The 69,025-nt window shown below is 42.6% G+C and overlaps 2 protein-coding genes across 8 annotated transcripts; one reads left to right on the forward strand and one right to left on the reverse strand.

Annotated features, from left to right (window-relative positions):
* Positions 1–19,926: 19,926 nt before the first annotated feature.
* Positions 19,927–59,744, reverse strand: CFAP263 (cilia and flagella associated protein 263). 4 transcript variants are annotated; one of them, XR_012374649.1, is made up of 11 exons: positions 59,567–59,744; positions 58,378–58,504; positions 57,217–57,378; positions 54,396–54,551; positions 53,339–53,419; positions 50,784–50,939; positions 46,246–46,353; positions 38,363–38,518; positions 37,259–37,387; positions 30,036–30,206; positions 19,927–20,436 (listed from the first exon to the last, which is right to left on the reverse strand). XR_012374649.1 is itself a non-coding variant. In XM_025889195.2 (9 exons), the coding sequence occupies exons 1-9, from the start codon at positions 59,665–59,667 to the stop codon at positions 37,301–37,303; spliced, it is 1,134 nt and encodes a 377-aa protein (XP_025744980.2). In that variant the 5' UTR covers positions 59,668–59,744; the 3' UTR covers positions 37,133–37,300. The 4 variants fall into 4 exon arrangements, 3 of the variants coding, with proteins under 3 accessions (XP_025744980.2, XP_025744973.1, XP_073736322.1); XM_025889195.2 differs by lacking the exons at positions 19,927–20,436; positions 30,036–30,206 and having other exon boundaries at positions 37,133–37,387; XM_025889188.2 differs by lacking the exons at positions 19,927–20,436; positions 30,036–30,206 and having other exon boundaries at positions 37,218–37,387; positions 38,363–38,534.
* Positions 24,336–36,867, forward strand: PRSS54 (serine protease 54). Of its 4 annotated transcripts, none has more exons than XM_073880217.1 (7): positions 24,336–24,465; positions 24,846–25,080; positions 25,218–25,309; positions 28,535–28,710; positions 31,954–32,208; positions 32,806–32,937; positions 36,323–36,867. In XM_073880217.1, the coding sequence occupies exons 3-7, from the start codon at positions 25,252–25,254 to the stop codon at positions 36,857–36,859; spliced, it is 1,158 nt and encodes a 385-aa protein (XP_073736318.1). In that variant the 5' UTR covers positions 24,336–24,465; positions 24,846–25,080; positions 25,218–25,251; the 3' UTR covers positions 36,860–36,867. The 4 variants fall into 4 exon arrangements, with proteins under 4 accessions (XP_073736318.1, XP_073736319.1, XP_073736321.1 ...); XM_073880218.1 differs by having other exon boundaries at positions 24,348–24,465; positions 24,843–25,080; XM_073880220.1 differs by lacking the exon at positions 24,336–24,465 and adding an exon at positions 24,582–24,627.
* Positions 59,745–69,025: the final 9,281 nt, after the last annotated feature.

Genomic DNA, 69,025 nt, shown 5'->3' on the forward strand with positions numbered 1-69,025 from the left:
TATTCTGATTTTATGAAATAAATGTACATGCAGAAAAAAGGAAAGAAATACCCCAGCTGAGATTTCAGGTACTTTTTTTCTTTTTTTAAAGATTTTATTTATTTATTTGAGAGAGAGAATGAGAGAGAGAGCGAGCATGAGAGGGGAGAGGGTCAGAGGGAGAAGCAGACTCTCCGCCGAGCAGGGAGCCCGACGCGGGACTCGATCCCGAGACTCCAGGATCATGACCTGAGCCGAAGGCAGCCGCTTAACCAACTGAGCCACCCAGGCGCCCGGTACTTTTTCTTCTTTTTTTTTTTTAAATTTTTTATTGTTATGTTAATCACCATATATTACATAATTTGTTTTGGTGTAGTGTTCCATGATTCATTGTTTGTTCATAACACCCAGTGCTCCATGCAGAATGTGCCCTCTTTAATACCCATCACCAGGCTAACCCATCCCCCTACCCTCCTCCCCTCTAGAAACCTCAGTTTGTTTTTCAGAGTCCATCATCTCTCCTGGTTCGTCTCCCCCTCTGACTTACTCCCCTTCATTCAGTACTTTTTCTTCTTGACATTCATCTGGATTTTAGAAGTTTCCTACAAAAAATTGAATTGGTTTCTTTTTAAGTCATTTTTATGATTAGGAAAAAAGTTTTTTTTTTTTTAAATTAAAATGCCTAAGTAATCACCTTCCTCTGCTACCTTTACTCCCCAACTTAAGACCAATACATGAATGAAAGGCAATGGATTTGAGGGTGATCTTCCTCTTATCCAAGGTCCCAGAGGAGGGCAGGGGCTGATGACCTGGCTTCATTAGTAGGCAGCTTTAACACCAGATTCTACTGCTTATTTTCCCAGTCAATGGCCAGAACATCTCAAGAGATGTGTCAAGTTTGCCACTTGCTCATACACTTATTTGGGGCCGGTGCTGGGACTCATGCGGTAGTTTTATGTTTAATCACGGCTCAGAAATTCAGTTGCCATAGATACAGAGGACCAGGGTGATGTCTGATGTCACTGTTGCTGTTTGCCTCATGAGCTGGTTAAAACTGACCTTTAAAAGTTAAGCTTAATTACCTTTGATTCCAAAATAGGCCCCTAGGGAATATGCTTTAATGAATTCATATTTTGACAGTCATTTCCTTCTTTCCTCATCATTAAAACTTATTTTCTGGGTCTGCCACAGAATCCACCCTAGGCCTCTCTGAATTGCACATTTTCCAAATCCATATAAAACAAAAATCCTTATTTGCACTCTGCCTTCTCCCTGTAGAGGAGGGCCTGAATGGAGATCTACAAAGAAGGTGGCCTAGTTTTTTCTTTGGTCCTTCTACTCTTCCCTTCAATGGGGTCATTTGTCAGGAGCAAAAGAAGGGGAGGGGTGGAGAGTCTGCTGATCTAAGGCACACCCCCACCTCTTCCTGTCTCTCTCACTCAACACAGCAATATCTGTCTACAGATGCTCTGGAAAATAAATTCTATAATGAAGCTTGCTGTGGTCTGATTTTTTTTTAAGTATCCAGCCATGCTCCCACACTGCATGCCCATAAGCACAGTTGCAAAGCCCACAACCCATAGCTTCAGTTGGTCCACATGTAGATGAACACCCATTTTCATTTATTCATTCTTTGAACAAATGTCCTAGAAATTCAGGACCCAGCCACAGACAAAAAGATAAGGCAACTAGCCTCTTGGAGCTACCTTGAATGGGGGAGGCTGAAATGAAACTAACACTCTCAGAAGTAACTCTACAATCTCCCAGTGTTTCATGCATCTAGGGCTGTGTCTAGCAGAGAGCAACTTCTCAAGGAACATGTATGGGTTGAATGAAGAAATGAATGCTCAGAGATGCTAGTGCCCAATTCTGCCTAATTCAACTCCCCAAAGACGTGTTCCCTCTCCTCTTCTTTCCCTCCCTGCCTTGTGTTTTGGGGCCAGGCCCTGTGCTCCACCTTGGGAAGATAAAGGCAAACAAGACAGAGTCTCTCCCTTCAGGAATCTCAAGTTTCTGTGCAGAGCACACACACATGCACATGTGATTCTCAAGTGGCTCAGTGGATAGGAGCCCAGGACTTGGAGTGACAGAGACCTGAGTTCAGAGTCTTAACCCTTTGGAGCCTCAGTTTCTTCATCTGTAAAATGGTAATAACCACAGGATCTGCTGCTCACATTGGTCGTGAGAATCAAATGAGCTAATAATATAATGACATGTCTCACATATTGATTATGAATGTAGACGTTTTAAGTGGTGAAGGTGGAATTTGAGTCTTAAGGACTACATGCTAAAAAAAAAATAGAGAGAATTCACCAGAGTCAGGGACAGGGGTGGCAGCAGGATAAGGGGGACCTTCCTGGACGAGGGTGGGTGGGACATTGTCTGGGGCACCACTCACACAGGGGATTTGGTGACGTGGGTGCCCGAGCGGGGAGGCTTGAGAGGTTGCCAGGAGCCTAATGGCAGAGGAGTTTGTGACCGTGCTGGGGGCTTCTTGTCTGTGGGCAGGGAGGGGAGACCGAGGCAAAGCAGCAAGTCAGATGATTGGCAGAATGTGCAGGACAGACGGAGGAGGGAAAGAGACCAGGATCCATGGGGACAGGATCTGTGGGAGATAGTAGAGGGGCTGGGGGCAGACTAGGATGCTGGGGGTAAGCCTGCTCTGGGGAGGACTTCGAGGGCCATGTGTGGGACTTAGGCCATGATTACAATACTCTTCTTGCTTTTGTGCCACCTCATGCAACTGTCAGTCGAGGTACTTGTTGCCCCAAATTACCTGTCCTGTCTCTCTCAGTAAGGTGATGTGGATGAATCCAGGATGTCAATTTCAGCAATGAGGCAGAGTATCTTAACAGCCAGTCTGACAGTCTCTTAAGCTGCTTTATTTTATAGTGAGGGACATTTGGAGCCCTTCCTTAATTAGTTAATTGGCTGGTTTAGATACATCCCTTTTGTTCTAAAGAAAAAAGATCTTGTTCTCTTATTCAGTAAGCGCTTATTGGTCGATAAATATTAAAGATATGATGTAGTTTTTGAAGTACAATAGTCTTTGTTAATTATTTATAATAGAATGTTTTTAAAATTAACTCTGCTCCTTTGAGCTCCACAGAAGGGCTGGAAGGACCGCAGCCCATGTTCGGTAAATGTCTCTTACTCTATAAGGGTAACCGTGCTTATTCAAGAGAAAGTACACAATTAAATGAAGCCCACACCAAAAGATTCTTATCTCCTCTCCACCACCCCTGCCTTCCTAAGCTACTCCTCAGGGGTGTGGATGTGGTCTGTCAGACATTTTCTATAATGTACTTTAAAAAAAACAAAACCAGAAATGAGCTCACACTCTACACCCTGTTTTGTAACTTGCCTTTTTCCTTCAACAATAGATGGCCAGGCCTTTTCGGGTTCCCGGCATTGAGTTGCAGCCCTTCCTATGCACTGGCTGACAAGTCCTGTCCATGCAGAATTTGTTCTTAAAGGCACAGGTGGCCTTGAGCACAGCCGTCTATATTAGAAAAAAGCAGACCTCGAAGACCTCAATACAATTTGCAAGGGGATCTTTGGAAAAAGGGAAGTTTTTGTCCCTTGTAAAGCGCCAGCCTGTGGCTGGATGCCATGTGCCTCAGACTCATGGAAGCTGCAAATCTCCCCCAGCGGAGAAGGCGGAGGCAAGATAGAGCTGTGATTCTTGCTGTAGGGGATCCCAGAGCCCCAACAAAATGTATTTTGGTCACATTTTCCATTTCCTCTGGGGCTTTGGTCATTGACAATAAGAAATGTGACAAGTTGATTTATTTTATGTGGCGGAAAAATTCCTCCCAGGAAAACTAATGGTAACATTCACTCAGCACAGTCAAGCAACAATGTTTCTTTAGTTTAATGGGTTAGTTCTATGAAACACAAAGAAAATCCTTTATGCTTGCGTATGGAGACCTGTACAAGAACGGTTTCTGCTGGATTATTTGTTATTATTTTAAAAATTGGGCACAATTAAAAAGGAATGAAATCTTGCCATTTGCAACAACGTGGATGGAACTGGGGGGTGTTATGCTGAGAGAAATAAGTCAATCAGAGAAAGACGTGTATCATATGACCTCACTGATATGAGGAATTCTTAATCTCAGGAAACAAACTGAGGGTTGCTGGAGTGGTGGGGGGTGGGAGGGATGGGGTGGCTGGGTGATAGACATTGGGGAGGGTATGTGCTATGGTGAGCGCTGTGAATTGTGTAAGACTGATGAATTACAGATCTGTACCTCTGAAACAAATAATACATTATATGTTAAAAAAAAAAAGAAGATATTAGGAGGGGAAGAATGAAGGGGTGGAAATCAGAGGGGGAGACGAACCATGAGAGATGATGGACTCTGAAAAACAAACTGAGGGTTCTAGAGGGGAGGGGGGTGGGAGGATGGGTTAGCCTGGTGATGGGTATTAAAGAGGGCACGTTCTGCATGGAGCACTGGGTGTTATGTGCAAACAATGAATCATGGAACACTACATCAAAAACTAATGATGTAATGTATGGTGACTAACATAATATAATAATAAAAAAATAAAAATTGGGCACAATTCAAATGTCCATCAGCAGGTGAATGAATAAATAAATTGAGGCATATTCATAGGCTAGAACACTTGACAGCAATTAAAATAAATGGACTAAATCTTGAAATCATGTTGAGTGAAAGAGCAAGCAGCAGACTGTCAGGTATGGTGTAAGACTGTTTTAAAAACACAGACAATACTGCATATTGTTTATGGATGTGTGTGATTTGTCGTAAAAGTGTAAAAAACACCAGAGGTCATTGTGTTGATCTTGGGATGGGTGATGCAGAAGGGACTGCCTGCCTGGACCACATCATATACTGCCTGCACCTATGATGTTAATTTCTTTTTTTATTATAAGAAACACATAACAATTTATCATGTTAACCATTTCTCTCTTTTAAAAATTTTTATTTATTTATTTGAGAGAGAGAGTGAGTGGGCAGGAGGGAGAGGGAGAGAGAATCTGAAGCAGAATCTGAGCTGACGCAGAGCCCAACATGGGGCTTGATCCCACGACTGCCAGGTTGTGACCTGAGCCGAAACCAAGGGCTGGACACATAATTGACTGAGCCACCCAGGTGCCCCTCATCCTAACCATTTCTAAGTGTATAGTTCAGATCCCCAGAACTTTCACATTTTACAAAATTGAAACTGTCCCCATTGAACAGTAACTCCCCACCCCACCCCCGTAACCACCATTCTATTTACTTCTATGAATTTGACTACTCTAGGCACATGATATAAATGGAATCATACTATAATTATCTTTTTGTGACTGGCTTATTTCATTTAACATCATGTATTCAAGATTCATCCATATGGTAGCATGTGTCAGAATTTCTTGCCTTTTTAAGGCTGAATAATATTCCATTGTTTACATATACACCATGTGTTCTTTATCCATTTATCTCTTGATGGATTTGGGGCTGCTTCTACCTCTTGGCTATTATGAACAGTGCTGCTGTGAACATGGGTGTGCAAATATCTCTTCAAGACCTTGCTTTCAGGGCGCCTGGGTGGCTCAGTCATTAAGCATCTGCCTTCGGCTCAGATAATGATCCCAGGGTCCTGGGATCAAGCCCCGAATCAGACACCGTGTTCAGCAGGGAGTTTGCTTCTCCCTCTCCCTGCACTACTCATGCTTTCTCTCTCTCTCTCTCTCTCTCTCTCTCTCTCTCAAATAAACAAATAAAATCTAAAAAAAAAATTAAAATTTCAGAAAGGTTTGACTTTGAATGTCATCAGGGATATTGCTGCAGAACTGCTATATAACACATGTCACCCAGTCATGGACTTCCGTGGGGAAATATCACTGCTTTTCAGTGAGTGCAGTTGTTCTTATTGTTGAAGAGACCTTATTCGGCAATAGTCACTCACCAGACAGGCGATGACAATTCTTAGGCATAAAAGATAACTCCGAGCCCTTGGCCAATGGAGAGTGGTCAAATTTTCGTTGGTCAGCAGCAACAGAAACAGCGCCTGACTCTTACACAGTGGAGAGCTCTGCAGGGGGCACGTGAGCTCATTGACAGAAGAGCCCGGTCTTGGGGAGGCCAGGGCAGGAAGGAAGAGCCAGCAGGGCCTGCTGTTGGCCTGGCGTGGCGGCCCCAGCTGTTTCGGTTTTTCGGTCCTTTGGCTCAAGACTCAAATTCCAGGGGCGGGAGGGTCTACGGGGCCTGGCTAAGGTCACAGGTCCACCCCCGGGCGTGTGGGAATCGCAGGACTGTGTGGTGTTAACAGCTCCAATTCACAAAATGAGGGGATAGTGAAGAGGTTCCGTGACATATAAAAATAGTGGTGAGAGATAGAAGCATAAATACTGTAACTCAGAAAGAGAGTGGAAAGGACTTAAATGTGATTCACTTATTCTGCGATAAGTGGCTCTGAGCGTGCGATGAGTTCCAGTAAGCCGCCAAAAATCCAAATGAATAAACCCAAACAACAGCAACAAGACAATCCAAAAGTGAATGAGGGAGTACAATGATGACTACCTGGAAATTATATTTTCCTCTACTGGGAATCTCTTCCACCAATTTCTAAAGTGTGGCTTGTTGTAAAGCTCAGTCCCTTTTGGCTTTGAGCATCGCTGCAGACTAGGTGGTCTGAAGAGCCTTCTAGCTGCAAAACAGTACAGAGGACACACCCTTTGAGTTATCTCTGCTCTTACACACTATAGGAGATGACTCCAAGAAAAGTGGGCTGAGGCCAGAGTTCTCAGGGCTGGGAGAGGAAGGGTTGCCTTAGGGCAGGGGCTTCAGCAGCACAGCTGTTTAAATTCTGGACTAGTGGAGAGAGTGTGAAGCCAAGCTTAGTCCCTGATAGCGATGCCCTCTGGTGACTAGATACAGAAGTAAACTCTGGAAGAAAGTATGTCCGATTTAGACCCATAGGATACCCATCGATTAAGAACAAGAAACTGACAATCATTCTGAAGGCACATGGGAAGGCAAGCCACTTTGTGTAACAGGTAGCAGACAAAGTGAAGAGCATATTTAGAGTTCCCTAACCCCTGAAATAGCAGATCTTGAAACTGGCAGGTATCAAATATAAAACAGATGTATATGAAATGGCTGAAGAAATAAAGGAGGCAGTGGAGATAAGGACCAATGAGATACAATCAGAAACAGGGAAACTTGGGAGTGCGTGGGTGGCTCAGAAAATTAAGTGTCCAACTCTTGATTTTGGCTCAGGTCATGATCTCAGGGTCGTGAGATTGAGCCCCATGTTGGACTCCGTGCTGAGTGTGGATCCTGCTTAAATTCCTCTCTCCCTTTCTCTCTGCCCCTCACTGCCTATGTCCCCCTGGTGGGGTTGCACTCTCTTTCCAAAAAAACAAAAAAAACAAAAAAAACACAAAGAAAAAAATGGAAACTTTAAAAAATGGATCTTCTAGAAATAAAAATATTCCTTTGTTGACTTAAAGAAAACACCTCCAGAGGATAATTGAACAGTAGATTAGACATACATGAAAATGGAATTAGTAAACTGGAAGGTATACCCACAATAATCACCAAGAATTCAGCCTAGGGTGCCAAAGAGAAAGCAATATGAAAGTGAGGAGCTTGGGAAGGTAGCAGAGAGGGAGGATCCTGAGCTCACGTCCTCCCATGGACACAGCAAGGCTGTAACTACATTTGGACCAACACACTCAGAAAACAAACTAAAGACTAGCAGAACGGCTTTAGCAGGGCACAAAGATATAAAGAAAAAAACCACATTGAGAAGAGTAGGAAGGGCAGAGACACCATCAGGAACCAAACCACTGGTGCTGTGACCCACAAGTGGGAGGGATATCACAAATGTCCCTGGAGGAGTGAGGGTTCAGCCCCCACATTGGGCACCTACCACCCTGGGGATCTGCACCAGGAAGGTGAACCCCCGATAATATCTGGCTTTGAAAATCAGTGGGGCTTAACTCTGGGAGACCTAGAGGGCTAGAGGAAACTGGGACTCTGCCCTTAAAATGCCAGTGCACTATATCACTTGGTCTGAGACCCAGCACAGAGACAGCATTTTGAAAAGTGCCTCAGTTATACATGAAGGAGATTTATTGACTACTTTTAGGGCATGTGCCAGAAGGGCAGGGATATGTGGGAACTTTCTCCAGGAACAGAAGTGCTAGCAAGCACCATTTTATTTGCTCTCCTTCAGCCTAGCTTGCCTGACACTGGCAGGAGCCAGTTCTGACACTCTCAATCTATGCATGTCACATGACTTGTTCCACCCCAGCATTCCCCTATTGACTCGCCCCACCCAACCCACTCATCTTGGTGGGCACCCCTCCAAAGTGGCTCCTGTTCAGCCACACTTGGCAGGAAGCCTCAGCTGGGACCAGCACCCCTCCAAAGCAAGTCCTGCCCTGGGGAGGGGGATGGCAGCCCTGCCCACCAGTATGCCTGCAACAGTTCTGTCCAGGCCTGTCACCCAGCTGTATGAAGGGCCAGCCCTGCCCACCAGGTCACCTGCAGCAGTTGCAGCCCATGCACAATAGGAGGGCACACCCAGCCCACACAGGGGATATTCCTGGAGCATCTAGTTCTGGCGACCAGAGGTGACTGTGCTACTGGGCCCCACAGGATGCCATCTATACAATGTTACTACTTTTAAGACCACGAGATGTAGCTGACCTACCTAACACAGAAACAAACACAAAAATGAGGTGACAGAGGAATATGTTCCAAATGAAGAACAAGACAAAAACCCTCAGAAAAAGAATTAAATGAAATGGAGATAAGCAATCCATCTGATAAAGAGTTCAAAATAATGGTCATAAAAATGCTCACCAGATTTGAGAGAGGAGTGGATGAACTCAGTAAGAACTTCAACAAAGAGGGGTGCATGGGTGGCTCAGTCAGTTAAGCATCTGCCTTTGGCTCAGGTCATGATCCCAGGGTCCTGGGATTGAGTCTTGCATTGGGCTCCCTGCTCTGCTTCTCCCTCTGCCTCTTCCCTAGCTTGTGCTCTCTCTCTCTCTCATGCACTCTCTTTCCCAAATAAGTAAATAAAATCTTAAAAAAAAAAAACTTCAACAAAGAGAAAATATAGAAGGAACCAATTCAGAGCTGAAGAATACAGTAACTGAAATGAGAAATACACTAGAGGGAATCAACAACAGATCAGAGGATGGAGAACAAATCAGTGATCTGGGAGGCAGGATAGTGGAAATCATCGAAGCTGAACAGCAAAAAGAAAATAGAATTTTTAAAAAATGAAGATAGGTTAAGAGACCTCTGGAACAACATCAAGTGTACCAGCATTCTTTTCTCCAGAAGGAGAAAAGAAAGAGAAAGGGGCAGAAAACTTACTTGAAGAAAAAATAACTGAACATTTCCATAATCTGGAGAAGGAAACAGACCTCCAAGTCCAGAAAGCACAGAGAGGTCCAAACAAGATGCACCCAAGGTGGTCCACACTAAGACACATAATTAAAATGTCAAAAATTAAAGATACAGAGAATCTTAGAAGCAGCAAAAAGGGGTGCCTGAGTGGTGCAGTCGGTTGGGTGTCCTGCTCTTGGTTTCCGCTCAGGTCATGATCCCAGGATCATGAGATTGAGCCCTGCATTGGGCTCTGCACTCAGTGTGGAGTCTGCTTAAGACTCTCTCTGCCCTCCCTCACCCCACTTTCTCTCTCTTTCAAATAAATAAATACATCTTAAAATAAAAAAGCAAAAAAAAAAAAAAAGCAACTATACATACAATGGAAACCCCATAATGCTATCAGCTGATTTTTCAGGAGAAACTTTGCAGGCGAGAAAGGAGTGGCATGATATATTCAAGGTGCTGAAATGAAAAAACCTACAACCAAGAATACTCCACCCAACAAGGATATCATTTTTAATTGAAGAAGAGATGGAGTTTCCCAGACAAACATAAAGGAGTTTATCACCACTAAACTCGCCTTACAAGAAATGTTAAAGGGATTTCTTTAAGCAAAAAGAAAAGACCATAACTAGAAGTAAGAAAATTATGAAAAGAAAAAATTTCACTGGTAAAAGCAAATATATAGTAAAGGTGGTAGATCAATCACTTAGAAAGCTAGTATGAAGTCTAAAAGACAAAAATAGTAAAATCAATTATATCTACAATAATTAGTTAAGGTATACAAAAAATAAAAAGATGTAAAATATGGTGCCACATACATAAAACATGGAGGGGGGAGTAGAAATTCAGTGCTCTTAGAATGTGTTCAAACTTATATGACCATCAACCTAAAATAGACTACTATATACACCAGATGTTATATATGAATCTCTTGGTAACCACAAGCCAAAAACCTGTAATAAGTGCATAAAAAATGAAGAGAAAGGAATCCAAGCATAAAACTAAAGAAGGTCATTAAATCACAAGGGAAGAGAGCAAGAGAAGAAGAAGGAACATAGAAAAACTACAAAAACAACCAGAAAACAATTAACAAAATGGCAATAAGTACACACCTATCACTAATTATTTTAAATGTGAAAAGAGTAAATACTCCAATCGAAAGACACAGACTGAATGGATTAAAAAAAAAAAAAAACAAGATTCAGCTGTATGCTGCCTACAAGAGACTCACTTCAGACCTAAAGACACATACAGACTGAAAGTGAAGGGATGAAAAAAGATATTCCATGCAAATGGAAGCAGAAAGAAAGCTGGGATGACAATACTTATGTCAGACAAAACAGACTTTAAAGCAAAGATTAACAAGAGACAAAGAAGGACATTATATAATGATAAAGGAATCAATCCAATAAGAGGGTATAGCAATTATAAGTATATATGCAACCCAATATAGAAGCATCTAAATATATAAAGCAACTATGATATGAACAGACACAAAGGGGAAATTGACAGTAATGATAATAGAAGGAGACTTTAACACACCACTTACATTGATAGATAGATCATCCAGACAGAAAATCAATGAGAAAATGATAGCTTTGAATGATACATTAGACCAGATAGACTTAACATACACAGAACATTTCATCCAAAAATGGCAGGATACACATTCTTTTCAAGTGCACATGGAACATTATCCAGGATAAATTACATTTTAGGCCACAAAACAAGTCTCAGTAAATTTAAGAAGACTGAAATCATATCAAGCATCTTTTCTCACCCCCACAACAGTGTGAAACTAGAAATCAATTACAAGAAAAAACTGGAAAAAAACCACAAACACGTGGAGGCTAAACAACATGCTCCTCAACAATGAATGGGTCAATGTAGAAATCAAAGAGGAAATAGAAAAATACCTGGAACAAATGAAATTGGAAACACAATGGTTCAAAATCTTTGGGATGCAGCAAAATCAGTTCTAAGATGGAAGATTACAGCAATACACACCTACCTCAAGAAATAAGGAAAACCTCAAATAAGCAATCTAAAGAACTAGAAAAAGAAGAACAAACAAAACACAAAGTTAATAGAAAGAAGGAAATAATAAAGATTAGAGTGGAAATAGATGAAATAAAAACTAAAAAAGCAATAGAAAAGATCAATGAAACTAAGAGCTGGTTCTTTGAAAAGATAAACAAAATTGATAAGCCTTTAGCCAAACTCAACAAGAAAAAAGAAGACTCAAATAAACAAAATCAGAAATGAAGCAGAAGTTACAACTGACATCACAGAAATACAAAAGATTATAAAAGACTAATATGAAAAATTATACACCAACAAATTGGACAAACTAGAATGGATACATTCCTAGAAACATAAAATCTTCTAAGACTGAATCAGAAAGAAAATGTGAACATATCAATTACTAGTAATAAAACTGATGCAGTAATCAAAAACTTCCAACAAACAAAAGTCAAGGACCAGATGGCTTCACAGGTGAATTCTGCCAAACATTTAAAGAAGTGCTAATACCTGGGGCGCCTGAGTGGCTCAGTTGGTTAGGCATCTGACTCTTGGTTTTAACTCAGGTCATGATCTCAGGGTCCTGAGATCGGGCCCCACACAGGGCTCTGCACTGAACATGGAGCCTGCTTGAGATTCTTTCTCCCCCTCCCTCTGTCCCTCTTCCCACTTGTGCTCTCTCTCTCTCAAATAAATAAAATAAAATAAAATAAATAAAATAAAAATAAAATAAAATAAAGAAGGGTTAATACCTATCCTTCTCAAACTATTCCAAAAAATTGGGACTCCTGGGTGGTTCAGTCAGTTAAGCATCTGCCTTCAGCTCAGGTCATGATCCCAGAGTCCTGGGATCAAGTCCCACATCAGGCTCCCTGCTCAGCTGGGAGCCTACTTCTCCCTCTACTTGCTCTGCCTGCCACTCCCCCTGCTTGTGCTCTCTCCCTCTCTTTGACAAATAAATAAAATCTTTAAAAAAAATTGAAGGGAAGGAATACTTCCAAATTCATTCTATGAGGCAGCATTCCCTTGATGCCAAAAATAAAAATACTGAAAAAAAATTACAGGCAAATATCTCTGATGAACATAGATGCAAAAATCTTCAACAAGATATTATCAAACTGAATCCAACAATACACTGAAAGATCATTAACCATGATCAAGTGGGATTTATTCCAGGGATGCAAGAGTTCAATATCAACAAATCAATCAATGTGATATACCACAATAACAAAATGAAGGACAAAAATCATATGATTATCTCAATAGATGCAGAAAAGGCATTTGACAAAGTTCAAACTCCATTCATGAGAAAAACTCTCAACAAAGTGAGTATAGAGGGAACATAGCTCAACACAATAAAAACCATATATGACAAACCCACAACTAACATCATACTCAATGGTGAAAAGCTGAGAGCTTTTCTAAAATCAGGAACTCTAAAATTAGGAGCAAGACAAGAATGTACAGTCTTGTCAACATTCTTGTCACTTTTATTCAACATAGTACTAGAAGTCCTAGCCACAGCAATCAGACAAGAAAAAGAAAATAAAGACATCCAAATTAGTAAGGAAGAAGTAAAACCATCACTATTTGCTTACGACATGACACTATATATAGAAAACCCTAAGACTCCAGGGGTGCCTGGGTGGCTCAGTCAGTTAAGTGTCCAACTCTTGGTTTCAGCTCAGGTCATGATCTCAGGTTCATGAGATCGAGCCTGGCTCCATGGTCAGCACACAGTCTGCTTGAGATTCTCTTTCTCCTTTTCCCTTCCCCACTGCCCCTCCTCTTGCTAATGCTCTCTCTCTCTCTCTTTTCTTAAAAAAAGAAAACCCTAAAGACTCCACCAAAAACTATTAGAATTAATAAATGAATTAAGGATACAAAATTAATATACAGAAGTCTGTTGCATTTCTATACACAAATAACAAACTACCAGAAAGAAATGAACAAAATAATCCCATTTAAAATTACATCTGAAAGAATAAAATACCTAGGAATAAGTTTAATCAAGGATGTGAAAGATTAATACTCTGAAAACTATAAGACATGGATGAAGTAAATTGAAGATTACACAAATAAATGGAAAGATATAACATAATCATGGATTGGAAGAATTAATATTGTAAATGTCCATACCCCCCAAAGCAATCTACAGATTCAGTGCAATCCCTATCAAAATACCAACAGTATTTTTCACGGAACTAGAACAAATAATCCTAAAATTTGTATGGAAGCACAAGAGACCCCAAAAAGCCAAAGCAATCTTGAGAAATAAGAACAAAGCTGGAGGTATCACAAGCCCAGATTTCAAAATATACTACAAAGCAATAGTAACCAAAACAGTGTGGTATTTGCACAAAAATAGATACATAGATCAATAGAACAGAATACAGAGTCTAGAAATAAAGCCATGCTTATATAGTCAGTTAATCTATGACAAAGGAGGCAAAAGTATACAATGAAATAAAGATAGTCTCTTTAATATATGGTGTTGGGAAAACTGGAAAGCCACATGCAAAAGCTACATTCTTATACCATATACAAAAATAAACTCAAAATGGATTAAAGACCTAAATTTAAGACCTGAAATCATAAAACTCCTAGAAGAAAAGATAGGCAGAAAACTCTTGGGATTGGCCTTAGCAATCTCTCTTTTGGCTCCATCTCATCCGGCAAGTGCAACAGAAGCAAAAATGAATGACTGGGACTACATCAAACTAAAAAGCTTTTGCACAGCAAAGGAGATCATCAACAAAATGAAAAGGCAAATGATTAGGAGATGTCTGCAAATTATATATCTGATAGGGGGTTAATATCCAAAATACATGAAGAACTGATAGAATTCAACACCAAAAAACCCCAAACAATCCAATTTAAAAATGGGCAGTGGACCTGAAGGGACATTTTTCCAAAGAAAGTATACAGATGGCCAAAAGACACATGAAAACATGCTCAACATCATTAATAATCAGGGAAATGCAAATCAAAACTGCAATGAGATATCACCCCACACCAGTCAGAACGGCTAGAATCAAAAAGTCAAGAAATGACAGGTGTTGGTGAGGATGTGGAGAAAAGGGAACACTCATGCATTGTTGATGAGAATAGAAATTGGTACAGCCACTGTGGAAAACAGTATGGCGTCTCCTCAACAAACTAAAAATAGAAATATCATACAATCCAGTAATTCCACTGCTATTTACCTGAAGAAATTGAAAACACTAATTTGAAAAGATATATGCACCCCTATATTCACTGAAGCATCATTTACAATAGCCAAAATATGGAAGCAACCCAAGCATCCACTGGTAGATGAGTGAATAAAGAAGATATGGTATATATATATATACATACATATATATATATGTATATATATATATATATATATACCGGAATTTATTTATTTATTATGGAACATTACTCAGCCATAAAAAAAGAATGAAATTTTGCCATTTGTGACAACATGAATGGATTTAAAGGGTATTATGCTAAGTGAAATAAGTCAGACAAGACAAATACCATACGATTTTACTTATATGTAGAATCTAAAAAACAAAACATATGAACAACCCCACCCCCAAAACAGACTCAGGTGAAACAAGTGAAGGGGATTAAGAGTACACTTAGAGTGATGAGCACTAGGTAATGCATAGAATTATTGAATCGCTATGTTGTACACTGAAACTAATATAATACTGTATGTCAACTGTAATTTAATTTATTTAAATAAATAAATAAAGTCTATGTTCAGGTGAAGAAAAAAATGAAAGTGATAATGAGAGATATGAAGGACGGAATGAGAAAGTCTAACATGTCTATTTGGAAGCCCAAAAGTAAAGAATAGAGAGCCTGAAGAAGCAGCAATATTTGAGAAGATGATGTCTGAGATAGTTCCAGAATCTATAAGAAAATATAAAGACAGAAAACCAGGGAGCATAACCTATCCTAAACAGAATAAATAAAAATAAATTCATATATTTCAATTCACTTTAATGAAACCATAGTACACCAGAAACAAGATGGTCTTAAGGGCCAGAGAGAAAGAATCTCTTTTATAAAGAAACACAATTAGATTGAGGGTAGAGTTTTTCAAAACAATGGAATCCAGAACAAAGGGAAAGAACATCTTCAGAGAATTGAGAGGAAATAACTCTCAACCTAGAACTGTGTATCATCAAAACAGTTTTTCAAGAAAAATGGTACCAAAAAAAAAGACGTTTACAGGCTAGCAAAAATGGAGAATATTTGCCATCAAGAAATCTGTACTAAAGACACTTCTAAAGGGTGTTCTTTAGGGAAGAGATATAAGCCATAGATACAAGTTCTAAGATTAAGAAGGGACAGAGAGCAAATAGCATAGTAAATACTATTTAAAACCAAACATTGAATAAAATAATAATAGCATAATGTATGGGGTTAAAAAAAGAGCAAAAATATGGAATGAGAATAGCATGTAGTAGCATGACAGGGAGACTGGGGCTAAAGCATTCCAAGGTCGTAGCATTATCATGGAGGAGTTAAGACAGTAATTGATGTTAGGGGTGATTAAGTTACACGTACATGGTAAAATTTCAATGGTACCCTCTACAAGAATAAGCAGAGAGTGTACAAATTCCAAACCTGAAGTAAGAAAATAAGCAAAACAAAACAAAAACAAAAAAGGCAAGAAAGATTGGGGGGTACAGAAAAAGCAGAACAAATAATTTTTTAAAGGAAGATGGTAAAACAATTCCAAATATATCAATAATCCCCAAAATAGCATATTTGCCAATTAAAAAAGATCGTCAATTTAGCTTCCTCTTTAAAAATCCAGCTGTATATTGTTTATAAGAGATATATCTGAAGCATAAGGATAAAGAAAGTTTGAAAGTAAAAAATAAAAGCATGGAAAAAGAAATACCAACAAATAAAAAGTAGGCATAGTTATTTTCATATCAGATAAACTTGAAGACAAAAGGTGTTATTAAGGATAGAAATCATAAATATAGTTGATCCATGTTATTCGTGGATTCCATATTGCAAATTTGCCTACTCATTAAAATTTATTTTAACTCCCAAATCAATACTTGCAGAGCTTTGCAGTCATCTGCAGACAGGCTCAGAGTGGCAAAAAATATGAGTGACTCAATGCACACATTCCTAGCTGAGGTTGAACAAGGTGACACTCTGCGTTCTTGTGGCAGCACATCCTGTAAACAAATGTCCTTTCTGAGTCCCTTTAGTGCCACATTTTTAGCATTTTTGTGCTTTTCATTGGTGATTTTGCTGTTTAAAATGTCCCCCAAGCATATTGCTGAAGAGCTGTCTAGTGATCCTATGCACAAGAAGGCTGTGATGTGCTTTATGGAGAAAATACATGCATTATATAAGCTTCATTCAGGCATGAGTTACAGTGCTGTTGGCCATGAGCTCAATGTTCATGAATCAACAACATATATTAAATGAGAGGCCTTTAGACAGAAGCACACATAAAACAAGGTTATGTATTGATTGAGGATGAAAATGTTATGACCAGAGGTTCACAGGAACCTAACTCTGTATTTTCTCTAGGAGCAATGGTTCAGTATTTGTTAATTTGGTGTTTGCCACATTCTACAGAAAGTTACAGAGAATAAGGAGAATCAGCTGTAGTTTAATTCATAAAGATATGGGAATTCTAAATTTGTATATCTAGTAAAATAGCCTCAAAACTTATAAAGCAAAAATTATTATAACTACAGAAAGAGATTGCTAAATTCACCATCATAACAGGAGGCACCTTTCTTAATTATTGATAGGTCGAGCAGACAAAAAAAATCAAGAAAGATACAGAAGATTTGAATAGAACAATTAACAAACTTAAGGCTAATTGATGGCTATGGACATTATACATTTTCCAGAAGCAAACATGTAACAGTTAGAGAATTTCTTATCACATCCTAGGCCACAAAGCAATTCTCAGAGAGTTTGAAGAATCAGTATTACACAGATATTCTCCAACCAACTGAGATAGAAGTGGATATTAAAAGTTAAATAAAGCTAGTCATACATTCAGAAATTTAAAAACACACTTCTAAATAGTTCAAGAGTAAAACACATTATAATGGAGATGTAAAAATACTTAGAACTGAAAGATAAGGAAGGAATAATGCATCAAAACTTAAGAGATGCCAAGAAAGTGGGATTTAACAGGAATTAGACAGCTTTAAAGGTTTATTTTAGAAAAGAGGAAAAAATTAATGAGCTAAATGTCCAGCTTAAATTTTAGAAAAAGAACACAAAATAGACTCAAAGAAAGTTAGAAGAAAGAAATAATAAATATAAAGGCAGAGAATAACAAACAAGAAAACAATGACACAAAGTAATAAAGCAGTACTGGTACTGGCAATAAAAAAGATACAAGTAATAAGCTACAAGATAAAGTCACAGGATACAAAAACAAACCAACCAACCAAACAAAAAACAAAGCAAAAAGATGATCAACAAAGACAAAAGTTTATCCTGAAAATACAAACTGGAACTCTGGAGAAACTGATAAAGAATAGATAGAGGCATGAATGAACAATATGAGGAACAAAAAAAAGAATGTTAAATTTAAAAATGGAGATTTTCAAAGATAGTACTATACTCCTTGTGCCAATACATTTGAAAACAAAATGGAAAAGTTCCTAAAAAAACAACTTACCAAATTTGCTTCAAGATAAACAGTGGATAGTCTTAGAAACACTAAAAATAAAAATCAATTAAGCAGCTGTTAGAAATTGCCCCACAAAGTAAACACCAGGCCCAGATAGTTTTCAGATGAGTTTTGCAAACATTCAGATAACAGACCATTTCTATCTCCCCAACTAATCCCACAAGGCCAGTAAAACTGATAAGGAACATACAAGAAAGGGAAATTACAAGCCAATCCAATTCATAAACACTGATGCCAAAAACCCTATACAAAACATTGGTGAATAGTAGTAGATAAGATGATAAAACATTAATCCCTGAAATTCAAGAGTAGCTTAATTTGAGAAAATCTTTAAGTTTTGTTAATCATGTTAACAAAGTAAAGAAGAAAAACCGTATGATTGTCTTAATTAATGCCAAAATTTATTTGACAAAATTTAATCCCAGATTTTGATTAAAGTAGACCCTAGAAATAAAAGGGGAGTTCACTAACCTAATAAGGAAATCTATTTAGCAATCTATACTATATGTTATTCTAAATGAGGAAGTGTTAGAGGCCTTCCCTTTGACCAAGACAAGGATGCCCACTTTTACTGATCCTATTCAATCTTATAGTGGAGGTCTCAGCCAGGGTTTGTAAGACAAGAAAAAGAAGTGAAAGGCATAACAATTGTAAAGGAAGAAAGAAAACTGTCATTGGCAGGTGATATGATTCTTTACATAGAAAACCCAAAAGAATCTAATGATAAATTATTACAAGTAATAACAGTTTAGTAAGAAATGGTTAAAAAGCATAATAAAAGACGATATCATTTAATTGCAACCAAAAAGTGTAAGATACCTAGGAATAAATCCTATCAAGAGATGTGCAAGACCTTTATGGGGCAAATCACAAAATTTTACTAAAAAGTCTTAAACTGAGCTAATTATGACCTAAATTGAGTTAATTAATGACCTAATTAAATTGAGAGATATATTGTGCTTATGGATAAGAAGATTCAATATTTTTTTTTTCAGTATGTGCTGGGAAGTTGAGAGGTTTTTTTTTAATTTTAATTTTTTTATTGTTATGTTAATCACCATACATCATTAGTTTTTGATGTAGTGTTCCATGATTCATTGTTTGTGCATAACACCCAGTGCTCCATGCAGAACGTGCCCTCTTTAATACCCATTACCAGGCTAACACATCCCCCAACCCCCTCCCCTCTAGAAACCTCAGTTTGTTTTTCAGAGTCCATCGTCTCTCATGGTTCATCTCCCCCTCCGACTTACTCCCCTTCATTCTTCCCCTCCTGCTATCTTCTTCTTTTTTTTTCCTTAACATATATTGCATTATTTGTTTCAGAAGTACAGATCTGTGATTCAACAGTCTTGCACAATTCACAGCGCTCACCATAGCACATACCCTCCCCAATGTCTGTCACCCAGCCACCCCATCCCTCCCACCCCCCACCACTCCAGCAACACTCAGTTTGTTTCCCGAGGTTAAAAATTCCTCATATCAGCGAGGTCATATGATACATGCCTTTCTCTGATTGACTTATTTCACTCAGCATAACACCCTCCAGTTCCATCCACATCGTTGCAAATGGCAAGATCTCATTCCTTTTGATGGCTGCATAATATTCCATTGTGTATATATACCACATCTTCTTTATCCATTCATCTGTTGATGGACATCTTGGCTCTTTCCACAGTTTGGCTATTGTGGACATTGCTGCTATAAACATTGGGGTGCACATACCCCTTCGGATCCCTACATTTGTATCTTTGGGGTAAATACCCAGTAGTGCAATTGCTGGATCGTATGGTAGCTCTATTTTCAACTGTTTGAGGAACCTCCATACTGTTTTCCAGAGTAGTTGCACCAGCTTGCATTCCCACCAACAGTGTAGGAGGGTTCCCCTTTCTCCACATCCCCGCCAACATCTGTCGTTTCCTGACTTGTTAATTCTAGCCATTCTGACTGGTGTGAGGTGGTGTCTCATTGAGGTTTTGATTTGGATTTCCCTGATGCCGAGCGATGTTGAGCACTTTTTCATGTGTCTGTTGGCCATTTGGGTGTAAGAAGATTCAATATTATAAAGATGTTAATGTAGACACAAATTGAACTGTTGATGCAGTGCAATTCTAATCCAAATCTTAGAAGGTTTTGTTGGTTGGTTGGTGGCAGTTGCCAAGTTGATTCTAAAATACATGAAAGTACAAATCAAAAATAGTTAAGAAATTCCTAAAGAAAAAGAATTAACGTGGGAGCACTCGCCTTACTAAATAGTAAGACATTGCAAAGCTGTAATACTTAAGATTGTGTGGACTTGGCGCAGGGCTATAGATAAAACGACCAGTGTAGCAGGAGAGAGATCTCAGAAACAGTCCCAGCATGTACATCTGAGGTCACACTGGAGACCTGTGGAGAAACAAACAGTGCCATCACTGGGTGTCCATGTGGGAAAAAGAGGGTCCATACCATGCACACACAAAAAATTCCAGACCAAAAAAAAAAAAAGTTAAAAAAAAATTCCAGACAGATTGAGGACTCATGTGTGAAGAACAAAACTTTAAATATTTGAGAAGATGAGGGGCGCCTGGGTGGCTCTGCTGGTTAAGCGACTGCCTTCGGCTCAGGTCAGGATCCTGGAGTCCCGGGATCGAGTCCCGCATCAGGCTCCCTGCTCGGCGGGGGGGGGGGTCTGCTTCTCCCTCTGACCCTCCCCTCTCTCATGCTCTCTCTCTCTCTCTCATTCTCTCTCTCAAATAAATAAATAAATAAAATCTTAAAAAAACACAAAACTTTAAATACTTGAGAAGATGATACAGCAGAATAAATTGCTGATGTGGGTCTAGGGAAAGGTTTCTTAAACAAGACACAAAGAGCCCTAACGTATAATATTAATACATTTTGTTTCATTAAAACTAAAATTAAGACTTCTGCTTATTTGAAAACATCATAAAGAGATTAAAATAGAAAACAGCGTAGAAGATATTCACAATACATATAGCGAACAATATTCAGAATGTGTTAAGAATTTCTACGTCTCAATTAAAAAAAAAAAAAAGCAAGCAACCCAATAGGAAAAAAGGACAAAAACCATAAGCATCAACTCATACAGGCAATAAACACATGGGAAAATATTTCCTCAACCTTACTAGCAATTAGGGAAATTCCACTTAGCAATGAGATATCATTTTATATCCATTGGATTGGCCACAAATTATGGCTGACGGTAGTTAAGTGTTGGAGAGGACATACGTGAGTCAGCAGGGTCACCTTACATTGCTGGTATGAGTGTAAATTGGGCCAACCATCTTGGAAAACAATTTAGCATTATCTTCTAGAGCGACGCATATCCTAACACATTCTCTGACTGAGCAGTCCTATTCCTAAGCACGTGCACCCTAGAGAACCTCTAGCAGATAGCTTAGGCATACATACCTATGGATAAACTTGTTAAAGAGCGCGAGAATAAGAGGGTGGAACGTGTGGCAGCTCCAGGGCTGTAAGTTAGATGACATAAATAAATAAATTTCCTAAATGTTCCTTTCAAATTAAATAACTTAAAATGGAAATTTTTCACTGGGGAAATTTATATTAATAGATATATTAGCTACATGTGGTAGAAATGTTGTCAGCCAATCTCAAAGATTATTGATTGGGTAATTTGACTTGCAGGAGGCAGTGGTTAATGAAATGCATTTCATTTAGATAAAAATTGAAAAACTCTTGCACACAAGCCGTTTCTTTAGGGGTTAAGAATATGATAAACATGACATTCTGTTTCAAAAACTTTTAGGAAAATAAAAACATTCTATGGACGATCTATTTAATGAAAAACCTGCAAATCCAACACAGATAATCTGAAAATAAAACTGCCAAATAAGGGCATGAAACTATTAAAGCCTTTTTGTCATTTTTCATCAAGCACAGTGACCTCTTTGGTATATAAATTGTAGATACATTTTTTCCAGAATGAGGGCATTATAACGCTCTCCAAGAAATTCTTGAACTTTTTTGCTCAGCTGAGAAGATATTTAAATGGCAAAAACCTAATTCAAACTTATACTCTTCAGCATACACATCATACCGCGGCTGGGAAGCTTTCAGTGAGCATCAATAGTAATGAAAAATAATTCAAAGAAAACGCAGCAGGAACTAGACAAAATTCCTGTTCAAAAGACTTTGTAGGATGTTGCATCCGTATCAAGTCATATTATGCAGGTCGCAGAAACGATGACATATTTGCACTGGCAGACCTCTTGCTTAACAGTTCAACAAACCAGTGGTTTGTAGCAGGCCACACTTGGAAAATGTGTGATACATAAATGAAATAGTACTTGATTTTTGTTGTTGTTGTTGTTGTTGTTGTTGTTCTGTTAGTTTCACAAGAGAAGAGGTTTTGAAATGTAGTGAAGCATGTTTAAACATCCTTTTCCAAATCTGCAACAGAACATCAAGACGTTTTTCCCAGAGGGAAAAGTAACCAAGTAATTTAGAAATCCAACCATCACTATCGCCTAGGATGAAACTTTAAAACTACTCAGAAGAAATTTTCAACACCCCAGGTTTTGAGCTTGAGGGGCAGGCCCATGAATAATTGAGGGCAATCATCAGCAGAGTGAAAAAAATCTCTCCATGATTTTGGAGTCCTCAGTCAATCCGAATAACCAGAACTATCTGCCAGAGTTTCCAGAACTTGCTGCAACTTCAGATGTCCTTTAACTGAGAGTTAGGGTTTTCTAACTTCATAAAAATAAAGAGTAAAAATAGAAAGTGACCCGTTGAGAAACTACATGTGTTTCATGTTGTCACAATCTTGGATATGCAGCCCATGGTGTAAGACTGCAAATGAATTTCCTCTCCAAGATACAAAACTATTATTACCATCATTATTATTAACTTTAAAGAATTAAATAGTTATTTACAAAATGGTGATGGGTCCTTTAAAAGTTTACCTAAAGTTTATGGGTCTGCATTAAGTGACCCAGAGAGGCTGAAGATTTGAGGTCCTCTGTTCACACAGTCTGCTGGGCCCCTGCAAGATTCTGAGCCTTTATCATTATCAAGTTATGCTAGATCGTGCCTGTTAAGAGTGAATGTTTCTGGTGGCCTCCACGTGGCTTCTTTTCAGGCAGGAATTAAAGAGGAATTGGGAGAGAGCCGGAGTCTTGTACATTACCCTCAGCATCTCCACTCTCAAAGAGCAGCCCCTGGCTTTGCCCTAATCACCGCTTCTGCTTCAGTCCCCTATCAGGCAGCACAAGGTCCAGGCTGAGAAACGCATACTTGGGCACAGCTCACAATCCTGGAGTTGGAGGGATCTCGGTTGGAGTCCTGCCCGGCCACTTTCCAGATGTGTGGCTATAGGGAAGTGACTTTCCCACTCTGAGCCACCATGTTCACATGGGGAAAGCTCATGTAATTCCTTCATCCTGGCGGGGTGATTGTGCATCGTGAACGAGAAAACACATGTGAGAGTGTTTTGACACCTGCGATGTGTACCAGACTGAAGGGTCAACTCCCAAATCTCCCACTGCTCCAAATCTTTCCCATTCTGTTCTTCTCCAGCAGAAGCCAACCATTGCTCGGTGTTAAACGTGACAGATTATTGTGAGGCATGCAGGACGTCAGGGGAATCTCGAGGGGAAAGAGACGGTGACTCCTTCCTGAGTCAGGCTTCACTTCTAACCAGCCATCTTTCCTTCCATCAGCCATTCACCTACTCATCCAATAAATATCTTTCACGCAACTGAGCCAGCAAGCAACCTGTGAGCCCTCTGATTCCATGGAGTTACATCTTACCACGATGTTGCCAACACTTCTCTCGGGTACTGGCATTTGTGCTGAAACCAAAGCTGCTAACGTGGCCAGAGTGCACATCCCATCTAGCCCCGTGGTTTGGCAGAGCCAGTCTGGTGGCTTCTCTTGGACCTGCAAGCTGAAAGGCTAAGGGAAACTGAGCCCTAGAAAACCACACCAGGAGTGTCAGAATGCTCACGGGGTTTGGAAAAACCAAACCAGGTTAGTCGTGGGCTTCCTCCATCCAGTGTGACAAAGTCGTGTAGACACAGGGCGGGTGCTGAAGCGGTAGATAGACCATGGCCACATGGACAGGGCTTTGTGGTCTAGCAAAAGGGATGTCTTCTTGGCCAGGCCTGGGGAAAGCCAGGCTTCCAGAAGAGCCCTGCCAAGTTTAGGAAACAAACAGGCTTTTCATCCTGGCTCCTCCTAGGTCTCCATGTCTAGACGTTTCCTTGGTGACACCATGGTAATTATGATGCCACAATGGAACATTCTTCCCAAGGTGGTAGAAGGAATCCCTCTGTTGAGCTCTGCTGTGTAAGGTCAGAGTGAGTTCACTTCTCCTTTGGCAGTAGCAGTTCACAGAAGACTCTGAGAGCCATCCAGACAAGAAACATCCAGTGTCATGAGTGGAACCTGGTGACTGAGAATGGCTATTGTGCATTGTTTGAGGCAAGGGTGGGCCTGGTGGTATGGCAGATGATGAGACACACGTGGGCTTTGAACTCAGACTCCCATTCAAATTCCAGCTCTACCACTTGGCAGTCGTGTGACCTTGGGCAGGCTTCTCAGTGTCCAAATGTCAGTTTCTGGATCTGTAAAATGGGGAGAGTGATCCTGTCTACCTCACAGGGTTATTGTGCAAATTAACTGAGCTAAATGTTGGGCAGTTACTATGTAAAAGTACAAGCTCTCAGTAGTTAAAAGAAATCCCAGCATTATTTAAGCCCTTCTGAGGGTAGTAGGATGGGCAAAAGTGGGGGTGAGCTTGCACTAAACCCTGCTTTTCCTTTCAGCAGCATTTTATGGCTACAGAGTTAAGAAAAGGGTCGAATTCCATGAGTCAAAAAACAACCCTTTTCTGAACCCCAAGCTCTGGGAAGCCCGGGGACCCTGGCTGGATCGAAGAGAAAACTGACAAGGTTGGGCTACCTCCTCTCCGTGGGCCACCTTACCAATCCTAAGAATATCAGCGCTGGACAGCTGATCCCAGAGCTCTTCACTGCACGGAACCAAGCAATTGGGATGTGACAGGTCTGTTTCCCACGTCTTGGAAGCTTCATCAGGGGAAAGGAAAGAGGCAGGGCATCTGATGCTGGGGGTGGGGGAGGGAGTCACCACTTTGGGGAGGAGAGGAAAAGCCTGTGCCTTTGGATGTTGTGTTTTCACAGCTGCCCATGGTGTCCACTGCGGTTCGCTTTGGGGATGGCAGAGATGCTAGGGATGCTCTTAGTCCTGCTCTGTGTCTCTCACTCTTCTGCCAGTGAGTGTGCTTCTTTCTTCCATAAGGACTTCAGCGGCTCGTATCACATGGCAGGGGGAATTGTCCAGGAAAAGGCCCTTGATGTCCAGAGAGGGACCCAGGGGGAAGATGACTCACAGTGCTCTGCATGGGTGGTGGGAATCAGGCAAAGAAGGGGACCATGGGGCATGGATGTAGGCGACTGGCTTCAGCAGTCTGATGTCAGCTGATCCTCCAGCAAGAGTGTCTTTAGGAAGATAAGTCTTAGGCTACTGAAAGGCCTGTTCAGAATGCCCCCCTGCTCTTCCTGGGGCTCATCCCCCAAGCACCATCAGGTGGGGGATGTCCTCCCCATGCCTGGGGGGCGGGCGGCCTGCGGTGCATCTGGCACACTTGGGAACCATGCCCTCCCTGTTTCTACTTCAGCATTGTTGTTCCAATGAAACCTTTTCTCTTTAAACCAAAAGAGTGTATTGCTAAACTGACCCTCAGTTGCAGGGCTGGACCCAGGAGCAAGGAGGTACTGCTGGGGCCTCAGTCCTTCCCTAACCTCCAGGTTGTCCAGGACTAAGATTCCAGCCTGGAAAGGGACAGGTGGAGAGGGGGCACCTGACTCAAGCAAGCTCTGTCATATCTGGCTGCCACCCCAGCTGGCTCTGTCCTATCTTCCCAGAGTTAGATGGGAGACATGACAGAGCATCCAATTCCCTCCACCCCCCCCCACACACACATCAAGGGGAGAACTCCCTACCTTCCTAGCCTACTCCACCTCCTTGCAGCCCCAAAGAGACCAAGGGATGCGCACAAAACACAAAGCACCTCTCCTCCCTCTTTAAAAGCCTCAGGCAAGTGACCCAGGGCAAACATTTCATCTCTGGGTCAGATTTCCTCATTATATACAAGGGTTTTATAATGTCAAATAAACTAGCCAACTAGAGCTTTGAGAAAGCAAAAGTCATCACCCACCTGTAGGTTCTTGTTGGGTTGGTAAGATTCATACCTTGTTCACTAGACATTGCAATGTCCCATGAATTGAATAAATGGCTGAAAACGTAGCCACCAATGATCTGACCCATAGTAGGCTAGTGGTGCCCACCACGTCACACCATCACCCAGGGCCACCGATTTAGAAACAAGTACTGAGTACTTGTGGTTTGGGATTTATAAACAGCAACCAGAGTAGTGGTTTACATTAAAAAAAAAAAAAATCCTGCCTTGGGTTTAGTATTATCAGTCATGAGGATACAATTTGCAAAGCACCTTCCCATAACCTCACCTCATGTGATCTTTACAACTCCAAGAGGTGTGTTACCACACATTTCAAAAGAGGAAACTGAGTGGCTGCCTTCAGCTCAGGTCATGATCCCAGGGTCCTGGGATCGAGCCCCGCATCGGGCTCTCTCTCTCTGCCCGCCTCTCTGCTTACTTGTACTCTCTCTCTATCTCTCTGTCAAATAAATAAATAAACTCTTTAAAAAAGGGGGGGGCGGAAACTGAGGCCCAGATAAGTGAAGTGGCTTGTCCCAGGTCTCAGAGCACAGGGGCCAACAGTATGTGGGACACTGCATCCAGGGCTCTCCCAAAACACTAGTGGCTCTCAATCCTGAACACACATTAGAAACTACCTGGGGAGGCTGTTTCAAATGCCAGTGCCCAGGCCCCATCTGCAGGGGCCTGGGAAGTGCTGGGCAGCACATGAATGAAACATGCAAGCAGGTTGAGAACCCCTGCACTCCACTCTGCATACTGAGGATGAGGCAGGCACCTCTAGGTCCAATAAGGAGGCTGGGCTCGGGGACTCTTCGGACAGAGCATATGGCATGGGAGGGAAGACACAGGGCAGGAAGGAAGTCAGCAGCCAAGGAGAGCAAAACACTCCATGTGTATGCCATCCCGTAATGGTGCCTGGAAAGTAGGAGGCTTGGCTCACCCAGCCTAGGGCTTTGTGCTTCAAGGGTCCTGCCTGCTATATCATGGTTACACTCTCCATGATTCTAGGAATATGGACCGCTTTTTTAAATACAGGGCAATACAGCATCTCGGGTGAAACCAGACCTGGCAGGGGGAGAATATTATTTAAAACTTTAGTCAACATTTAACTCTCATTTGAAACAAAGTCCAGACTCCCCAAGAGACTGCCCGGTTGGAGGCAACTCACTTGAGGGCTTGGAGTCAAAGGCCAAGCTGGCCTGAATGGGTCAGATACAGCCTCCATCTGGTGGGGCCTTTTAACCCCTTGATGACAAGACCTCAGGAAGTGCTTGATATGGCAAAACACTTTTGTTCATTCACCAGGTGATTTAGTGAGCACTTACTGTGGGCCAGGCACTGTAGTAGCCTCTAGGGGTACACTGGCAAGCAAAGCAGACATGCGGGAGACTCGCATGCCAACTGCTCAGGAAGGGAACAGCAAGGGCAAATCCGAGGATGTGAAATGTGGCTAGAACAGAGACTATGAGGGGTTGAAGGTGTATGGAGTTTGAATTCCAGCCTTGTATCCTACCAGCTGTGTAACTTGGACAGTGCTTACCAGCTCTAGAACTCGATTTTCTCATCTGTAAATGGAGAATGACAGTGTCCACCTCCAGTTGTGTTGGAGGAATTATATGAAGTAGTATATATCAGCAGTGTTCAAACTTTTTGGTCTCCAGACCCCTTTATACTCTTAAAAATTATTGAGGACCCCCCAAAGAATTTTTGTTATGAGGCTGTATCTTCCCATCTTTACCATATTAGCAATTAAAAACTGGAAAATTATAAAACACAAGAATACACAGGCTCACACGTGTTATTAGCCGTGAGTGATGACATCATGCAGCCTCTGCGAAAGTCCACTGCACACCAGTGAGAGAATGAGGGTGAGAAAAACAAATACTGTCTTAGTGTTCTTATGAGAACAGTTTAAATTTTGCAGACCCTGGAAAGGGTCTTGACTTCCAGAGGTGCCAGACCATGTTGAGAACCACTGATGTACATAAAAGTTTTCAGATACTGACTCAAGTGTGCTGCTAAGTGCCCAACAGAGGAGAGTGATTATCGATAGTCTAAGGTTATTTTTAGACTCAAAGATGTCATCAACCATCTTATATGGCGAAGAAGACCCACTAGGAAGAGAAACGAAGGGGCGGCGGCAGAGTTAGTGGCGACCAAGATGGAGAGCCAGAAGGAGTGGGGAACCAGCAGGAAAGGGGGTCCTGAGGTCTGATCTTTGCCCCAATGGTGAGGCCCCACACACCTTCCCTGCAGGTTGTGGCATTCAGAAAACCAACGTTATGGAAATTTCTGAGGAAGGTTTGGTCAACGACAAGGAATTCCCATGGGTGGTGTCGCTGCAGGATTCCCAGTACACCCACCTGGCTTTTGGCAGCATCCTTAGTGAGTTCTGGATCATCAGCATCGCATCCGTCTTGCAGAACAGGCCAGTACCCCTGCCTTTGGGACTTACCCAGTCCCCTGGGGGTAGGGGTGGAGGGACCTTTTCCTGCTCATCTTGGGGAGGCCTGGAAGGTGGATTCCTCGTAACAGGGCAACAGGGCTTTTTACTGGCTCGGCGCTTGCTCTGCCAGGACTCTTGGGGTCTTAAAATCACCAGTTGCCAAAGTCATGCTGTCCAATGTGTTCTCTGCGTTGGGGACTACAAGGTGAAATGATTGTTCCTCCATCCTCCGCAGGAAGGATATCCATTCCCATTTTAGTGCAATCACAGGTACTGACTCCTGATACTAGAGGTCCTTACTCTAGTCTTGTTAAGTGAATTGATAGGAGCCTGTACCTTAAAATACTTAATCTCAAGCCTTAACAATGTGTCTGCCACAAATATAGGTACACAGAGAAAAGACTTGAAGGAAATACGCAAATACTTTAAGAGCTCTTATCTCTGGATGCTCAGAATGCACATGATTTCTATTTTCATCTTTGAACTTCTCTATTCCTCAAATTCTATACAGTAAATATGCATTCTTGTAAACCAGGGAAAAAAACCCAAAAATTATTAAAGGAATAATTTTTTTGTAAAACATCTTACTTTTTGACCCAATGATTTCACTTTTGAGAATCAACATTAAGGAAATAACTTCAACCACTGGAAAAGTTTTATGCACAAAGTTCATAGGACGGTTTGTTACACACAAAACACTGGAAATGTAATGTCCAATTATCATGGATAAATAAATTATAGTTACTCTTTCATATATAGCATATAATACATAGTATATAATATGTATAGTTACATATATATATATATACTGTTTACATGCCTTATACGTGTATAAATGTATATACACTAAGTATGGGGGAGAGATTATAATTACTATTCTTGGCTAAATAATAGTATAAACCCTTAATGGAATATTGTACAGCTGCTGAATTTTTCACACCTATGATTTATATTATTTGAAAATACATGCATTTATTTTTTGAAAATACATGCATTTAAGTGAAAATACATATACATAGTATAATGTTCAGGAGGAAGCAAAGGGTATACAAGGAAAAGCAACTCCTTCTTTCCCCTGGCCTTCAGAGACTAACTCCCTCCCTTAAGCCATAGTCACGTCATCAGTTTCTTGAATATTCTTCCTTAATTAATGCATTTATGGATATCTATATACCTATAGGTCTATCTATATTGATTCTTACATCTATTGACAGAGAAAGAATTTTCCTTCCCCCTGTATTAATCTGTTAGAACTGCCATAACAAAATGCCACAGACAGGGTGGCTTAGACAAGAGATATTTATTTCTTACCATTTGGGAGGCCAGAAGTCCAAGATCAAGTCCAAGATCAGCAGGACTGGTTTCTCCTGAAGATTCTCTCTTTGGCTTGCAGACCACTGCCTTCTCGCTGTGTCTTCACATGGCCCTTCCTCAGTGCGTGTACTCCTGGGGTCTCTGCTTCCTCTTATAAGGACACCAGACCTATTGGATTAGAGCCCCACACTTAGGAGCCCATTTAAACTTAATTACCTCCTTAAAGGCTCTCTGTCCAAATACGGCCACCTTTGGGGCTAGGGCTTCACCTACAAATTTGGCAGGACACAGTTCAGTCTATAACAACCCCAATACAGCTGGTAGCACACCAACACAATGTTACACTTGTAGCCTTTTTCACTCTATCAGGAATGTTGAGCCATCTTTTCTGGCCGTTACCCGGAGAGCTCCCACATTTATCAGCTGCGCAGTATCCCAAGATGGATCTACTATAATTGCAGAGTCCTCTATTAATGGAAATTTGGGTTGCTTCCGATCTTTTATTAGTACCAAAAAAATGCTGCCGTCGATATACTTGTACATATGTTATTTCACACACATGCAATATACTGTAGCATGAATAACACAGGAGTGGAAAGACTGGGCCAAATATTGGTAGCTGTTGCCAACGAGCCTTCCAGAAAGGTTCTGCTTTCCATGGAGTGTTTTCATTATTGCTATTTTCTATCTGGTTTGTTTTGGTTTTGATTTTCCCTTTGCCTCAGGGTTTTATTAAAGACAGAGTTTTTAAATACCCAGGTAGAGGGGTGTTTTGTCTGTTTTGTCTTCTGGCATTATTGAATTTTGAGTTATACTACATGGTGATCTGATCTATTTAGGAATTTGTTGGGGTTGTCCTTGTGGTCTACTATATGTGATCCATGTGAATATTTTCTGCAGTTAAAATTCAAATTTCATTCTCTGTCTTTGGTGTACAATTTAATATATAATATTGGGGAGGTAATCTCCTTGATCTGTCCTAGGCTGCTAAAGGTAAGTGAAAATCTATCATGAACAAGCATCTGGCTTTTTCTATTTCCTGGAGTGTTCCCTTTGTGAACATTATGTCATGTGTTATAGATGTTTATGACTATGATGTTTTCACTGTAGACTGAATTCTTTCTCATCACTAACAGCCTGTCTTACTTCGTGCTCTTCTCTTCTGAACTGATGGTAGGAATGAAACTCCTGCTTCTTGTTTTTATTTCAGGTTATGTTTTCTGCTTTTGTTGCTTCTGGTTTTCTTTTCACTCTGTCACCTTTGTTTTGTTTTGTATGTCTCTTCTGACAAATTTGGGAAGTTTGAGTTTTTGTTCTGGCCTTCATCTTAAGAGTTATAATTTCATGGAAGACGACTACATCCTCAGTTTCTCTCTGGACTGTCCTCTTAGACTCTGCTGTGGTTCCTTGGGTGGTTCCCAAGACGAGAAAAGGAAAACACCCAAAATGAACTCCATCATTATTAAAATCGGAATTTCTCTGAAGAGTATTTACAGAGTAGCTAATACGAAAAGATGTTTATGTAAAAATGTTAAGTGCTAAAATCAAGAGTCAAGATTACATTTTGGGCTTAACAATGACTACGTAAAAAAAAAACAAACATGGAAAAAGCATGAAAAAAGATAATCAGCCATAACTTAACAGATTATCTTTGGGTGGTGGGACAAATGAGGTTCAGATAGAGGATTCCCAAGATGCTGTGGGCCCACAAAGGAGGACACAAGCCTAGGGGTTCAGAAAAGATTTCCTAGGCACTGGGTCCAAAGGGGTCAGTAAAAATTAGCCCAGAAAAAATGAGTTGGATGAGTATTCCAAGCAAAAAATAAATAAATAAATATGGAAACAGGGAAGGGTGACTCTTCCATCGCGCCTAGGTTTCTCAAGATTCCCTTGCTCACTCTCTCTCTCTAGGAAGGACGTCATTGTTATAGTTGGCATAGCTAAGATGGATGCCAAAGTGATTGCTCATGAAGAGTATCCAGTCAACACCATCATCATCCATGAGGATTTTGATAATAAAACCATGACAAATAACATAGCCCTCCTGAGGACAGACACGGCGATAGGGTTCAACAACCTGATCCAGCCCATCTGCTTCCTCGACAGAAAGCTGAACATGCCCCCAGCCTTGCGGAACTGCTGGGTGGCAGGATGGAATCCCACATCTGCAGTTAATGCCTGCCTTCTCCTAGAGGAGGCTGTGTGTGTGCTGGCGGAGGGGGTGACTTGGATGAACCATTCTAGGGCTTATCTTAATAATTCAGGGTGCTCAAGGTTCTGGAGTTGGGCTGGAAACTTCATGTAATCAGTCAAGATTTGTAATGCTTGCCTTTTTTGTGGCCATTCTTACATTTGGTCCCTTTTCTTCTAGTCCTACACCAAAATTAGAAGTACGTAGGCAGCAAAGAGCCTGAAATGAGTACAGTTATGGGGGGGGAGGGCAGGGGATATTATTCCCTGAACTGGAGCTGATTATCCTGTTGGCTAAGCCATCCTTGTTTTCTTTTATTCTTGGGAAATGAACAAGGAAATGTATTCTCCGTAGATGTGGAAGAAGGGTGGACTATGTTCTTGATTTTCACATTCAAGTTCAAAGCAAAGGTAGTTTTCAGAAAAACTCAGACACAGGTTCTAATTTCTATAAGGAAAAGGGGTTTATGAGAGCATTTTCTACTCGTTCCCATCTGGATATGTGAGCTGTAGTTGAGTTGACATATAGGCAATGTATTCTTGTTAATAATTCTTGGCTCTCTGTTGCATGGTCCAGACAGGAAATCACATGACGATGAGTATCCTGAGGAAAATCTCCGTGAAAGACATCGACCTGTGTCCCTTACACAAAATCGAGAAAACAGGATGTGGCAATCACATAGAGCAGGAAACCGATGCTGTCTGCTTGGTAAGAACATGATGGAATAAAAGCTAAAGGCTGAGAGTAAGCAGTGGTCACTTCAAGGGAGGTGGGAGAAGGGAGACTCTCCCTCATTGCGTGCTGAACTCCATGAGGGACTGGCAGGGACTGGCACTTGGGATTCAAGGCTGTCTCCAGCACTTGGCAGACAGCAGATGCTCAATAAAAATCCACTGAATGGACTAAACAGTCACTATTTTCAATGTGACATGATTAAGCATGTCTAAGTCATAGGTGTTTCTCACTGGCTAAAAGTTTGAAAGTGTGAGTCCAAACCATGCATGCAGATATACTTCGGGTATGTCCACAGGGTGGGGTCATTGTATTCAGCTTCTATGGAACCTGGACTCTGATGCTATTGCTCATCAGTTATTGAAGTTTTTTTCTGTAAGAAGCCCTGCCCTTCATCCGGATGAGGGCTGTATAGATGTGGTTGTTCTACTGCCTCAGCAAAATGGATGGAATTCACAAACCCTTGGCCCAGGCTCCCTCATGTCCATACCCAGAGGAGGTGTGGTTTACAGAGGTCACACAGTTAATGTTACAGTAAGGATGAGAACATAGGTCCACCAGATTTCCAGGCAGTTTCTTTCTTCCACTCCAAAATTTCTAAGGTGCTGATCATCTATTCTCCTTCAAGTAACTTTCAGGATTCCCTGGTGGGGAAATTTTTTTTCCAGATGATCTAAGGAAAGCATTTTATTTTATTTTATTTTATTTTATTTTATTTTATTTTATTTTATTATTTATTTGAGAGAGAGAGAATGAGAGAGAGAGCATGAGAGGGAAGAGGGTCAGAGGGAGAAGCAGACCCCCCACTGAGCAGGAAGCCCGATGTGGGACTCGATCCTGGGACTCCAGGATCATGACCTGAGCCGAAGGCAGTTGCTTAACCAACTGAGCCACCCAGGCGCCCTAAGGAAAGCATTTTAGAGAGAGGGGACAATTCTTTCTAAAAGTAATTTTATTGCAAATGTGTGAAGGACTGCCTTTCATTAGGCAGTAAGTTTGCCTTTCCAAAGTTGGTTCAACATTTATTGAGTGCCTACTTTGTTGTTTTTTAAGATTTATTTACTTATTTGAGAGAGAGAGAGTGAGCAAGAGAGCGAGCGAGCGAGCGAGCATAAGTGGGGGCGGGGGAGGGGGGAGAGGCAGAGGAAGCAGCAGACTCCCCGCTGAGCAAGGAGCCTGACTCAGGGCTCGATCCCAAGACCCTGGGATCTTAACACTTAACAGACTGAGCCACCCACACACCCCTGAGTGCCTACTTTGTACTGGACTCTCTACCAGGTGGAAGACTAACAACTTTTTAAAGTAGATAATGTGTTAAAATACAGTAGAAAACATAGCTATTTATCAAAATCCTATTAGCCATTCCATCGATCCAGCACCTTATTTCATCAAACCTAAGATGCTGTCAGTTGTAGAATGCACCATTATTTAATGGAATATCAAGAGAGAAAATGCTGCCTCCAACCAATTAAAAGACACATCTCATTCCAAAGATGTTCATTTTTCAAGAGCATCTTAGATTCAAAGGAATATGGTAAGCTGCTCATACTCTAAATGATTACCTCTTTAAATCTAACTACAAAGTTCAGATTGGTTTTTATCTATTGGTTTTTACCTGGAGCACCCCTGCAGGCAGTCCTTTGTTTTTGAACTGTGCTTGCAAACTGGATCAGACCAACAGTGACTTGTCTACCTAGGATCCTTTCCTCTCTCAGAAAAGTGTTCTAGTGTCCAGAGATCCTCAAAGTCATTCAAATATGTAGATGGTGGTAGAATAAATCACCCAAGTCCAGTATCTGCCTAATGGGTCCCCAGAAACCCAACCCAAAGCAGAATCACTGTGAATTCACCTCTTCCCTTTTCCCCACAACTGTTAGGGCTTTCATTCAATGTCAAGGTTGAGGATCACACAATGAAAGAGCCCCTCTAAGCTGGGGCTGCTCCCCTGGGAGATAAGGTGGGGCTGCTCCAGAGGAGCCCCTGTACTACTTCTCTCAGCTGCTTGGGCTTCAGAAGTCCTGTCCCACAGCTTATGAGGAAGAGAAAAGCAGTGTATTCTACCCCCAGGGTGGAATGGCGACTTGCAAAACCATGCCACAGCCGGGCAGGTCTGTTACACAGTCATTCATCAAACCATTTGTCCTAAATTGCATCGTTTTTCTTCTTCAAGCTATGAAACCACAGCTAAAGTAAACTGGGGGTGGGACTGGTGACAGGAAAGGCGACCAGGCCATGCTTGGCCCGAGAACCTCTCTGCCCCAGGCAGACATGATCGGGTGCAGATGGGAGCCGGTTCAACAGTCCTTCTCACTGCCAGCCACAACTTGGGATGAAAGCTCTTCCCTCTGCTCCATGGCAGCCTGGGGCAGCAAGAGCAATGTGGGCTTGCCCCGTCCTTCTACAGAGGCAGACCACGCAAATCAAAGGGGCTGTCTAGCCTTTGATTTACAACCCCTCTTGGGGCAAAATGGACCACAGGGCTGGAGTGGGGGGTCAGGTATTCCCTTAAGGGGAGGCTTGGAGTGGGGCAGGTAAGGTAAATTATACCTAGCAATTGTCTTGTTACTATTCCTGTATTTCTCAGCTTTCCACCTAAAAATGATGGCCTTTTCTAGACACCAGGATAATGGTAACTAATTCTATACTGAATACAGACTGTATGCCAGGCACTGTGTTAGGAGCTCTGCATGTGGTACAGGCACTTTAACTCGGAGACCAGTAGGTGACTCACCAGGGTCACATATGTGGGGAAGGGTGCCAAGCTTCCAGGCACTCCCTCAAAGTGAGATAAGGTCTGGCAGAATCGCCAAGTGGCAGAGGACTTCCTGTGGGAGCGTGGGCAGGGCTGATGAGCAGGGGCCCAGACAGGCAGTTGTCAGGGTGGCCAGGCTGTGAAGCTGCCCGGCCAGTGCTCCCAGGGGAAGTGTGACTCTGACCTCGACCTTGGCAGGAGTGTGGGGAGGAGGGAGCAGATTAAATGAAGGATGGAAACAAAGCAGAGAGGAGAAGGAAAAATGGGAGCATTCCAGGCCAGAAAGAGGAGGGGGGGAGTCAACATTTGAGGAAAGAGAAACCAAAAGAGAGTGAGGATTTAGTCAAAGAGGCATGAAAATGAAATGGCAACCAGGAAGCTAGAGCCAAACTGCAGAAGCCTACAAATAATTTGCATAATAAAAGAAAAAGTAATCTTGTTGGAATTTGTGGTAGTGGCCGCCTAGTTTGGAATTGGTATCCTATAATTTACCCCATCTCCAGTGAGAACTAGTGTAAAACATTTCTAGAAGAAATAGTAAATTGCACAAGGATATATTTTAAAAAACAAGTTTTTCTAAGACCTGAAGCCTTCTGTCTTTTGTCACAGGGGGACCCAGGAAACCCGATGATGTGCCAGCTACAGCAACTGAATATGTGGGTGCTGAGAGGAATCTTGTCCCATGGTGGTGAGAATTGCCCTGGCCTATTTCTATACATCAAGGTGGAAGACTATAGCGACTGGATTATGTCCAAGACTAAGAAAACCAGCCGTCCTCTGTCTTCCTTCCACCCCTGGGAGGAACCATTTCCTTTCTCCAGCTACTCATCACATATCATCGTGACACCAAAGAAACATTCTGGGCTGGGCCAGAGTGAATGGTCCCAAGCAGACGTGCAAGAAGAAAATAAGGTCACCTTATATACATTCCCAACAAACAGCTCTACAGAGAGTCCAGACCTTGAGGAGAAAGAGTTAGGGGAATTAGGCAAGTCTTCTGCTGTGGCCGTAGATCCCACTTACTATGACTATTATGGGGAGGCTGGTAAGGGTAGTGGGCCTATTTCAGGTCAGAACAGGTTACATCAGCCCCAAGAAATTATCTTGTTTTCCTTTGTGCTTGTTTTCTTTTGCAATGATATCTAGTCTAGGAGCTAACCCTCCCAACTGAAGAGTAAGCTCAGAATGCTGAGTGTCAGGCAGCCACCATGCTGTTTTGGTGTCTGTTTTTTTTTTATAGTTGGCACACCTGGGCTGCCGCGGACAGGCCCACAGTGCATAGGGGCTGGCTCTCTCTTCTCTGTCCCACTCCCACATGCGGGAAGGTCACTTTCCTTTGTGCTTGTGAACTAAATGTGGGCTAACAAGTGTCAAACCATTAGAGTGCCCTGTGGTTCTTTCAGTGTTAACGGTTCCAGGACCCAGACTGTGCAAACACTCCCCACGGGCAAATGTGGCCAGGGAAGTGCCCGGCTGGAGAGTTGGGGACACCAAGCAGCACAGGAAACAGTAAGAGGACCCCTTGACTGGAAAGGAGCTGATTACTTTAATGGATCACTCTGGTCTGCAGCCGTGGCCTCCCTCTGGCTATTTCTCAGGGGGGCAAATTGCCTGCAACTGCTCATTGGTGGTTTTCATTTTATTCCACGCCTTGCGGTAGCCTTTTAAGGACATCTGCAAAAAAGGAAAAAGGGGGTGGGGGGGTGGGGAGAAGGTTATTTGGGAAAAAGCAATTGTGATTTTTCAGAATGCAACCGCATCTAGCCCTGCGAGGATGCAGAGGCGTCTGTGTGGGGCAGTGCCAGGCTGCAAGACTCTTCCAAAGAGCTTGTTTCTGTTCAGTGAAGTGAGAGGTTGCAGGTTCCTGCGGTCTTACTTCTCAGCTCCAAATGTGATGGGCCGAAGTTTGGATCCTAATTCACTCCCTGCCACCAAGTGGCCATGAGAAGAGCAGGAGAAAGTACTGTGGGAAAAGGAGCCTGGGTCTAGATGTGAAAACGCCAGGCTTCCAAAGTGACCTGCCTGGGTTTCTGAGCTACTCTGCTGATGTCTCCAGTGTCCTCAGTATGCAACCCGGCTTGTGGCAGTCCTGGTGCTTTCCTTTCCTTTTTTCTGACCCTTTGCATGTTTCCCGTTTCTCTTCTGCACTCACGAGGGGCTAGGGTGCTCTGAGCACACTGTATCATACAGAAAGGCTATGGGGTTATCAAAAATGAAAGACCCATGGCAACTATGTAAATGCATGGAATCGGGTTCTGAGTGGTATTAAAAATCCATTATTATCTCATTTAAAAAAAAAAACTGGCTTCTCCATGTATAAAGTATCAATCCCTAAATCACCAAATGGTGGGGGAAGGGATTCAGAAACTTCCAGAATTCATTAAGAAAACAAGCAACTAAAAACGCACAATTACTACCGAGTCTCTTCCTGATCACCTGAAAAGACCCTGTCCCTAACACTGAAAAGGGAACTTAAAAAAAAAAAAAAAGGGTATCCTTCATTTTCCTGCCAGACTTGAAGGGACTGCTGGGATTTCGCACAGACATCACGTGTCCAAACTTTGGTATTCTTAGCTTGAAAAGCAAAACCCTAGACAAGAATGTGAAGGATATAAAAGATTGCCTGTCCTGCGGTTATCTGAGACTTACCTCTGCAATCTCCACTTTCCTTTCCCACATCTTGATGGTCTTCTCCAGGTCCCCATTTAAGACCTTCTCCCGCACGTACAGCATCACCTGCGGTGTGCGGAACTCGGCCAGCTGTTTGCGGAGCTTCTGGTTCAAAGCCTTGGCCTTGGCCCGGTCCTGGGTTGGGAAGGACCTATTAAACCAAAGATCCTGGCAGTTCTGGCTTATGGGACTTACTGGCCCTGACATCTCTCTCTCCCCAGTTTCAATGTAGTTCTCAAAATAATGTTGAAATTTTCAACATGATGATTGTTTTGTTTTGTTTTTTTAACAAATGGTGATGTTTTCATCCAGCTCAGAAACACTAAGCGTGGTCTAAAACATACTTTTTTCTCTTCCGTCCTTCCTTTATTAAGGAATTTGTTTTTCCTTATTGTGATTTCTTAGGTTTGGTGGGTTTTCTGGGGGAAAACTGTGTACTTAAGAACACTTTGACCAGTCTCAACTCACTTTCCCGTCTTTTTGTAAAATATATGTAACATAAAATTTCCCATTTTGACCACTTTTAAGTGTGCAGTTCTGTGGCATTCAGTATACTCAGTGTTGTACGAGATTCACCACCATCCACCTCCACAACTTTCTTCATCTTGCAAAACTAAACCCCTGTACCCATGAAACACTGACTCCCCAGAACCCCTTCCCCTAAGTCCTGGCAACCACCCATCTACTTTCCATCTCTATCAATTTCATTCAAGTACCTCGTGTAAGTGGAATCATACAATACTTGTCCTTTTGTGACTGGCTTATTTCACCCAGTATAATGTCTTTAGTGTTTATCTGTGTTGTAGCATACGTAGCATTTCCTTCCTATTTAAGGTTGAATTATATCCCATTGTATGTATATACTACATTTTGCTTCTCCATCTGCCAATGGACACTTGGGTTGCTTCTACCCCTTGGCTATCATGAATAGTGCTGCTATGAACATGGGTGTACAAACATCTCTTCAAGTTCATGCTTTCAGTGATATTGGGTATATACCTAGTAGTAGAATTGCCAGATCAATAGTTATTCAATTGTTTGAGAAATCTGTCTTTTCAAGTTTTGTTTTTAAAATAATCATTCAGTAAAATTTAGTCTTTTTCTTTTAATTGAGTGGATTTTTTTAAGATTTTATTTATTTATTTATTTGACAGAGAGAGAGAGAGAGAGAGAGACAGCGTTGAGAGGGAACACAAGCAGGGGGAGTGGGAGAGGGAGAAGCAGGCTTCTGGCTGAGCAGGGAGCCCAATGCGGGGCTCGATCCCAGGATCCTGGGATCATGACCTGAGCCGAAGGCAGTCGCTTAACCAACTGAGCCACCCACGTGCCCCTAATTGAGTGGATTTTTTGAATTAGCAATGTCCTTCTGCTTTTTATTTTATTTTACAGATTTATTTATTTATTTTAGAGAGAGAGAGAGTACATGAGCAGGAGGGGCAGAGGGAGAGAGAGAGAATCTCAAGCAGATTCCCCACTGAGGACAAAGCCTGTCACTGGGCACTATCTCAAGGCAAGTGGGACGCTTTGCTGACTGAGCCACCCAGGCACCCCGTTTTTCATTTTAACAATTATTCTGAATAGGCAATACGTGCAATTTAAACAGTATAAAAGTATACAGTGACAATCTCCCATCCTACCCTGTCCCCAGCCACACAGTTCTTCCCAGAAGCATGCACTATTTTTAGGTTTTGAATATTCTTCTAGAGATCTACACTCATATAAACATATATATTTACCTTTTTTGTCCAAAGAGTAGCCAATGCTATTCACTTTTACTCCTCCAACTTTTTTCCCTCAATAAATATCAGCACAGCTGTATCAGCACATAAAAAACCCTCTTTTTAACAGCTGCATCATTTTCCATTGTGTAGATGTACCCTAATTTTAACAAGTCCTCACAGTCAACTCAGCTCCTCAATCTCCTGCTAGTACGATAATGCCGTGACTACTAATCTCCTGGGTGGAGTCATACTATAAATGTGCAAGTACATCAGTAGGATGAACTAGTGAGAGTGAAATTGCCTGGTCTAAGACAGTGGTTCTCAACTGGGGGGTGCAGGGGAGACAATTTTGCTCCCAGGAGACATGGCAATGTCTGGGGACATTCTTGGTTGTCACAACTAGGAGAGGGCCACTGACACCTAGTAGGTAGAGGCCAGGGATGCCACTAAACACCCTACTGGGTACAGGACAGTCCCCCACAACAAGGAATTAGCTGACCCAAAATGTCAGTGGTGTCTAGGTTGAGAAGTCCTGCCATGAGCATGTTTGGTACAGAACGCTAAATTGCCTTCTCTAACGATTAAGCCTCTGCACCAATGTCTGAGGCTGCCTGTGTTTTTGCCCATTCTCTCAACAGTCTTAACAAATTTTTTATCATTGCTAATCTAGGAGAGGGGGAAGTAGTCTCTCATTACAGTTTTATTCTGCATTCCTTATGAGTGAGGTAGAATATTTTTCATAAGTTTGAGACTTTCTGGCTTTTCTGTAAACTGTATAAATCTTTTGCCCATTTTGTCTATTTTTTTGTTAGATTTCTCCACTAATATGTAAAAGATATTTGTGTTTTAAGAAAATTTACTCTCTGTGATACTAGTCAACACATTTTTCCAGTTATTTATTTTTTGGCTTTGCATATGATGGTTTTTGCTATGCAGAAAAACTTCACTTTTATATTACCGACTTTATAAATTGATTTCGTGGTTTCTGGGTTTTATACTTCAAAAGTCCTCCCCGATCCAAGATTATAATAAAAATGACCATTTTTAAAGAATTAAAGGAACATATAATGATAATGTTTCATCAAATAGAGAACATCTATAAAGAGAAATTATTTTTAAAAAAAACAAATGGAAAATTTGGAGTATTTTCAATACAATACCTGAAATGGAAAATTCGTAAGAGGAGATCAGAGATTTAAGTCAGCAGGACAATTAGTAAACTTGAAGGCAGACTGATGGAGATCATGCAATATGGAAAACACAGAGAAAAAAGAAGAAAAATTCAGTCTCAGAGAAATATGTGGAACACTACTAAGTGTACCAACATTCACGTAATGGAAGTAACAGAAGGAGAGAAGAAAGAGAAAGGAAAATATGTTCAAGGAAATAATGGTTGAAAACTTCCAAAATCTGATGAAAAATATTATTTTAATGAAAAATAATAAGCCACACATCCAAGAAGCTCAACAACCTCTGAATAGGAAACTGGAAAGAAATCCACACCCAGCTACATCATACCCAAAATGTTGAATGACAGGCAAAGAGAAAATATCAAAAGCAGTGAGAAAACAATGTATTACATTCAAGGGAAACCAAATAAGAGCAATAGCTGACTTCTCATCAGAAACAATGGAGGCCAGAAGGCAGTGGGATGACATATTCTAAGGGTTCAAAGAAAAAAAAAAAACCTGTCAAACAAGAATCTTCTAAAAAAACAAACAAGAATCTTCTATCCAGCAAAACTATCTTTCAAAAATGAAAGCAAACAATGAGCACACTCAAATTTTGGTTTCTAATTCTATTCTCAAATAAAAGGAACCAGGGCTCCTTGGAGAAATGGCTAATTCTAGGGCTGGAGCAGGACATATAGGAGATGAGTCTCAAGCATTTTCTTGTGCCAGAAAAAGTGTTCACACATGCACACACACACACACAAATGGGATATGTCGAAGGGACACAGAAGCCAACTGAAAGAGCTCCCAATGCCCAAGGTGAAACAATGTGAGTAATAAAACAAATAATATTAGATTATAACCCAACATATAAAATTAATATCCATGCTCACTTCAACAACACATGTACTAAAATATCCATGAATTGATACTGATATAAATAAATGATTAAAAAATGGAGAATAGACAAATGTCCCAGACAGAATTCCAAATAGTTTATAACTCCCCACTTCTTAAGTGTGAGCTGCACATGATAACATCCTTCCAAAGAGTTGAGTCTGAAAATTGGAGGAAAGAGTAACTGTACAGTAGAGAAACCCTTATAATATTACATCAGGCAGGTGATCAAAGTTAACATCAGCAGTGGTAAGTCATGTTGACAGTATGCTCTCTGGATGTAATGTGATGAAAATGGCACTTCACCTCTGCGATCTTCCTCCCGAAAATCATTTAACCTCAGTCTAATCACAGGAAAGACAGCAGACAAATCCTAATAGAGGAACATTCTACAAAATACTTGACCACTTCACAAAACTGTCAAGATCATCAATAAGTCAAGCCTGAGACACTGTCACAGCCAAGAGAAACCTAAGGAGATGTGACACTGAATGTAATGTGTTATCCTGGATGGGATCCTAGTACAGAAAAGGACATCAGGTAAAAACCAAGGCTATATGAATAATGTTAATTATAAATGTTAATTATAAGGCATCAATATTGGTTTGTCAATTTTAATAAATATTCCACTGTAAGATGTTAACAATGGGGGGAAATGGGTGTGAGATTTTTGGGAACACTGCACTCTCCACAATTTTCTAAAACAATTATAAAATAAACTTTTTTTAAATGAAGAATAAAGACATTCCCAGATAAACACACACAGAGAATTCTCTGCAAGCAGACCTGCCTTACAAGATATACTAAAGGAAGTTCTTCAGGCTGAAAACTAGTGAAAGCAGTTTAACTAGTGAAAGTAGCTTAAGCTAAAGTAACTTAAAACCATGTGAAGAAAACAAATAGCACATAAAGGTAATTAGGTAAGTAATTATAAAGAACAGTAAAATTGCATATTCTCCTTCTCTTAGCTGATTTAAAAAGCAATTCATAGTAGGAAAGGAAAAATGAGGGGGGGAATCGGAGGGGGAGAAGAACCATGAGAGACTATGGACTCTAAGAAACAAATTGAGGGTTCTAGAGGGGAGGGTGTGGGGGGATGGGTTAGCCTGGTGATGGGTATTAAAGAAGGTACGTATTGAATGGAGCACTGGGTGTTATATGCAAACAATGAATCATGGAACACTACATCAAAAACTAATGATGTAATGCATGGTGATTAACATAACAAAATAAAATTAAAAAATATGAATCATTAAAAAAAGCAATTCATAAAAGCAATATGTATATAATTCTACTGTGGACCTGTGACATATAAAAATATAATATATTTGACAATAACAGCAAAAAGAAGGCAGGGTGAAACAAAGCTATATTTGAGTAAGGAAATAACATCAGATGGTAACTGAAATCCAGAGGGAGAAATGAAGAGAACCACACAATGGTGAAGAGGAAGGCTAATACAAAAAACACTATGAACATACTTCATCTCTGAGGCACCTGGGAGGCTCAGGCAGCTGAGCGTCCAACTGGTGATCTCTTGATCTCAGCTCAGGTCTTGATCTCAGGGTCATGAGTTCAAGCCCTGCACTGGGCTCCACACTGAGCATGGAGCCTACTTAAAAAAACAAAACCCCTATACTTCATCTCCTTTCTTCTCTCAGCTTTTGGACCCCTTCTTCACATTCACAAGATTAACTCAAAATGCATCATAAACCTAAATGTAAGATCTATAAAACTTGTAACAGAAGACACAGGACTGAATCTTTATGATATTAAGTTAAGTAATGGTTTCTTAGATACAGTACTGAAAGTTCCAGTACAATAGAAAAAACAGATAAACTGGAGCTCACCAAAATTAAAAACTATAAATAGCATCTTCAAGAAAGTGAGAAGGAAATCCACAGAATGGGAGAAAATATTTGCAAATCATATATCCAACAAGGTATTTGAATCCAGAATACATAAAGAATTCTTATAACTCAATTATAAAAAGACAACTCAATTAAAAACTTACTCAGGGTTAAGAGTTTGAATAGACATTTCTCAAAAAAAAAAAAAAAACCACACATGGCCAATGAGCAAATGAAGGGCTGCTCAATGTCATTAGTCATTTGGGAAATTCAAATCAAAACCACGGTGAGGTATATCACTTCATGGCCACTAGGACAGCCATTAAAAAACAAACAAAAACTCCTGAAAATAACAAGCACTGGTGAAGATGCGCAGAAATCAGAACCCTCACATGTTGGTGCGAATGTAAAATGTGCAGCCACTTTCCAAAAACTGTTCTGCAGTTTCTCTAAATGTTAACCATAATATCCCCATATATGACCCACAGTTCCACTTTTAGCTGTATGTCGAAGAGAAAAGAAACCATACATTTATACAAAAACTTGTATGTGAAGCTTCATAGCAGCATTACTCATAAGAGTCAAAAACAACCCATGGGAAACAACCCCCTTGACTGATGAATGGATAAAATGAGGTCTATCCATACAAGGAAATATGATTCAGCCATGAACAGAAGCAAAGTCCCAAAACATATTACAGCACAAATCTTGAAAATATTGTTAAAGAAGCCAGTCGTGAAAGACCACATACTGTATGGTCCCTTTTAAATGAAATGTCCAGAACAGGCAAATTCACAGGGACAGAGGGTGGATTAGTGGTCACAGAGCCGGAGGGTGGGAGTGAGATGAGGTGGGGAACGGACAAGGATTTCTTGCAGGTACGGTACTCCTTTCTAGGGTGACAAAAATGTTCTAAAATATTGTGCTGATGGTTACACCATTCTGGGACTATACTATAAACCATTAAAATGTGCACTTTAAATGGGAGAATAATATGGTATGTGAATTATAAACCAACAGAGCTGTTAAAAAAGTTCACAAGAAATCTAAAATATACTAAGCAGTGACTGCCCGGCTTTTAAAAACTGATGTTATGTTTTACTTATAATCTAATAAATGTCCACCCAAACAAATACCACAGAAATCCTGCAGGAGGAGAGCACACAGACTTTTGCTTTAACTTTGTTACTGGTCACTCTGTACCGAGACCGGCCTTTTTGCAGGTGTCGGTTCTCCATCGAAGATAGGACGTGGATGCCATGACAAAACTGAGTCAGATGCAGTCATCCTGTGGCTTTTCGGTTATCGTGGACAGGTCTGGGGCCACGCATACTGCTGGGGATACTTAGGCCCGTTCAAGACAAGGCCACTAATAACTGTACGAATGGCTTGGGAGGCTGACAATTGTCAAAGCATCACTATCCTGGTCTTAACAGATCACCACAAAGCCTGTGACACCTATTTCAAAGATGTGGAAACTGAGGCCTGTCTCATTAAAAGGCTCGTTGAAAGCTAGAACCTGGCAACACCAAAGCTTATGCTCTTTCCCCCATCTTTCCAAAAAAATCCTCTAAGTCACATCCTTTGTACATTTAGCTTGCTGAAATTCAACTGTACGTACTCAGCAAAATAGAGAGAGTACTAAATCACAATGGAGATGTAAGGAGCTCAGATCATGCCGCATGTCTGTTCACACAGTGACCGCAGACCCTGGAGTGGGCTCAGGATGGAAGTCACAGGTCTGTCATCCCAGCATCCACTGTACTGAGTGAAAATTCTATATTTAAAGAACTCTCTATCCTTTACAAAGAACACTATATTTTGGCATGTGTACTTTTTCTCATACCAATTAGATGATTACGTGCATTATAGGTTTTTTTCTGATGTTGTATACACAACACTTTGAGTATGGTACTTTTCAGGTCACTTACGGAATTCTCGAGGGTTATTTGGACTCTACATGATTTCTAGATGATTTCGTCATTTCTATACAACTTCTAACTCTAGACCCTAACCCAGCAGTAAAATACTGCTGGACTAAAATACTACTAATACTCCAGGTACCATTTCCTCTTTCAATGACCCAGAGTTATTTTGACTTTCATGGTCTAGGCTTTTCTAGACAAAAACCAAGGTGGCTTAGGTCTTGATGTACATTGGCTCAAGCCCTTGTAGACAGAAGGAGATAAACATGAGAAACAGCATATTTTACCCTCTCTTACCTCCTCTACTTGTAGGGTTTCTCTTTCAATTTTTTCAAGTAACTCATTTCTCAGCAAGATCTCCTTGTCCAGATTGACGGACATTTCCATTGCTTGGTGTAGCTTGCTCTGAAATATAACAACACAGCAAGTCTTGAGCAAAGATGATCACTCAGAACTACAGGAAGGATGGACAGCTCTTTATTAAGCAGGACGACAGCAAGACCATCCAGGAACTTGGGTCTGCCCTTCTCAGAATCCTGGTGCCTACATGGTAGGGGAGGTAAAGACCTGCAGAGTGGCCGGACACACCAGGACCCAAATCCTGCCCCATCATTTACTAAAAGAAACTTTGGGCAAGTCCCAGAACCTCTCTAAACTTGGGCTGGTTGCCTCATAGGGCTGTGGAGAGGCTCAAGGGAGATAATGGTGGTAAAGTGTTGAGCAGAGCCCGACACATGGAGAACACTCATACAAATGGCTGCCCTTACTAGATGAAGAGAGAGAAACACTCCCCGTGAGCTACTGGCATCCCACTTTACAGATGAAAGAACTGACTCTTCGGAGGGTGAAACAATTGGCCCAGGGTCATAGAGATAAGAGGTTAAGCAGGGTTTGAACCCAGGCAGTCTGACTCCAGGGCCCAAGGGCTCCAGCACAGCTGACCCTGGAAGGCTCCTGCACGAACTACTCCCTAGCTTCCTCTTGCATCACTCGCCGCTGCCCTTTGCCAGCTCCCCCGCCAGGCCCCTCCTTCTCAGATTTGCCCCCTTTGCTGCACCTTTGTCTCCCAGCAGGGAAGGTTCAGCCTGGAGGAGTTGGGACATGCTTTACTGGGCTGAAGAGTGAGCCAAGTGACAGAAGCCAGTGACTCTGGGGGGATCGCTCCACAGACTCTGAGAACACACTCACCCTGCACCAGGCACTGACCGGCATGGCAGCCTAGGCCCTGCCCACCAGAGGCCGGCTCACGGCCTAGATGGAGGCGCCAGAAGCCATATAAAGCTGCAACTGTGCCTGGCGCTGAGAACGTGAGGACAATGGTCGAGGTTTCCCTGGGGGAAAGGATACTGGAAAGGGAGCTGAAAGGCTGTCGAGTGTGTCTAAGTAAGAGGGGAGGGCAGAACATGCCAAGCTAAGGAAAAGCCTGAGACAGGGGATGCTGGAGCAATACACCTAGGGGTATCAAATATTAGACCGGGCAGAAAAGCCTGGAGCCACCTGCCTTGGGACCTCAGGGCATCGGGGGCCACCCCCCTCATTTCTCTTCTCACCAATCCTCCCTTCTTTAAGGTTCATGTCCTGCTCCACATCCTGCACGACATTGCTCTGCTTAGGAAAGCACGGTAAGGGACCAGACTGAGGGGGTGGGCTGCAGGGGAGGGGAGGCAGCGCAGGACTCCACTGCAAACCAGAAAGTTGGGTGGGGGGAAAGGAGAGCAGAGGGAAGGCATTAACCCCACAATGCAGAGAGCCAGGGCAGGAAAGAATGGAATTGCAAAGGCTACTGCAAGGCAGTCCCTGGCTCCACTGGGGCTGGGCCCTCCAGAAGGTATGAGGGGAGCTATTTATGATTCTGAGCAGGACGTTGGCCACTTGAGGTAGCTACTTCCGAAAAGGCACTTTAGCTTTCTCTTGCTGTGTACCAAGTTACCACAAATTTTGTGGCATAAAGCAACACCCATTTATTATCTCAGTTTCTATAGGTCGGAAGTCCAGGCACAGGGTGGCTGGATTCTCTGCCCAGGTAGGGTCCCCTGGGGCTAAAATCAGGATGTTGGAGAGGGCTGGCTCTCCTCTGGAGCTGGGGTCCTCTTCCGAGCTCACAGACTGTTGGCAGAATGCATTTCCTTGAAGTTGTAAGACTGACATTTCTGTTTCTTTCTAGCTGTGAGCAGGAGGTGGCCCTCGGCTCTTCGCAGTCCCTCTACCTTCAAGCCAGCAGTGGAGAACTTCTCACCTAGAGAATTCCCTCCATGCTTCAAATTCCTGACTTCCTCTTCCAAACAAAACTCTCTGCCTTTAAAGGGCTCATGTGATTAGGTCAGGCCATCCAATAATCTCCCATTCTTTACATCAACGATGGCAGAACAGAATCATACTACATAATCATAGAACAGAACCTAATAATAGAACCCATCATCCCCACAGCCTTGGAGATTGTACTGGGTATATACACCAGGGGATGGGGAGTCTTGGGGGACATCCTGGAATTCTACCTACAACAAGGGACTAGTTTACATGGGGGTCACTAGTTTACAGTCAGTTAGGAATGACACATCATGGCTGCCATCACACGCTTATATTTTACCAGGTTCCACGAGGCAGGGCTTGACAGCTTAAAGTTGGAGATAAAGGTACCCCTTTGGCTGAAGCTCCCGCATCAAACTCACAGAAGAGACCATGGCTGTCTCCTTCATAACTATATCCTCAGCACTTAGCCCGGTGCCTGGCACTCCACGGGTCCTTGCATGTTTGGTAACATTTATTCTGTATATGCGCTGCTGCAGTGAACACATTGGTAACAGTTATTCTGCATGCTTTCACGAGGTCTTAGAGATAGGTATTTGATATTTATATGAAAGTTGTCCCTCCTGCCACCTTCCCATCCCCTAAACACACACCTCAATTGCTAGCAGCTCACTTGACAATACTGGCTGAGGACTTGCTTGGCCAGGCACTGTGCTCAGTGCTAGGAACACAGCAGAGACCAGCTGGAGCTCTATCCTGGTGGCGAGTCACAAAAACCTGCCTCTGACCCATGGTGCCTAGTGGAATCCCCATTCAAACCCAGATGAGGCCTGACTCCAAAACTCTGCCTCCATTTCTCCAAGAAGACCTAAGAACTGACACACAGAAGAAATGAGCCTGCTTCTCCCTCAACCCATCGCTGTGTCCACCAGAGGACTCCTGTAGGCATCTCCTCCCAAGCTCCACCATCTGCTTACTATTATTTGAAACAGGACTTACAGGCATGATGACCCCTGGGATCCTGCCTGGAGAAGCTCCCATTCTACCCACTGTGGCCTGTGTTGCTGCTGCACGGGTATTGCAAACCATCTGTCCTCTGCATTTAGACCTGTTCTAAAGAGCTCAGGCCCTGGACCTGGCAGTTTCATTTTACAAACCAGTAGCTCCACTCCAAACCCTTGGCTTTTCCACACAAGACCAGACAGGCCCTGTGCTACTTAAGTTGATTCCACAGGATACGATCAAGATCCAATGCGATGTAGCCACGTACGACCCAGCTCTCCAGCCAATGAAGGCTCAAGTCACAGGGACTGGCTTCATCTTGAAATTACAGTGATCAGATAAGCTAACTACTGATGAGATGAGGTCAAAGTGGAAGATCTGTTGCAGATGGAGGACACGTGAATTTCAAAATGCCAGGACGATGTTGTCTACGTGCTTTATGCCAGGAACAGGCAGCTGGGTTAGGTGGGATACGCACTGGACTAGGAGGCTCAACCCTGTCAAAAACTTGTTGCTTGAAGCTGGCAGTTACTCTCTTTGGACTTCAGGTTTTTCATTTGTAAAAGGAAAATGCTGGACAGACGTAATAGTCTAATCTAAATACTTCCAAATTTACATTTTAAAATGACACTGTGTGGGCCGAATGAAGACCACCTGTGAGTTACCTAAGCCTGTAGCCACCACTGTCCTGCAGGCACTAGGCCAGGGGTCAGCCACCTTGCTCTATAAAAGGCCAGATAGCAAATATTTATGCTTTGTGGGCCAAGAGGCAAAATTGAGGATATTATGTAATTACTTATATTAACAAAAGAAAAATACAAATTTCCACACATTTTATTGATGAAATTTAAAATATAATCATTAAGTACATTTTGGAATACGGGTCTACTAATGAGAAGAATGGAATTTCTGGGGGAGAAACCAATTTTGCTTAATTAGGTTTCAAAGGTAGCATTCTCTATCAAATTGGTTACAAACATCCTTCTGTAAAAACCATTCTTAGCTCACAGGCCAGTGGGCAGGATACACTGGCCCACAGTTAGCTGACTACTGCATTATACAGTTTGCTAGCAGGGTGGCTGGGCATTTACAGCTGTCGTCCCTGCTTAATTATTAACAGTACCTCTCTCTCTCCCAAAAGGGTTCTGTGTGGATGAGGAATCATATATTAGTTTTCTGATTTTTAGCTAAGAGAGTTTTCTTCTGGAGGGTTTTAAGCAGGGAGGTGCTTCTTACAGGCCTAAATTAAACAGGGCCCTAAATGTGGTTAGTCCTCAAAACTCACTGTGCATAAAAAACACTGGGGGCATTAAAAAAAATAGATGCATGGCCCTCACGTCATAATTCAACTGGTCAGGGTTGGACTAGGGTGTTTGTATATTTTTAAAAATGCAATGCACAGCTAGGGTTGCAGGAACACTCAGAGTATTTGAGGAGAATGGCTTTGTCAAGAGAAATCAGGGTCAACAGTAGATGGAAGGACCCCCAGCCCTTGTGTAGCACCTCAGCAGTGCATGGAAACCTCACTGTGGCGGAACGGTGGGTGTGGGAGGCCTCGGGGACCTGGGCATCAGGGCCGACCTTACTTTGTATGTGTTGAGGACCTGCAGGGTGTTTCCAGACGCCAGCTTTAGCTGGATCAGTTCTTGATTCTTTGCTTCGATGGTCTCTAAAAACTGAGCATTCTCGATCTTCAGCTGCTGAAAATCAACATCGTGGAGAGCCTCGCCCACCTCTTCCTTCTATAGCTCAGAAAGAAGAAAGAAATGATGTGAGGTTGTGACTTCAGAATCTGACTCAAACCTTGCAGTTACGGATGAGATTCTGAAAGTCAGTCATCATTCAGTCATTCAACAAACATGGGTGGGGGATCTGCTTGGTGCCAGGCACGGTGCAGGGCACTGCGGGGGGGGGGGGGATCTGAATAAACACAAGACCCCCTGGCCTCAAGGAGCACATATTCAACCAGGGTTCACAGACAGGCTGTGGTGTGGTGCAGTGGGAGGGGCAGAGGACACACAGAAGCCCCTGAGCCAGGCCAGAGAAGAATGGAAGGCTGGGTCAGGGAAAGCTTTCCACAAAAGGTAGTATCTAAACAGGGCTATGAAAGAAGAATAATAAGGAGACTGTATAAAAGTTATTTTTACCCTGGAAAACCCAGGACCAGCAGCCCATAAATTTCCTTCCTGTGATTACATGACATATCTGTACTGTGGTTGTATCAGGGTACTGGGTTCCCTCCCTGGCCTGCCTTACCTGCCCCACCAGGTCTAGGCCATCTTACACTGGTGGTAGGCAACAGCCAAACCCAGGAACTGTTCCGCAGCCCCACGCTCTACCCAAGAAATACTACCTCCAAGGAGGCTTCTTCCCTTTCCCCTAAACCAACACAACAATTTCCTTAAGCCCCAGTAATGACCCATCCTCCAGCTTAAACACTCCTAAACCATCTTCCACACCAGGAGAATCCCCCGCTGTGGCTCTGTGGTCCCTGCTGCCATTGCCCCTGGCTAGCAGTGATGCATCCTGCCTTTTCCTACCACCCCCACTCCCCACTCGTCTGTGAGCTCCTGAGGGCAGGACCACCTCACTGTCAGCTGTGTGCAGCAATGGCTTAGGCTAAAAGTCATCCATCTCCTCCCTCCTTCACACTTAAATCCCCTCCTCAGGATGCCTGAGCTTGCATGAAGCCTGGAGTACCAGGAACTCTATCTGGAGGCAGCGCCTCTCTACTTTCTTACACTAATCTCATAATCTCAAATCTCCTTCGATGACACGGCCACCCGGGCCTACACCCCACTGGGGACCTCCAGAGCAGTGCATTTTCTCCTCCCCATAGCCCGTGCTCTTGGAGCCAGCAGCCAGCCCCCCTGAGTCTGCCTGGGCCCATCAGCCCCAGGTCCTCTCTGATGGTCTCTCTGTTCCCCTTGCTCTCTGGCTCCCTCTGTGTGAGCCCTAGGTTACCAATTCTTTCGAGAGTACAGCTCTCACGGAGACCTGGTGCTCCCGGTAGGGCTACTCAGAACGAGAGGAGCAAGCCCACCCCTTTCTTGGGCGGGGGGGCCCTGTGATTCTCTGGGTGCAGCCCAGGCCACAGCATTGCCTCCAGCTGAGCTGACTTTATTAGGTACTCTATGGTTAAGCCACCTGGTACCTGTGCAGACCTGATCCTGGGGATCAAAATGGAGGAGCTTACATTTGTGCTCAGTCACTTCGTGTTGTTGAAGCTATCCCAGCTTGTCTTTCAGGATCCCAAGTCAATCAGGCAATAGGTCCAGACTCTGTGTCATTGTCAGTGGCCACCTCTAATGCACAAGCTGTCAGTGCCCATATTCGAGTTAATTCAAGGGAGGGAGCCGTGTAATCACACTTGAGAGGCCCTGTGCCCGGTCTGCTTACTGCCTTTAATTAGGAGCCTTTAGTCGGCTGCACAGGCGACCAAAGCACACTCAAACTGTGCCACCCAGGCCACACTCACCAAAAAGGTCAACAAGTACGTCACGAGGTCTTTTAAGTTCAAGCCAACTTCATCTACAGATGTGCCGGCACCAGAACTGTAGGAGCTTCCTATCACGGCTGTGACAAATTACCACAAACTCTTTGGCTTAACACAAAAATTGATTATCTTACAGCTCATGAGGTCAGAAGTCCAAAATGGTTCCTGGGGTTAAACTCAAGGGGTTGGCAGAGCTGCATTTCTCCTGGAGGCCCTGGAGGAGAATCTGTTGCCTTGCCTTTCTTAGCTTCTAGAGGCTGCCTACTCTCTTTTGTTCATGATCCCTTCCTCTGCCTTAAAAGTTCATCACTCTGATCTCTGCTTCCAGTACCCCATCTCTCTCCTGTCTACCTCTTACAAGGACCTTTGGGATTATACTGGGCCCACTTAGATAATCCAAGATAATCTTCCTTTGAATCAGGGGGAGATTATTTTAAGATAATCTCAAGATCCTTGACTTAATCACCTCTGCAAAATTCTTTTGCCATGTGAGATAACAGATTCACAGCCTCCAGGGATTAGGACATGGACATCTTTGGGAATGCACTGTTCTACCCTCCATGGTAAAGAACGAACGAATGAACAAATGAAAGAAAAAGGAAAGAAGGAAGGAAGGAAGGAAGGAAGGAAGGGCCAGCCACGTACCTGCCTCAACTGTAAAAGCATCTTTTTCCTCTGCACTTTGAGAGAAACATTTTTCAAACGTAATTTATCCTTCATATTATCCTAAAAAAAACAAGTAAATTTTAATCCACTTCTCTTCGTCTTCCCTGTTGGTTTGAAAAGTTGGTAGGTCTGGGGCCACAAACTAAACCTTGAGCCCTAACATTCAGTCACTTACTTTTAGGTCTTTTTACATTTACCCAAGCTGGCATTGCTGTAACACTTCACTCATGACAGGGGCTCCTGGGTGGCTCTCAGCGTCCTGGGATTGAGTTCCGCATTGGGCTCCCTGCTGAACAGGGGAGTCTGCTTCTCCCTCTCCTTCTGCCCCTCCCCCCACTTGTGTGTGCTCTCTCTCTCTCTCAAATAAATAAATAAAATCTTAAAAACAACCACAACAACACTTCACTCATGACCAAGAAGCAGAGGTAACTGGGTCTGCTCTGTGCAAATTTTCTACTCCTTTTAAATTCGAGATAATTTGGGTATATATTTTGGATATAGGGGCCATTCCTAACAAAATGACCTTATGATCCTTTGGTCTTTTATTCTCTTGGTAGTTTATATAATTTTCATCACTTATAACATGTTAAGGTTAGTAACCCTACCTACATCAAGGATCCAAAGCTCGACATGCTACAAAATCTCTGAAAGTGAAGGAACATTTTATATCTCATTGTTATAATAATGGAACTTAAAAGAGCTTGAGATTTACCTGTCCCCCTCCATACAGTCACCTGACTAGATAGACTCACATCACTTTTCTCTAGAAAACATCAGATCTTGAAACAAAGAGCAACAATAAAAAAGAAAAAAAATCAGTCTGAGATACTATTAATATTCACCTGGCCTGATTGATTTTAGCCTTGTTAAACGTGCATTTTAAGACACACACTTCAGGGGCTGCAATAAATCTCAACGTGTGGACAACATTTATGGTAGACCAAATGGAGTGGGGCTGCGTCACATGGATCATTTTTATGTCTTCATCCTATGAATCTATTCTCCCTTTCTAAGCTCCAGCCTCCTGCCAACTCACCCTCCGGCGGTTCATGTCCTCAATGTACTTCATCACTTTCTGAGTGGCCAAAATACTCCCTTTCTTCTTGGATATGGTTTTTAGAATATCTTTTTTAAACTCATGCATTGCTCTCTGAACTTCAGCCCATCGAATTTCAGCTTCCTCAATGATAGCCTGGAGGAGTCAGCACAAAGAAAGAACAGTTTCCAAAAATCCTCAGGGACATCTCCCTCTAAGGAAACCTAAGTTCTCAGACCTCTTTGTGTCCTAATACATAATGTTTCTTCTTAGCCTTAGAAACATATCTCTAAGATACAAATTCGAGTAAATGAGTGTTATTATTAAAAAGCAGGCCCTGGGGCGCCTGGGTGGCTCAGTCAGTTGAGCATCTACTTTAGGCTCAGGTCATGATCTCCAGGTCCTGGGACCAAGCCCCATGTCGTTGGGCTCTATGCTTAGCAGGGAGTCTGCTTCTCTCTCTCCCTCTGCCCTTCCCCCATGCTGGTGCACTCTTTCTCTCTCAAACAAATAAATAAAACATTTTTTTTAAAAAAGCAGGCCTCAAAAAAAAAGGGGGCATCCATAAGAAGGGGGTGAATAAATAAAAACAGGGCCTCAGGTATCTCTACATATATTTCCATATCTGAAATATTACTTATCCACTAAAAATTATAACATTAATATAATGTGATAGGATAGGATAGGATATAAAAAATAATCTGGAAAGATATACACCAAAACATTAGCCACAGTCACATCCAGAGAGACGGACGACCAGGGAGACCAACACTCTTAACATATATATACTTCAGTAATTTGAAAGAAGATGCTATCAATGAATATATGTATTGACACGGAAAGACAGTAAGTGCAAAATACAATTTACAAAATAATATAATACTTTTTATAAAGAAATTCATATATGCCTAGAAAATAATCTAAACTCTAGAAGATAAACACCTCTAGGTGGATTGTGGATGCTTACAAATGTTCTTTTAGCTTACCTCTACATTCAAATCTTGCTACAACATAGATTGCCTTTAATTAACACACACACACGTTATTTGAAAGAATAAAATGAAAAGGCATCTGTAGCTGCAGAGCAAATCACCTTAGTCCCGGCTTTGTCCCTGGGCACCAAGAAGCGAAAGCATCTTCCTTCACTGGCCAGTCTCTGCCCTCCCCATGGTCTTCATGGGCCGGAACATCAATCCACCCTAACTGCCACTTTCAATAGGTCACTCGCTCTCCTGCTCAGCCATCCTCATTGGGGTCCTGCTTTCTAAGGCATCAAAGATAAACTCCCCTGCCTGGCTCTCAAGGTCTCATAGCCCCAGTTTCCTCACACAGCCCCCAAATCACACCAGCCCCCTCTATTTCTTGGACTTGCCACGTTCATTTCCACCTCCACTTCCTTGCTCATGTCATTCACCTGACCTAGGGTGCCCTTCTTTTCCTAGTCCTCTACTTTATTTCTCATCATTCTTCAAGACCATGCCAAGCCCTGTGTATAGCCCCACCTCTTCAAAAAAGTCTTCTTTGGCCACTCTATCCCACATTAACATGTTATAATTCAACAATGCATGTTTGGCAAGAGAAAGGAGGAGGGGGGAGGGCACAAAGAAGGGAGAGAGGGAAGGAAAGTCAGGTTTATGTGGTACAGATGATTCCACCAATAAAGACGTGAATCTACTGATCTGTCCCTCTGGAGGCAATCAATGTGAGTCTGTGTGACCACGTTTAGAAATAGAAAAATTTCGAAATAGAACAGAAATATCTGTTCTTCATACAATAATGCTCTTCAATGCAAGCCAACACCTCCATCCATGGGCAACTGAACTAACAGTGATGTTTCTTCTCTGGAGGAAAACTGACCGTTATTGGTCTCCAACAAGACATGGACCATGGTCATGTGTGCTGCACCCAGAAAGCGATTTAAAGGATTTTTCAACCAACTCACTGACTTAAACCCCAGACTCCTTATATTATAAAGGAATTACCATACACTTTTAAGTGAATTTATGCTTATTATGTTTTTTTTTTTTTTTAAAGAATCCATATCTTAGGGGCATCTGGGTGGCTCAGTCAGTTAGGCATCTGCCTTCGGCTCAGGTCATGATCCCAGGGTCCCAGAATTGAGCCCTGCATCAGGCTCCTTGCTCAGCAGAGAGCCTGCTTCTCTCTCTGCCCCTCACCCAGCTCAGGCTCTCTCTCAAATAAATAAAATCTTAAAAAAAAAGAATCTGTATCTTAGAGACATATACTGAAATATATATAGATAAATGATATATTGAGGTGTCACTTCATAATAGCCCAGTGGCCTATCACGAGGGAGAAGTTGGGATTTGGAGGAAACAAGGGTAGCCATATGTTCATGACTGTTGCATGTGGGTGTTGAGTACACAAGGGTCCATTGTGCTAGCCTCTCTATATGTGTGCATTTTTGAAATTTCCCATTTAAAAAAGTTTAGGGGTGCCTGTGTGGCATAGTCAGTTAAGCACCTGACTCTTGGTTTCGGCTTAGGTGATGATCTCAGGGTCGCGAGATCGAGCCCCGTGTCAGGCTCTGCACTTGGCGCGGAGTCTCCTTGAGATTCTCTCTCTCCCTCTCCCTCTGCCCCTCCCCCCTGCTCTCCCTCCCTCTCTCTCTTTCAAAAAACTAAATAAATGTTTAAAATTTGTTGTCTCCTCAAGCAGGTGGGAAGTTCCCTAAAAGTAGGCCTTAAATTTGTCTTCTCCTACTTATGTTTCTTTCAAAATAATAAAAATTATATGAAGATTCTCAATGAGGTGGAAGTGGGGAGCCCAGGTAGGGTGGGCTACAGAGAAAACGGTATACCTCATGATGCTGCAGGTCTCGTTCAGCATTTGCTCTCATGTGCCTTATTTCATCCTTCATGTCTTCCAGCTCCTTTTGTACAAGCTCACATTTTTGGTCGCAACTGAGGCCTATCACATGGTCCAGACCTATGCGGGATTTGGATCTACGCCTACCTTGTAACTGCAACACAAGGAAAACCAAGCCATTGTCAGGTAGGAATTGATGCTCAAGTTGGGCATCAAAATGACTACTGAGACCTGCTAGAAATGACTCTGAGTGACAGCCAGGGAGAACAAACTCAGTGTGAAAGGATTCGGGATATTAGGCCCAAGGTGATGTTCATTTCACAAGTCAGCCTAAGGTCCTGTGCTAAAGAATTCAAAGGCTTATGTTGGATAGTGAACTGAAAATAAATAAGGGAAAGTGTCTTGAGGGTGTGGAAGGACTGTGAACCTGCTATAGACTAGCATTCAAGTCAGTGTCAGGGGAAGCCCAGAGCTCAATGCTTCTTAAACTGAACACAGAAGAGAAATTGCTATCTGGGGGCATAGTATTAAGCAAAAAACAAAACAAAACAAAAAAAACAACACAACCAAACAGACAAAAATATTTTGATTCCCTACACATTTAAGCCAAAGGTCACCAGCAGATGGCTGCAGGGAACGTGTGGGCCTAAAGAGGAGATTGGCCCTCAAAAGACAGATCTACGTCCAGTTTTAAATTTTCAAAAATTAATTACCCACAGTTGAAAATCAGGAGAGTCCACCGAAATAATCTAGACTTCCAGCTTCTCTTGTAAAATTAGCTGCTCTGGCAATAACAGGCTACCTGGTTGGACTTTTAGACGAGCGAGGAACTCTCCTGTGTCCACAGCAGACCCACTTCACTCCTATATTTGGCTAGCCAGGCCTTGTAAACATTTGAGTCCCCCAATTTAAGGGAATTATTTCAAACAAAGATATTCTGGGTGAGTCAATCCACTATTAATTGAAATCGATTCCCTTCACACTCACTTGAAAGAGAACCTTGGGAGGGAAGGAAGAATCAAAAGTAGAGCAGGAAGAAAATCACATGGCACTTGGCCAAAGAAATACACAAAGACCAAAGGCAGATACAAAATACCACTTGCATCTAAAGGGACAAACAAAATAAAAGAATTCTTAGGTCTCCACAGTGTACCTGTGCAAATTCTGCTCCTGATATTTTAATTTCTGATAATCGTGGATGTCGCTGATCTCTGGGCTCCAGTTTATTATAATATTTCTCAAACATCTCTGTCTCAGTTTTGAGAGCAGAGTTTCCATAGCTGCAAGACAGAGGGTACCTGAGTAAATTCTACTAACAAGAGTTTAAATCCGAAATAACTAGTATTTAACACTTAGTATGACCTACGTATGACCTTCTGCAAGACACTTAACATCTGTAAAATGGGAATAATAACAGCACCTATTATTTAGGGTTGCAATAAGGAATGCAAAGCCTTTACAACAGTGCCTGGCACACAGTAAGTGCTATTTAAGTATGTGATTTTTTAAAAATGTTTAATGAGCCACAAAGTTGAGAGAACTGGGATTATATTGAAAACTGTTGCTGAGATGAAGCTACAAGTTCCACCTTCCAGTATCCTCTAACCCATTTGTGAAATTCCTTCTGAACTACTACATGCTTGAGATTACTACATAGGCACAATCTTCGGATGCTTCTTTGGTTTATGTTTCTCAGCTGTTCTTTCCAGCACCAGAGAGATGAAGTATCCACAAGAAGTGTATTATAAATGGTGGAAAAGCTTTGAACAGGTGGGTTTTTAAACAACTAGAGATGACAACTAGAGTTTATCCTGTATGTGCCTGCCAAGATTTTGACCTTTTTAGCTTTTCCATATATATAACATACAGGGTATGCGTGCATGTATACATATATATATGAACAGCTTGGATATTTTCATATATTACTGAATGAATTCCTGTGGGCTGAATTTTAAGATTAATGGAAAAGGTTCAATGGAAAGCCCGAGAAATCAAAACGCCTTTTTTTTTTAGCATATCATGCTCCGAGTGTCAGCGGTGGAGTCGCACCTGCGTCTGAATCCCGGCACCACCGCTGACTAGGAAAGTGAGTTAACCTCTGTGTCTTGGTTCCTCACCCACTTTCTAGGGCTACTGTGCCATTATAGAAGGTCCTACATGCAAAATAATTGGCACATAACAAGTATTCAAAAATTGCAGCTATTAGTAATATTACCTCAGTTCTGATCTAATCTATGTATAGACATATAGAAGGTACATCTATTCAGCTGCTAGAACGGGATACGCCGTGAGACCAAGAAGTACAATTGACCTCTGAACCTCCAGAAGCTGGCCGGCCGTACCTGAGCTCTTCCACCAGCCCACACAGCTGGATAACAGGCAGCTCGTTCTCCACCCCGCCCTGCAATCCGCTGACAGGGGTCTCAGAGTCCTCGTCAGTCATCACTCTGCCCAAGTGGCCCTTGGCCAATGCTCAGTGAAGCCAAGAGCGCCGTGTGCTAGCGGCCGAGCGTCACGCGGGCTGCGACCTAGCAGACCGTTGCCGTAGCGACCGGACGCGTGCGTGAGGGGCGGGGCTTCCAGAGGCTCCGCCCAGCGCTGCTCCACCCGCTTCCGTGCTCACCAGAGCGCAGACACCTACACTTCTTCAACAATCATTCTTAACATGCTAATACTAGCAGCTACTGTTTGCGCGGCACTTACTATGCCCTTGGCACCGTGCTAAGCATAGTTTATGCAAATCCTTGCAACAACCTTGTAATATTATCTATTATTCCGCTTATTCTCCAAATAGAGGAAACAGACCCAGAAAGTTAATTGGATTTGTCGGAGTGTCTCCTTCCCCTACCTCACTGTGAGGCCTCTACTCCATTCACCCTCTGGTGCCTCATACATTCTCACTGCAGTTTCTCTCAGATACCGATGCCCTTTATTTCTAGAAGGAAAAAAACTGGTTGATTATTAAATGGCATAAATTCAAGAGACGTCCCTAAATAGGGATTACATCCTGGGGGAATGTATGAAACAGACAATTCCGGCTCTCGCTTCCAGTTAAATGAGGAAAAGAGCCCCTAAACCCGCTGTTGCTAGTGGAGTGAGGATAGCAACACTGTCTCACCTAACACTTTTTCATAATCATCATCTCATTTAATCCTCAAAACGGTCTTATGAAATGAGTATTACTGTCTTCATTTTACAGATCAGGAACTGAGCAATAGAGTAGCTTAGGGGAGTTGTCCGTGGTCACACAGGAATGGAATCCAGCTCTGACAGAACCCCAAATCCATGCTGTTAACTTCTACACTGATGTGCGTCATGGCAACGATAGGCAAGGCAGCAGGGTAGTTTTCTGTCTGCTCCCACTGGGATGGAAGAGGGCAAAGGGCACCACTTCTCTGAGGTGGAGGTGGGCACTGGATGTGGTTAGAAAGCAAGCTTTGATAAACTGCTTGGAGTGGAGGTCAGCCACCTTCTCCCACCAAGGGACATGCCTTAGCAACAACATATAGTCACTAAACTCCAAAGAGAGGCTTTTGTTTTTTGCATGGGGTGCACAAATTGGGGGCCAGAGTGGAATTATTGGAGATGATAGCAGAGAGGCTGAGCCCTGCCATCACCTTCTCTCTATTGGTAGGCCTCCCCAGGAGCAATGCAGACCACATTTAGAAATACTTTATATGCTCATATACCAGGTGATACAAATAGATGCCAGCCCCAAGAGGGCCTGGGGCAAGAAAGGACTCTGCTGCAGGTCCAGGCTAGGTGCAAACAGCCCTGTCAATTGCGCTATATGGTAGAGTAGACCCTACGGTGTTGGAGGTATCAGTGGTGGGAAAAGATGCAGTGTGAAGCTTAAAGCAAGATCCAGTGGAGGGACCACAATGCAGGACTTGGGGTTTTGGAAAAAGACCATGATGTCCACAGGAGGAAATTTCATGCCTTTGGAAAAACAGCTCCTGGCCTGTTACTAGACCCTGGTAGAGATGGAATGCTTAAGCCCGCATCCAGCCCTGCTCATCGTGACCTGGGTTCTGTTGGATCCACCAAGGCATAAAGTTGGACAGGCCCAGCTTCAATCCACTGTAAAATGGAAAACTTCTGTCCAGGATCGAGTCCCAGTAGGGCCAGAAAGCATGAGTAAGCTGCATGAGCAGGAAGTCCAGACCAACTTGTCATCCACCACACTCGCACCAGCTTACACTCATGACCACATTAAGGGAGGGAACAGGGTCACGACCAGCTAGAAAGGAGGGAAAAGCCTGAGCTTGGTTTAGAGATGGGCTGGTTTAGAATGTGGGTACATGTCAAACATGGAGGGTGGCTGCATTTGGGAGGCCCTGAAAGACAGTAAAGCAGGAAAATCTTTTCAAGGGACAGAGCTGCGAGTGGTTCACCTGGTCATCTATTTTGTATGGAAGGAGAAGTGATCTCAGGTGAGAACTGGTTACAGGGACTCATCTAATGGGCAACTTTGGCTTAGGGACTCCCCATCGACCTGGCTGAAATGCTGTTAGATGTTATCATCTGAGAAATTTCTTTTTTTTTTAAGATTTTTTTTATTTGAGAGAGAGAGAATGAGAGATAGCACGAGAGGGGAGAGGGTCAGAGGGAGAAGCAGACCCCCCACTGAGCAGGAAGCCCGATGTGGGACTCGATCCCAGGACTCCAGGATCATGACCTGAGCCGAAGGCAGTCACTTAACCAACTGAGCCACCCAGGCGCCCTCATCTGAGAAATTTCCTCTCCAATCCTCCCTTTTTTCTTTCCGTGACCTGTATTGTGGTCTGAACACTCTCGCTGGCTACTCCAGCTTCATCTCCTTTGTCCATCACAGGCATTTCCCCCATTAAATAAATTTCTTCATATAGAATTCCATCTTGGCTTAGAGGACCTGAACTAATACAAATAATAAATTTCCATCATAAAGATATTATTCGAATTGAGCTAACAACATAGTACATGTATGAACTGAAATCTGCAGTTACCAAACAAAAATACCTTGCTGTTTGCACTCTGTTTCACTACATTACACTATTTAAATTGTGGTAAAAAACACATAACATAAAATCTAACAACTTAACCATTTCTAAGTGTGCAGTTCAGTAGTGTTTAGTATATTCACATTATTGTGCAACCAATCGCCAGAGCTTTTTTATGTTGCAAAGCTGAAACTCTGTACCCATTAAACAATAACTCTCGATTCACCCTCCTCCTCCCAGCCTCTGCCAACCATCATTCTATGTTCTGTCTCTAAGCCCTTTGTGACTGCTTTAAATTCTTCATATAAGCTCAATCAGAAAGTATGTCTTTTTGTGCCTGGCTTTTTCACTTAGCATGATGTTCTCGAGGTTCAGTCATACATAGCACGTGTCAATTTCCTTCCGATTAAAGGCTGAATAATATTCCATTGTATGTACATACCATATTTTGCTTCTCTATTCAGATGAATGGACACTTGGGTTGCATTCATAGTGCTTTAAGTTTTAAACACAAATAAACACAAAATTTCAAAACTTATTAAGTAGTACGCTGTTCATTATTTAAATGTGTGCAGTGTATTGTATGTCAATTACACCTTAGTAAAGCTGTAAAGCAAGCAAGCAAACAAACACGCTCTCTTCTCTACCCCAGCCTTATAAATCAAAGCACCTACTCAGTAGCTGCACTCAGATGTGTAGTGGGCATGTCAAACTTGACATACGGCCACTAAACTCATCATTTTTCTCCTTCCTCCAAATCTGCTTTTCACCCATTCTTCTCCATCTCAGTAACTGGCAACTCCATCCTTCCAGGGACTCAGGCCAGAAAACGGGGAGTAACCTCGGTAACCCTTGACTCCCCTCTTTTTCTCACCCTTATATTGGAACTGTGAGCAGATCCCACTGGCTGTGCGTTCAGAATAAATCTAGAACTCTGCTCATTACTATGACCACCCTAGTCCAACCTACCATCATCTCTTGCCTGAATTATTGTAGTTGACCCCTCATTGTGCAGTTTGTTACATGTCAGTAATACCCCCTATAAAACCTAAGGTGAGGAGGAGAAAACACTACCTATTTGCCAAATTTTCACCCCTTTTGTACTTTGCCTCCTTTGGGCCTTTGCTTAAATCAGTATCTTTGCAATGAGTCTTTCTTCATCACCCTTGGTAAAATTAAGCCCCCTTCCTACCCCCTTCTCCACCCCACCCTTGGTATTCTCTATCCTTTATTTTTCCTGTAATGCTTATCACAAATAAATTACCGTATATGTTATTTATTCATTTTTTTAAAAAGATTTTATTTATTTAGTTTGAGAGAGAGAGAACGTGCAAATGGGGGGAGGGGTAGAGGGAGAGATAGAATCTGAAGCAGAATCCCTACTGAGCATGGAGCCCGACTCAGGGCTCAATCCCACCACCCTGAGATCATGACCTGAGCTGAAATCAAGAGTTGTATGCTTAACCAACTGACCCACCCAGGTGCCCCTTACCGATGAACTTTTTAAAAGATTTTATTTATTTATTTATTTATTTATTTATTTATTTATTTGAGAGAGAGCACACATGAGCATGAGCAGGGAGGAGGGAGAGGAACAGGGAAAGAACCCCAAGCAGACTCCTTGCTGAGTGTGGAGCCCAATGCAGGCTCCATCTCATGATGAGATCATGACCTGAGCCAAAACCAAGAGTCAGACCGCTTCACCAACTGAGCCATGCGAGCGCCCCACTTACTCATTTATCCGTCTTTCCTCCCCAGTCCCACCCTACCCCTAGCAACTAAAATATAAGCTCCATGAGGGCAGGGAATTTTGTTTGTTTTGCACACAGCTTTATCCCCAGTACCTAAAACAGCATCTGGCATATAGTAGATGCCTGATATTTGTTAAATAAATGCAAGAATGTGAAGGCAAGACTATGAGGGGTTTAAGAGCTCAGGTTCTGGGATCAAACAGATTCAGGCTGGAATCTGGGCACAGTCATTCTTTTGTTGTATGAGTGACTCTGGGCAAGTCCCTCATCACCTCCGTCCCAAGGTCTCTTCCTTCAGAGAAAGGTGAATAAATGGGATAAATACCTAGCTCATGGGCAGCCGGGAAGGTTCACTAAGGCAGAGGGGAGGTTTAGAAGAGAGGTGACAGAAGATGTCATTCTTGATCTAATTCTGACACTGCATTGCCACTGTCTTTACTCCCACCTGGGAGGGGACAGTAAACCTTGGGGAGGAGTAAACCTCAGGGAGGCCATTGAGCTAGCACCAAGTTGAGAATTTCCAGACACTAGGGAGGAAAGCTAAGTCAGCTGGGCATGCCTCCCTCTTCTGGGCTTAAATCAGATGTCGAATCCTCCCCTGAGGTGGGCTGGTAAGGAAGGAGAGGTGGAGACTGCTCCCAAAGACAATCTTCCATGCACTACCCCTTTTACCTCCTTCCATTTGTAATCCAGAATCCAGCCTTGCCAGGTAAATGACAGTAGGTTCCTCTCCCCAGGATGGGTGGGTGTAGCTGGTCTCAGAAAGTATTGGCTTCTTCACAAGAGCACAGCCAAACTCAGCCATCTGACTGCCAGCTTCCCTGGCTCTCCCTGCACACTCACATCCCCACCCCCACCATCTATGCCCTTCCAAAAGCCAAGTAAAGCACATAATCTCTATTCTCCTCACACCCCTTGTGAGCACCAGTTAACTGGACAGCTTGTTTTCAGAGGACATAAATTACTAGATTCAATTATCTTTCAAGGATATCTCCTTCTTCTTGCCCCCTGTAGAGTCCTGGCAACTTAGCAAGCAAAATTCGTTGGTTTTGAAATAAACATTTAGGATACAAAAGATGGAGTCAATATGTTCAGGCTTCCTGCGCATGACCGAAGAGTTCACACAAATATAGCCCACCATCACATCAACTCCTCACCTGTGCTGCTTGCTGATTCTACCTCTGCCCCCTTCACATCAGCACCCCTCCATCTTTGTCCTCGTGTATCTTCCACTCCTGCAACCCTATCCCTCCATCCTCTAGACCCTGGGAGACTAGTTCCCGTGGACTCCATTTCCCAGGCTCCCTTGCTGGCTGACTTCCTGCTGGCTTCAGCCAATGAGAGGCACCCACAGGAGACAGGAGGGTGGGAAGAGAGAGCATCCGGGGGATTTCTTCCCTGCCGCTTGCCTGCTCCAGCACCACAGTCGAGGTGGGCCATAACCCCTCTGTGACCACATCTTCTGTCTGGTATCCCCTCACTCACAGTACCAGCCATTGATAGACACTGGTTTCACCATCCCTCCCTTTCCCTTCATATCTAAAGTGCTGCTGGTCCCTGGATACCTCACCATCCTTGCTGGTTCCTTAGCTCTGCCCACGTGAATGTAAATAGTCCCTTCACTAAGGTTGAACTGAGTGGAATTATGTTTCATTAGTCAGTGGAATTCTGACTAATAAATGCAACTGGACTCCACCTTCCTGAAGAGTTCATCTCAGCTCCAAAAACTATCTGCCCAGTAGCCACAGATGTTTGCTGTGAGGATACCCTTGGGAGAGACAATTGTTAAATATGAAGACATTCAAAATAGTAGGCCATCAGCTCCCTTTCTACAGGTCAAGTCTTGTTAGGCAGGTAGTATCAGATATCTAAAAGAAGTGGGAAAGGGAGTAACTTAGAGGTGGGGGAGTCAGGAGCGGAGTGGTTTAGTGGTCTAGGGTTCCAGGCTGGCTTGGCTACTGGCCTGAACTTGGATAAGTCACTCTGTTTTTGTCCCTCAATTTCCACCTCTGTAAAGTGAGGATGACATATTTTAAGTGACTACCCTATGCATTTTGCAAGTGTATTTTCAGGCTGAAATGAGATGGAGGAAGAAAAACTAGTAGTTTGGAAAGTATGACACTAAGATGGGGACCCAGCACCTCCTCCATCTGGAAGGAGCCACAACCCCAGTTTGACAACCATCTGTAGTAGATTATTAAGTGAAAAACTGACTCAGTTTGCAGGCCTTAAATAATAGTGATGATAATTGCCATTATTTCTTAATATATTTATTACCAATTAGGTAATATTATTATTGCTTAATGAAAACACTTATAACAATTATTGTTTCAGTTACTATTTATTGGCTGCTAGCTATGTGTCAGACGTTGGGCTAAGCACATTCTACACATTCTCTCATTGCATCAGTTTGATGGTTCTGTGAGATACAGATACCTTCTTAACTCCCATTTTACCTGTGAGGAAACTGATATTCAGAGAAGTTAAGCAACTTTCCCCAAATTATGTGGCTGTCCTGGGGCTGAAATTCAAACGCAGGTTCATCCGACTCTGTTCTCTCATCATATCTGCCTGTTAGAATAGTGGTTCTCAGTGGCGGGGCCGGGGGGTGAGGGGAAATAGCACCCTCAGGGGACATTTGGCAATGTCTGGAGATAACTTTGTTTTAACTTGCTATTGGCATTTAGAGGACAGTAGACAGTGGTGGTGTTTACATCTGTTCCCCGGGGGCCGCTGTAACAAATTACCACGCACGGTGGCTGAACACAACAAGAATGTATTGTCTCATGGTTCTGGAGGCTAGAAGTCCAAAATCAAGGTGTTAGCAAGGTCACACTCCTTCTGAAGGCTCTAGGGAAGAATCCTTCCCAGGTTCTGGTGGCTCCCAGCAATCCTTGGCCTTCCTTGGCTTGTAGCTTTTTCCCTCAATCTCTGCCTCCAATGGACTTCACACAATCTTCTTCCTTGTGTCTTTGTGTATCCTCTGCTTTTCTTATGAGAACAACAGTTGTTAGATTCGTGGCCAACCCTAAATCCAAGATGATTTCATCTCACCGTCCTTAACTAATTACATCTGCAAAGATCCTTACTTCAGACAAGGTCACATTCTGGAATTCTATGTGGACATGAATTTGGGGGGACACTATTCAACCCACTAACCCTTCAAAACACAGGACAGCCCCCCACAACAAAGAGTTATCTGGTTCAAAATGTCAATAGTGCTGAGGTTGAGAAACCCTGCTTTAGAGGGAGGCATTTCTTCTCTGGGAAGCAAGGAGAATGTGCCTCTGTTAATCCACACTGCTACAAACAGAAAGGGTCTCAGAGTGCCTGAAAGTCCAGAGGTCACCCTCTCCTTCCACTTTTCTGGGATCACTCTTTCTTCTGATAGCCACCAGTCTCTCCATGTGGATGCTGGCCCCTGCCTGGCATTTTTACAGCACTTTGCATTTTGACTTAAGAATGATATGGTCAGGGGCAACTGGGTGGCTCAGTTGGTTAAGCGTCTGCCTTCAGCTCAGGTCATGATCCTGGAGTCCTGGGATTGAGTCCCACATTGGGCTCCCTGCTCAGCAGGGAGTCTGCTTCTCCCTCTGACACACACACTCTCTCTCATTCTCTCTCTCTCAAATAAGTAAATAAAATCTAAAAAAAAAAAAAAGAATGATATGGTCAGATCCACCCAAAGTATTAAGCTTCAATCATAAATAAGAAATGCCTGGCTTCTTCTTTCCCAAAAAGGAAGATACTCAAAAACCAGAGAAAGGAGCTGGAGCTTGTGGACAAGTGACTCTGCAAGTTATGGGAAAGGGACCAGCCCTGCGAGGTTGACCATCATCTGATGGCTGCCAAGGCACTCTCCTCCATTCTTTCAACAAATATTTGTTAAGCACCTACTATGTGCTTAGCCCTGGGGATGCAGTAGTGAGCAGCAAGGCTGGTGTGCTTGCTCACCTGAACCTTCCAGTCTGATATAAACACTGTGTCAAGTGCTATAGGAGGGAAATCCACGGTGCTCAGATTTCAAGGGGTCATAAAGGGTTTTCTAGAGCAAGTGAGGTCTAAGCTGAGATTTGAAGATTGAGTAAGATTCAAATGCAGGTGGGTCAGGCTCATTAGTCCGAAGTCAACCACAACTTTAGCCCCCAAGGAAAGACCAAAAGAAGAGTAGGATTGGGAGAGGAGAGAGAGCTTGTGCAAAGGCCCAGAGGGGAGAGCAAGCACATTTGGGGAATTGAAGGAAGGTCAGTCTAGGCTTCACCCCCACAGAAGAACAAAGCAAAGAAGATCATTGCTAAGGTCCACCTTCTGGTTTTCCTCTTTGTCCTCCAGGGACTCCCTTTGACCTCCCTTTTTAATGTGAGCTGCTATTGGATGCTTTCTCTTGGTGTCCATGTTGAACTCAACTCCCTTCTCAGCTTCAGGGACCCCCATCTAGATCTGAACCCCAGATCAGGTCAAGGGCCTTTGACCTCATCCAGAAGCAGAAGGGAACATCAGGCATAACCAGATATCTTTGGTGTCTTATAAAATGTGTAGAAATTGCTTTGTCCCAGCCAGGGTGAGGCAGAGACAGAAAGTCCTGGGTAAGCACCAGAGCTGGGGCTAGTTCACTGACAAGGTAGCCCCCACTTTGAAAAACAGAAGCACAGGCATGAAGCTAAGGACCAGGACCCAGATTCAACATCACTGGGTCTCACACTCTCTCTGGATCATGGAGGAGCAAAGATGTTAAGAGCCTGGGCTCCAAAACCAACGAGTTCAAATCCAGCCCTAGACCATTCCTAGTTGTGTGACTTGAAACAAGTCACCTCATTTCTCATTATCATAGTGCTGCCCCTAGAGGAGCATGTGTGTATGCAATTGAGGAAATCACAAAACCACTCCAGTAAGAGATCGGCACAGGACTTGGCACCCAGGCCTTTAGCTTCGTTTCTTTCTCGTTCTTTGACCATGAACCCAGGCCCACCCTCCTCCTTCATCCATTTTCCAGGGAAGCTCCCTGGGCTGAGATGGAGGAAGCAGAAAATGGAAAAAGAAAACAGTCCTTCCACTAGGGTAGTCACTTTTT

This window comes from Callorhinus ursinus, unplaced genomic scaffold (assembly GCF_003265705.2).
Source record: "Callorhinus ursinus isolate GAN/ISIS: 27379988/994484 unplaced genomic scaffold, GSC_fseal_2.0 scaffold37, whole genome shotgun sequence".
In the NCBI taxonomy this organism is placed as follows: domain Eukaryota; kingdom Metazoa; phylum Chordata; class Mammalia; order Carnivora; family Otariidae; genus Callorhinus; species Callorhinus ursinus.

Bases quoted from the DNA above. Each gene is read 5' to 3' on its own strand.
- PRSS54 (XM_073880217.1), top strand. From the start codon at position 25,252: ATGGCAGAGATGCTAGGGATGCTCTTAGTCCTGCTCTGTGTCTCTCAC. The intron at 28,711-31,953 runs GTACCCCTGCCT...CTCTCTAGGAAG, and splicing joins CCGTCTTGCAGAACAGGCCA to GACGTCATTGTTATAGTTGG. The intron at 32,938-36,322 runs GTAAGAACATGA...CTTTTGTCACAG, and splicing joins AAACCGATGCTGTCTGCTTG to GGGGACCCAGGAAACCCGAT.
- CFAP263 (XM_025889195.2), bottom strand. From the start codon at position 59,667: ATGACTGACGAGGACTCTGAGACCCCTGTCAGCGGATTGCAGGGCGGG. The intron at 54,552-57,216 runs GTATACCGTTTT...TGACTCCTCCAG, and splicing joins GAGACCTGCAGCATCATGAG to GCTATCATTGAGGAAGCTGA. The intron at 53,420-54,395 runs GTGAGTTGGCAG...TGTTTTTTTTAG, and splicing joins AGGACATGAACCGCCGGAGG to GATAATATGAAGGATAAATT.